The sequence below is a fragment of the Humulus lupulus genome, chromosome X, assembly GCF_963169125.1.
Source record: "Humulus lupulus chromosome X, drHumLupu1.1, whole genome shotgun sequence".
Taxonomy (NCBI): Eukaryota; Viridiplantae; Streptophyta; class Magnoliopsida; order Rosales; family Cannabaceae; genus Humulus; species Humulus lupulus.
In genome coordinates, this window is record NC_084802.1 from 226,367,434 (window position 1) to 226,439,522 (window position 72,089).

General features: G+C 44.0%; 2 protein-coding genes and 1 pseudogene across 2 annotated transcripts; 1 reads left to right on the forward strand and 2 right to left on the reverse strand.

Moving 5' to 3' along the window:
• Positions 1 to 2,055: 2,055 nt before the first annotated feature.
• On the reverse strand, positions 2,056 to 6,426 carry LOC133804466 (probable beta-D-xylosidase 7). The gene is made up of 6 exons (XM_062242622.1): positions 6,004 to 6,426; positions 5,341 to 5,649; positions 4,737 to 4,906; positions 4,484 to 4,581; positions 2,861 to 3,634; positions 2,056 to 2,766 (listed from the first exon to the last, which is right to left on the reverse strand). Exons 1-6 carry the CDS (start codon positions 6,406 to 6,408, stop codon positions 2,168 to 2,170), a joined length of 2,355 nt encoding a protein of 784 aa, XP_062098606.1. The 5' UTR covers positions 6,409 to 6,426; the 3' UTR covers positions 2,056 to 2,167.
• A 16,368-nt stretch (positions 6,427 to 22,794) lies between these two features.
• LOC133804467 (uncharacterized) lies at positions 22,795 to 29,834 on the forward strand. The gene is made up of 13 exons (XM_062242623.1): positions 22,795 to 23,189; positions 23,873 to 23,946; positions 24,210 to 24,293; positions 24,494 to 24,574; positions 25,363 to 25,443; positions 25,971 to 26,063; positions 26,557 to 26,736; positions 26,924 to 26,991; positions 27,123 to 27,174; positions 27,266 to 27,319; positions 27,401 to 27,493; positions 27,637 to 27,703; positions 29,410 to 29,834. Exons 1-13 carry the CDS (start codon positions 23,048 to 23,050, stop codon positions 29,499 to 29,501), a joined length of 1,161 nt encoding a protein of 386 aa, XP_062098607.1. The 5' UTR covers positions 22,795 to 23,047; the 3' UTR covers positions 29,502 to 29,834.
• Positions 29,835 to 30,685: 851 nt separating this feature from the next.
• On the reverse strand, positions 30,686 to 31,634 carry LOC133806816 (subtilisin-like protease SBT1.3; annotated as a pseudogene).
• Positions 31,635 to 72,089: the final 40,455 nt, after the last annotated feature.

Consider the following 72,089-nt stretch of genomic DNA (forward strand, 5'->3'; position numbering starts at 1 on the left):
AATATTTATTCTCTGGTAGATATGAAAATTTTGAATTTAGTTGGAATGAAGTATCATGACCATCATACACTACTTGAACATCTTCTACTGGTAGTTATCCGTTCTGTGTTACCCAAAAAAGTTCGATATGCAATTACCAAACTATGCTTTTTCTTTAAATCTATTTGTTGTAAAGTGGTAGATGTGTCAAAGTTGGACAATCTTCAAACAAATATCGTGATAACTATGTGTGAGTTGGAGCAGTATTTCTCACCTTCATTTTTTGACATAATGGTTCATTTAATAGTTCATTTGGTGAGAGAAGTAAAATTGTGTGGACCAGTATACTTGAGATGGATGTACCCATTTGAACGGTATATGAAAGTTTTGAAAGGTTATGTTAGAAATAGAAGTAGACCTGAGGGTTGCATAGTTGAATCCTACATCATTGAAGAAGCAATGGAGTTCTGCTTAGAATACTTATCAGGTGTTGCGAGCATTGGACTATGTTTTTATAAAATTGAGTTTGAAATAAGTAAAGGCGGTAGAGGTGGTGTTGTTTCTGAAGTAAATAAATCTGATAGAGATGAAGCACACCACCTAGTCTTACAAAATATTGATGATGTTCAACCATACATCGAGTAAGTTCCTATATATATGCATGGTCAATCTTATTTTTCTCTTTCATTATATTAGCAATGAATGTAGTTTGTTGATATAAATGATTTTTCTTGAAGAGAACATTTCAATTGGATCAAGACTACTTATCCTAATAAGTCTCGGAATAAAAAATGGGTACAAGATGAACATTATCGAAATTTCAGTACTTGGTTCGAGAATGAGGTAAAATACTTGTGTTGTTCTTGTTTGAGTGTTATATATTTTAGCTTGTTAGAATTTAATATACTTTCTTTTATTTTATTGTATTCTAGGTTCTAAATAACACCACAAACAAAGTGTCTGAAACACTAAAATGAATAGCACGAGGTCCTTCAATGAGTGTAATTAAATATCAATGCTATTATATTCACGGTACTCAATTCAACACCATGGAACGTGATAATATTATAAAGACACAAAATAGTGGTGTTACTATTATCGCCCATACTTTTCAAATATCTAGTTCCAAAGATAAAAATCTCATACAATGTGATATGACATTTTATGGGGTGATCAAAGAAATTTTGGAACTAAATTATGTGACTATTCGAATTCCTCTCTTCTTGTGTGATTGGGTGAAAAGTGATAATGGGGTCAAAACAGATGACTTAGGATTCACACTGGTGGACTTAAACCGAATAGGACATAAATCTGACCGCTTTATAATGGTGTCACAAGCCAAGCAAGTATTTTATGTGGGTGATCCAGTAGATGCTCGATGGTCAATTGTCCTAACAAGTCAACCGAAAGATTATCTGATCAAAGAGTCTGGGAGCGATGATATTATACTTGAACAAGAAACATTTACAATTGCTTCACCGCCTACTGATGTCACCATTGATAATGATGATGACTATATACGCGAGAATGGTGAAGGGTTGTGGGTAGATAATTAAAGGTATATATATTAATTTTGTGATTTTGTTTTTATGTATTTTGTGAAGTTTATACCAGATAATATTTGTGTTTACTTAATTGCAGATTTATTGATTATGGATCCATCATATGATGATGAGGGCGATCCGTTTGTTGATGATATGGTCTTGAGAGGATTAATCCTACCACACCAACAAATAAGGGTAGGCAAATGGCGTCAATAAGATTGATTTTTTGGGAAAATATTGCTTTTAAAAGAAAAAGAAAAAAATTGTTTTGAACTGTAAGAGACGTCAATTGGCTAGCAACCAATGCATAGTTCAATAACATCACATGTCGGTTGTACTAACAATATATGTTTGTTGGTAGGCAAATGGCGTCCTAAATGCGTCAAAACTGGCTTATTTTTACATCGCAAGTCACTCTATGAAACGTCGGTCCCAACCCGATGTGTGAACTATTGTACGCCAGTTAAAAAGTGACATCCTATGCTGTTTTTGTAGTATTCTTATCCCTATTTTTTCACAAATATAGCGTGAATTCTATGAGTAAATTACTCATGTTTATACCCAAGTATTTATTTCATTAAGGTATGCTTGAAATTACATTCATCAGATCAGGGTATGAAATTCAAAGACCAAGCCCCTCAAAATCAAAATATAATATGAATAGGGTACTCCTCCTCTCCCACAAATAACACACGAGAGCCTTCTTCCAAAACCATCATACCATCCTCATTGGCGCTGCTCAAGTGCTCACAAGGGCTCAACCTGAACTCAACTTGAGCTGTTTCCCCTGCTTTCAACTTCACACTCTCAAATCCTACCAGCTGCTTCAACGGATTGCCTTCATTTGTGCTCTTTACCCGCTTCATGAAAAGCAAGACCGAATGCTTGCCCTCCATTTCACCTTGATTTTCAACTCCCACCGAGACTGAAAATGATTTTTTTTCGCAGAATTCTTGGCTTAGCTCCGAAACTTGGTGGTAGCGAACAGAGTCGGCAGCAGCTACGTGACCGGATGAGGATGAGGACGACAAATTCAAGTAGAGCTTGTTTTGAGTGGAAGACGACAATTTGTAAGAATAGGTAGAGTAACTAAGTCCATAACCGAACTCAAATACTTTGGGGCCTTTGTAGAATCGGTAAGTTCGACCCGGATAACCGGAAGATGGTGCAGCCCTCATCCTCATGTCCGTCATTGGAATTTTTACATAATCTCGTGGATACCAAGTCACTGGCAATCTCCCTCCTACGTTTTAACAACACAAACAACAGTCGAATTTCCATATAGACTCAGTTGACCAATACATATTACGTACTTATAAATGTAAGATTTATCTCACCTGGGTTGTGATCACCAAATATGATTTCGGCAAGAGCAAGTCCTCCGGCTTCGCCCGGATACCCTGCCCACAAGATGCTTCCGATGCGGCGATCATAGTTGGCGAAAGAAACATCGACCGGACCACCAGAAAGAACAACAAGGACAACCGGTTTCTTGGCCGCTTTGGCCACGGTGGAGATGAGCTCCTCTTGTTTACCTGGAAGCGCCAAGTGCTCACGATCATGATCCTCTCTCTCTTGTGACTGATCCAGTCCAACAACCAACACCACATAATCCGCTCCTTTCGCGACCTCCACCGCCTTATTTATATCGACAGAGGTGCAATTCACGGCGTCAGCGCAGCCTGGGTGATAAGCCGTATTCTTGAGGTAGCCACGAAGAGCTTGGAGCAGCGAAATAGATTTGCATGGAGGACCGTAGTAGTTTCCTTGGAGCGTTTTCGGGGAATCGGCGTTGGGGCCAATGACGGTGAGGGAAATGGTGTTTGTTGACTTCTTGGCAAGAGGGAGGAGCTTGGCGGAGTTCTTCAATAAAACTATGCCATTTCGAGCGGCTTCAAGGGCAAGAGCTTGATGGCCTTGGGAACAGACTTGGTTAGGACCAATGTTGCCGTAACGCCATTTGGTGGGGTCACCTTCGAAGAGGCCTAGCCTCATTCTAACGGCAAATAGGTTGTGGAGAGCTCGGTCTACTTGGGAAACGGGAAGTTTTCTCTTCAGAACAGCTGATTTTGTGTGGTTCTGTAAGTAGGAACCGCAGTTCACGTCCATTCCTGTTTCATTCACATTATTAATTAAATCTTAAATACCATATTTAGAAGAATTGAAGATTTTACATTTTTATGATTTCTTGGTTAATAGTACTCAGCACTGCAATAGTGTTGATATAAATTGTTAATGAAATTGACACCTACTTTAGTAAATACACTAAAATGTGTAACTATCAGTGGGAGAGTTTCAAATTCAAATTGCTATATATTGTCACATCACAAAAATATTGTTAGATCCAATATTATGTTATCCAACACAACCTTGGCTGTACCACATCACGTGGTGGTGCCAACTGAAGATAATACATTGTGTACGATTATTGCAATATTTATAAATATATAAAATATTATTTCTATGGTTGCGATTCAAATGTTTGATTTCATCTAGAAAACCCCAATGGTATTCTATTTATGCTATAATAAGGAACAATAAGTTCGTCGGTGGAAAGTAGAGATCTTATTAAGGAACAAAAATCTGCAGTCCATATTTGTATGTCCCAATCCTGATCCACTAATTAAATATGGACACATCATTTAATTAACACAGGTCTAAGGTTAAAAACTTTCGTTAACTTTTCCGTTACAAAAGAAATCAATTTTGGGGGCTATACTTTAGATCAGAAAAAAATATATATTTATGTAAACGAGGGACAGGTTGGTTAGTGATGAGTGATGACAATCTCAACTTTTCAATTAGGAGCCCATACTAGACAGTGGTGTGGTCCTGACCAAACCAAGACAAAACCCTTCCTAGAGAAGGAAAATCATCGCACGCCGAACCAAAAATATCAACTCATCTCATTTGAAAACAGTGGTAAAAAAAAGAAAAAGACATTCAAGGGTCCACCATACCGGCTTTAAGCACATCAACGACAGCATCTTCGGGCGACTTAGCGAATCCTTGGTCGTCGTAGATGATCGAAACGGCGTCGCAGTCGGACGTAATGTACCTGATATTAAATTTGTCATTTTTTTTTCACTAATTCAAAAGAAGATACATGACTTTTTAACATTGTTTAATAGTCTCAAGAGTCAAGATAAAGACATTACACGTCGAAACTAACATATATGTACAATAATACAGTATATGAGATTTTTATATTACCCATGAAATCCCCACTGGGCTCGGGCAGTCTTAGATAAGAGGTTGAAATCAGCACAGTTTGGGACCCCATTGACACGGTTGTAAGCGCACATTATGCCGCTTGCTTTTGCTTTCTCTATGCAGCTTTGGAACGGAGGCTGGTACGTGTCAGCTAGGTCTTGCTGCGTCACCTGTTCGTTTAATCAAAATCAACCAACCAAATTTCAGATCCAGTATCATCATCTTGTATTTGATTTATAATATATTTTTTTGTGTAAAAGATACTTTCTTGGTGCTCTTTTCTCTTTTTTTAAAAAAAAGAAACAGATTCCCTTAAATCTCGTTTAATGTATTAAAATTACTCTATTGTAATGTAGAATAATATCATTGTCTCATACTTTTATATAGCAAGTACCAATGAGTTACTAAAACCCATCATTCTCATTCTCTAGTCATTTCTATAGTTAAAAATTACTAAATCTGGGCACATGAAACAAGGAGGAAGAATCGTTGTTTGAACTTTGGCCCAAATCCAAAGGGCATAAGCATAACATTTTTTTAGGTCAAAGAAATTGTCATGGTGGTGCTAACTAGTGTACTAATGATAAGATATAAAGATTCTTACATGAGCATCGAAAACAAACCGATTAATGCCCTTCCAGTTGTCCAAATCATAAGCAGTAAAATGCTTACAACAAGCCGAAGCTAGAAGATGACCGCCACCACTAAGCTTGCCTCCTCCTTCAAATGAGTCCCCTTGAACACCTCTCACATACGACACTGCGTACTTTCCAGTCACCAGCGGATCTTCTCCCGGCGTCTCTTGCCCTCTTCCCCACCTTGGGTCTCTATATATGTTTATGTTTGGAGCCCAAAATGTCATGCCTTTCGCTTCTCCAGCATTGTACACTGCTCTTGCTTCAGTTCCAATCACCTAATAATTCAATACTCATCATCATTAAAATCACACACGAAACTTTATCATCTATCTCCATTAATAATATTAATCTATCTATTATTATTATGATTACTATATATCCAATGCATTTATATACGGTCCTACCACAAGAAAAGATCGTCATTAATGAGTTCATTTATATAGACAATGATAATATAGAAGAGTTTTTTTCTATTACTTATTTACGTGGGCCTCAACATTATGCGTTGTCCTCGCAAACTTATCTCTGACCTCATTATAATGAAGAGTAAGAGTGTTTGGAAGCAAAGAGAGTTGAGTTGATCAGTTGAGTTGAGCATTGACTCATGAGTTTGTAAGTACGTAACTCACCTGGCCGATGCGATACCAAAGGTTGGCGTCAAAGGAGGCGGCGGTGAGGATGACTTGAGGGAAGCTGGTGGCAGAGTGAATGGGTCCGTCGAACTTTACGCCGGGGCCAGCGTTGGCCACCCCATGTAAGGCTTCGGACCACCACTCGTAAGCAGGGATACCAAGTCGGGGAATTGAAGGGGCCGAGTTAACGAGTTGGGATATTTTCTCGTCTAGTGTGAGGCGGGAGACCAGGTCCTGAACCCTGCGGCTGATGGGCAGGTCCGTTTGGCAGAAAGGTAACGATTTGGTTGAAGGGTTGGCCGAGTCGCAGGCGAAAGGAGGCCGGGTTGACTCGGCCAGGACAAGGAAAAGAGTGATGAGGAGGATAACATAGTTAGTGGGAGAAAGACTGAGGAGCCCCATTGCGTACAAATGAATTGAAGAAGAGTGAGTGAGATAAATTGATACTTAAAAGTGAACTGAATCTACCATCGTTAACCTTTAATGACAATAATGTCCTCAACTTGTTTTTCTTCTTTCTTTTTTGTTTTTTTCTAAAAAAAAAAATGATCTTTGGTCCCATTTTAAAACTTCATAATAAGGGGAGCACTTTTAAATGGGAGAGATCTGAATATTTGGTCCCAATTTAAACCCTCCCATATGTCTTTTACAAAGTAAATTTGGATTCATCAACTATTATCAGCTATCAATTAGATACAAGTAAGATAATTTTGAATGGGAATAATGAAAATAGTGTAATAGAATTATCTTTAAAATATAAAATTGTTATAAAATTATTAAGAATGTTGTAATATAAAATATAAAGAAAATAAATTAACAAAGTAATAAATAAGGATGTAAAGAGAGAGTGAAAACTCTTGCGTTTTATTTCAATGGGGATGGACCCTGTTTACCGAGTTTTTCGAAAACCTTAATAATAGAAGATTAGAGAACTTAGAAGCAAGGATTTATGGAATTGCAAGCAAGATTTTTACGCGGTTGGGGCGTTAATGAGCCTTAGTCTACGAGACAATTGTATTAGAGCTTAGAGAATCTATAACAATGGAGTTTTCTACAAATTTCGGCAGAGTAACTGTTTACAAGCCAGGGATCCCCCTTCCTCAATGCCCTTCTACCTATATTTATAGGTTTACGGGTGCACTGGGCTTGGGCCGAGCTGACCCGGGCCCAATAAGGGTATAAATACCGCTGACTTCTCTAATGGAAGCCCAATACAAAGGATTAAAACATAGAAAATACACTAATCTGAGCCCACTGGGCCAGCCCAAACCACATCTATCACCTGATAAATTGGAGCTTTGGTCTGGGCATCTCGGGTTACGAGGCAAATTCAGGGGACAAAATCGGTCAGAGTAGTGGCAGCGCAGGTCTGAACCAACGACGTACAATCCCGAGGTAGCATTTTCTGCAGGTGAAGCATAGGGACAACCCCCATGCTTCATGGGACGAAGTTAGGGCCACGGACGCTTTACCTTGCCAATGTCGGACAACCGACCCGGGTTCGTTTACCCACGGCCCCCTCCGTTCATCAAGGTCCTGTGTCGTTTACTAGGTGCTCGGATTATTCCACCAGGATCCCAGACCGTTTACCAGGCTTCGGGATAATCCACTACGATCCCGACTATCATTTGGAAGCCACGCTCGTACCATCTCATGTATGACCGTCTCAGACGACACTCCCCGGATGCCCTTTGGGCCTCATCTAGACTTGGGCTGCCAACGTCTGTTTTACTCTTTGCCAAACGGGCCCAGTTTGGGCCCAAACTCATTCGGGCGGCACGCAGGCTTGAAGCGTGGACCCGGGCGCCCGGAAGGAAACAGGGATAACAGACCCCTATTTATACATAAAGATATGATCTAGGAAAATCAAGTAACTAACACAAATACAATCAACAATTAATGATGATATTATTTTGGGTAACCTGATGATTCTTCATTATTTGATATTTGCCTAAGGAGACTCTCTGTTGTTATGGACTTCCACATATATATATATATATAATATTTGTAACACTCCCGCTTGGATGTTCATAAAAAGTGTCTCATTCAAAACCTTGCCAGAAAAACCAAGTGGGACAAAAAGTCGGTCAAGGGAAAAAGAGTGCAGTATGCATTTTATTCCCCCTCATTCTAACGTTCTTAGAGATCTTTAATTCAACGCTTTTCGATCTTAAGTACCATCTTCTAGAACATTGATGTTGGTAATGACTTTATGAATAATCATCCAACATTATCATTTGATCGAACTTGATGAACATCAATATCACCACTCTTTTGAAGATCACGTGTGAAGAAGAACTTCGGTAAAATGTATTTAGTGCTATCTCCTTTAATGCATTATCATTTTAGTTGAGAAATGCATGCATCATTATCTTCATTGAGAATTGTTAGTGCTTCTTTATTTGGTGATAATCTACATGTTCTTCGAATATATTATTTCATTGATCTCAGTCACACATTCTCCACTTGCCTCATGAGTTGCAAGTATCTCAACATGATTTAAAGTTGCCTCGTTAAAAAGCTTGTCACGAAAACCCAGTGGGAAAAAACTTTAACTATGGAAAAATGAGTGCAACACCCTATATATCTCCCCCTCATCCAAATATCCATGGTAACTTTGGTGATCACATATCTCATATGATTTTCATTGTAATTATAAATCACCACTTTTAAATGTCTCCATAAATTATCCATGACCAAATATTTCCTATAACTCTTCTAGAGACATTAATATTTATCAAACATATATATTAGATCATTTATGTATATATAACATTATTGTAACATCCCAAATTGGCTAATCAAGCTTAGTCCTTGATTAATGTGTCAGGAGGGCATAAATGAATATTATGTACATGTTTATGATTATATTCATGATTACATGAGTTATATTATGATATGACTTTTATACATGTTTAAGTGTATTAAATATGCATGTGGGCTCATTTCTTATTAGAATGGTATTTTCGTAATTTAGACTCGTTGAGGGTATACTTGTAAATATATGTGATTCGTGATTGAGACCACATTATTATGTGGATATATTTGGGTTACTCGGCACGAGATGATCTTAGTGAGCAAGTTAGCGGGAAGGTCACAATGGAATTAAATACCCGGCCCGGGGTGAGCCTAGGAGTATTTTAGTAATTTAGTACATTACAAGGATTTATCGGGTAATGAGAATTGTTTGGTGATCATTTGGGAATATTAGAATTAATTGGGAAATATGATGTTAATTGATGATTAGTGGGAAAGAGTGGCAGAAGACCAAAATGCCCTTGGTTTAGTAAAAAGGGCATTGGCTTGGGTGAGGGTAAATTGGTCATTTTGACCATTGGGCTGAGTTAAGTTAGCCAAAACTTAGAACTTTGGCTCATTTACATGACTCTCTATCTCTCTCTCATGGTTACCTTCTTGGAAGGGTTTTGGAGCTAAGGAGCAACTTGAGGTCTCACTTGGAATTTGGAGATTTGAAGGAGAGAATTAAGGGTTGGGGAAGCAAAGATTGAAGCTGGCTGAGCCATCTTCTTCCTTGGAAATTCATTTTTGGCAGTTGAGGTAAGAATTTTTCCAACCATTCTTGAGTTCTTTGTGTTCTTGAGCTTTTCTTGAGTTTTTTTCCTGTTGTTTATGGTGTTCTTGAGAAAAGTTGGGGTATGATTTGGTGGTTGGAGTTCTTGAAGTTTAGTAGCAACTTAGGGGTCGAACTACACAACTAAGGTAAGAATTCTCCTTTGATTTCTATGGTTTTCTTGTGTTCTTGTGGTGTTCTTGAGCTTTGAAGCTCAAGATTTGGGTTTTGAGTTTTAGTGAGAGTTTGAGTGAGTTTTTGGTGTTAACGTGTTGCTTAAGTTGTATTATGTTGATTTTGGGACTCATTTGTGGTTGGGGTTGGAACTTGGGGTGAGTTTTGATGAACTGAGCTCGAAGAAAATGCAGGCGGAAACCAAGAAATTTTGGGTTTGCGAGGTGGCGCCTCTGCCCTGGGTTTGGGCGCCCCTGCTCTAAGCAGGGGAGGGATTTAGGGGCTCTCTGACTTGCTTGGGTGCCTCTGCCCTTGTTATGGGAGCCCTTGCGCTATGTAGGGGAGTTCATAGGAACTCTCTGACTTGTTTGGGTGCCCTGCCCTATGTCAATCTTAGCAAGCCTCATTATTAGAGCTTGGGAAGAACATAGGGGCTCGGGGGACGATTCCACCACCCTGTTGGGTGGAATTAGAAGTCCTGAGGGCAAGGGATTTGTCCTGGAGTTTGTTTATGGGATTGAATCATAATGAGGATATTATTTATTATTGTGACTAGGTGACTGCTAGGGCTCAGGACAAGATCGTCCTCGAAGGTCATTTTTATCTATCCAATGCCTGGACCAGAGGTAAGAAAATTGTACTCAATATGCGTTATGATTGGCTAAATGCAAATAATTATTGTCAAAATACAAGCAATGTATAAACACTTAGTAAAATTCACATAATGAAGATGTCAAATTTGAGCTACAATTGTAAGCACTTATAAAATGCAATTTTGGGTCCAAAGTGATACATGAGTATCTAAGGGTTCCCAAAAATTTTGGTAGCATTTAGAGCATTTTGAGGACATTTGGAAGTGTCCAAAATGGTTTCAAGAAACCCTAACAGGCAACGTGTCGCCTACTGTAGTACGTGAAATGCTCATAATGACGTGTTTTTCAAGTCTAATCCTATTGGTTAAACCTAATGACGGTGCCTACTCTATATAAGGGTCAAAATAGTGTTTTGGAAGACTTGATCACTCTCTCCAATCTCTCTCTACCCTCCCTCTCCTCTAGCTCCAAGAATCTCTAGTTTTTCTCTAAGAACTCTCCAAGAAAGTGCTTGACTTTGAGAGTTGAAGGCATGTTCAATCTCAATCCTCATTTCCTAAAGAGAAGGCCTCAAGCATCCATGGTGGCTGGGAAATAGAGTATTAGGATAGCATTTTGCAAAGAGTATAAGCCTTGATTTGTGTTTTGGTTTTCTCAAAGTGGTGGTCTTGCCTAGGGTTTTGAAGCTTCATCAAAGTTGAAGAACACCATTGATCTACTTGGGTTTGCATGTTCTTTCTCAATCTTTTTTAAGTCTCTGTCAATCCAAATTTTGTGTGGATTCTATTTTTTGAGGTGGTGTTATCTCACTCTCCCCCAACAATATGTTATTAGGGCTTGGGCCGATTATTGAACATGGTTATAACCATGCTTGGACAATTTTATTAGACATGTTAACTGTGTTGTGCATACTTGTAATATATGATGTATGCTAATATATTTTACATGATTGAAAGGCTTGACTTATGAGTCAAGGGCGACAATAGCACGCTGAGCGTAGGCCGGATTGGTTAGGCCTATCCAGGAGTGTGGTATACGCTTGACCGACCTATGGTTGCTTAGAAAATAAAGTGCCTAGTACGCTTGGCAAACTCTAACGCTGGTTATATAGAGGATAGGGCAATGGACACTAGGGTGACTCTACAATCATTTATCCTAGGGCAACGGGCTCCGGTGTGACTCTATAGTCACTTATCTGGATTGAATGCATGCATGAGTAGGGTTATTACTATTAGATATGCTAATTATGATTCTGTAATATGTTATTAACTACTTATGAGCATGTTTATGTTTTCTTGCTGAGCTTTGGCTCATGGGTGCTATGTGGTGCAGGTAAGGGAAATGGGAAGTTGGATAAGCCATGTGTTGACGCGGTTTTTCACCAACAGTGAATTAAGAAAATAACAAGGTTGATTAGTGCTTGATAATAAACCGAAATAAGAAATGAACTCTCAAATACATAAATCTTTTACGTGGTTCAGTGGTTAAAATCCACCTAGTCCACGAGTCTATATTATTACTGTTTTTCTCTCTATTTTAGCAGAGTTTCAGTATTACAGAATAATCGTCCATTTTCCTGTCCAATATTCTCAGTATTTATAGAGAAATTCCTTGGACAGGTTTGGGTAACCGCGTGAGTCAATCACGGATTTACATATTTATTACATTAACTATTCCCATTTATACTAGGATATGATCTGATCTCGAAATAAATGGTCTCCTAATATCTAGGACATTAAATATTACAGGCTGGCCATAAATGATCGTATCCGAGTCTTTGGGGATCCATGGGTACGCCGTATATTTGAGTTACCACGAGCTGGATATATCTCTGAGCTCCTACTATGGAGGTCGTATGAATATCATGAGCTCGCGCTTCGCAACCTATGCATCCCTAGCTCGCCTAATCACCATGAAAACTGAGCTGTCTGCGTGGATAATAAATGGATCCCTTGGTTATTTCTTCCACATATTTATTTGCCAGCTATACCCGAGCTGAGTGAAAGACTCGTGCTGAAATTAGGGTGCACACCATGAGTTGGAGAGCTTCGATGGCGGCATGTACATATGCAGCTTGCTCAACCACCATGGTCAGAGATTCACAGAGGAACTAGGGTTAAACCCTAATTTTGCTGCTTGGGCCGGCTTGTGTAGTAACCACCCTTTTGGATTGTAAATGAATTTTTAAAGGTTTATTTTGGGATCCCCTGTATGAACTTAAGCTTTTAATTAATGTAAATATTCCTTTGACCAAAACTTTTAACCCTAATCTGTTAATTACATTTAGTTACATGTTTATGTCCAAATAACTTGATTAGCAAGTCCAGTACTATTTCAAATACACAGTGTAATGGTCTTGGCTATTCAGGGCAATATGCATCATATCTGTGAAGTCAGTTAGGCTTTCAGGAGTCATTGCACATCAAATCACCTGCCCCCCGAGTATGCAATACTTAGGAAGTCAGTCAGGGGCTTTAACCCTGCTCTCCGATTGCATATCTCGACGCTTCCGTTCACCTTTCAAGATCGTCTCACCACTCCTCAGGCTCAACGCCCTCGGGAGGTAATGTTAATGAGGTGTCCAAGTATAGATGACTCATGCATCATTTCACATCTCGAAGATTAAAATTTTGTTATTACTCCTCGGGCGTGCGTTGTCCTCGGGAGGTAACTTGAATCTCTAATTTCGCGTTACTAGATTTTCTTCATCTTTTCTAGATATGGGATATAGCAACACTAGGGGTGCTTCGTTCATCGACTAGCCAAGCTCCCTATGTCACAGATTCCCCGGGACCAAGTATAGGGTACTCGACCTTCTGTTCGCATCTCGAGATCAAGAGACTTGGTCAGAGCTCCTCGGGCTCGGTATCCATGGGAGGTGACAAAAGTCTATTCTCGCGCTACTAAGATTATCTAGCTCCTAGGTGCTAAGCCCTGTTCTTCCTGGAACAAGCTTAGTCTTCTAGGCCAGACTCGACTAGTTTCCTAGGATTTTATATTCTCGTGGTTGTGACGTTAGGCTCACTCCTTTTTACGAGCTTAGTTTCCTAGGTTGTTCCCTGTGAGGTGTGATGCTGCCCTAACTCCATGCCCCTAAGTAATTGGACACTAGTCTGCGATCACTTGTCCAGACGAGCTGGTGCTTTTACATAACATTAATTGAATAAAGGAAACCAAAAAATATAAGCAGACAATAAATTTCTTACCGTGTTTTACATACACGGTTTCCATTAAATGTGCCCGAAGGCTACAAGGGATACTACATAAATAAATAAGGTTTATTGCTCATATTGCTGGTAATATCGGCGAAGATGCTCGACATTCCAGGTGTGGGGAATCAATTTCCTATTTAGTCGGGCTAACTTGTATGTTCCTGGACACACAACGCTCTCGACTTGGTATGGGCATTCCTAGTTAGGTCCCAACACTCCTGCACCGGGGTCTCGAGTGGCCAAGAAAACTCTTTGCAACACCAAGTCTCTGACCCCAAACTTTCTATCTTTCACCTTAGAGTTGAAATATCTGGGTACCTTCTACTGGTAGAATGTTACTCGAAGCTGAGAAGCTTTGCGTAGCTCCTCCACGAGGTCCAGGGATTCTCGTAGTTAAGCATGGTTTGTGGTTGGGTCGTACGTATCCCGTCGGTGTGTGCAGATTGCTGCCTCAACTGGGAGCATAGTCTCATACCCGTAAGCCATAAAGTAGGGCGAATGGCTGGTGGAGGTTCTGGTCATGGTGCGGTAGCTCAACAATGCTCTAGGGAACTCCTCGGGCCAAGCTCCATTTTCCTGCTCCAGCCTTTTCTTGAACATCTTGTTAACCAACCTCTGGTAGGAGGCACCGACATTCTTCAGTCCGAAAGGCATCACAATGTAACAGTAGACACCCTTATCGGTGTGAAAACTAGTATGCTCCTGATCTGCGACATGCATGGATATCTAGTTATATCACGAGTATGCGTCCATGAATGACAACAACTCGTAGCCAGAGGTGGTGTCGGCCATTTGGTCTATCTTAGGCAGTGAGAAGCAGTCTTTAGGGCATGCCTTGTTAAGGTCTAAAAAATCGACGCATGTCCTCTAGGTTCCATTTGGCTTTGGCACGAGAATAGGATTGGATAGCCACCTGAGTTACTGGGCTTCTTGGATAAATCTGTTGGTGAGGAGCTTGTCTACCTCGACTTTGAGAGCCTTTTTCCGAGTGTGATCAAATGTCCTTTGCTTTTGCTGGACATGAGCAAAGTTGGGATCAACATTCAAGGCATGTCATATCATGTTTGGATCAATACCAATCATGTCGGAATGCGACCATGCAAACACGTCTTGGTTTTCTTGAAGGAAGCCCACCAATGCCTCTCGGACTTCCGTTTTCAAGTTTTCCCCAACTTTTATTTTTCTATCGGGGGTGGAGGTATCAAGAACTACTTCCTCCACCTCCTCTATTGGTTCAATGAACCTCTCCTCTTGAACCCTTGGATCCAGTTCGTCGAGCCCGATCTCCTAGACAGCCTATATCTCCACACCTAGGCTTCTTGGGGGCTTCTTCTTCCACCACCATTATGAGAGTTTTGAGAGAGACATTGTAACACTTTCTCGCTTCTTTCTGGTCTTCGCAAATGGTACCAATTCCTGCCTCCATGGGAAAATTCATGCATAAGTGGTGGATGGAAGTGACGGCTCCGAACTCCACCAGTGCAGGTCGTTCCAAGATGGCGTTGTACGCAGGGAACAGTCTACCACCACAAAGGTGCAGTATTTGAAGGCCTGGCGAGGCACCTCTCCAAGCGTTACAAGGAGCTTTATTTGTCCCACGGGATGAGTGCCTCTCCTGAGAATCCATAGAGAGTCAAGGCGCATGGGGATAAGTATGTCATGTTCAGCCCTATTTTCTCGAAGGCTGATTTAAACAAGATGTTCACCAAACTTCCGTTATCTACTAGAATCTGCGCCACCATTTTGTTGGATATTTGGCTCTCAATCACCAAGGGGTCGTGGTGCGGGAAATGGAATCTCCGAGCATCGTCTTCGAAGAATGTTATGACTTGGTCAGTCATTCGGGGCATTTGGGCAGGCAACTGAGCCAAAGCCATCACCTCATCATCATGATTCAAAGCTCGCACATACATGTTCTGCGAGCTTCGGGAGGTACCTCCCAAGTGGGGCCTTCCCAAGATGGTTCCTACTCCCCCGTTCACCGGAGGAGGTCCTTGGGCCACTGGATGTTGTGGGACCGCAAGAGCAACTTCTGGAACTTGCGAAGCAACAGGTGGCACGAGCGATCCTGCCGCGGGGGGTTGTGCCTGACGCATTCCACCCTTAGCATATTGGTGGAGATGTCCCAACTTGATGAGGTTATCGATCTCATCCTTGAGCTGGCATCACTCATTGGTGTGGTGCCCTATGTCGTTGTGGAAATGACAAAATTTGTCAGGGTCCCATCTTTCCCTGTCTCTCCGGATGGGCTGCAGCTTCCTATAGTGAACGTGTTGTGCCATGGCCACAAAGATATTTTCTCGTGAGTCTACCAAGTCTCTATACTCGAAGTATTGCGAGACATACTTCTCGCCAGAGGTAGCTCCTTGCTCAGCCTATGCGGTTCCATTTCCCTTAGGCCTCCAGCCTTTACCCTTCCCCCAACGTCTACTACTGCGGGGAGCTCGATTGGATTCAGTAGGCTGGGATGGAGCCGCAACTCCAGCACTGAATGCATGCAAAAAAGCACTGTATCCAGTGGGCACCGCCCCATATCCTGCCGGAGCCATACTAAATCCCGGAGTGGGCATGGCGCTAAAATCGGAAGGCGGAACACTTTGGTTGGGTTGGACTCCCCCCAAGCCTGATTGGACGGGAGCGTAAGGGGAATATTGGATTCTCTAAGCCACGGGGCCAAGCGTGGTCAAAGTAGGGAAAGTGGCGGGTACTCCGAATGCCCCAATTTGGGCATCCTCCCAGCTGATATATTCTTATGCTCGACAAATAAAGTCGTTGAGTCGTCGACATCCCCTCCACTGGAGATCATCCCAAAGCGACGACCTCGTGCAGATGCTAGACTGTAAGGCCATCAATTGCAATCCATCATCAACTCTCTTGGTTCTCGCCATTTCTTCCTTGAAGCGCTTGGTGTATGCTTTGAGAGTCTAGAAGGGCTCTTATTTTATGTTAGCCAAGGCATTGACCTCGAAGCTCACCTTTCGAACTCCTATGAATTGTATTCCGAAGGTAGAAGACAATTGATGCCATGATTGAATGGATCCTGATCGGAGCTTCTTGAACCATTCGTCTGCTGGTCCCGTCAGGGTGATCGGGAACACATGACATTTAGCGTCATCAGAGACGTGATGCACCGACATTAATCTGTTGAACTTAGACAAATGGTCTGTGGGGTCCCAGCCACCATCATAGGGGGTCATGGTCGACATTTTGAAGCAATGTGATAGAGGGGCCTCAACAATGTGAGGAGCGCATGGCTCCACTTCTTTGTCTTCTGAGTCAGATTCGTGGCCCTGCCGCCTGGCCATTCTGAGCATGATCTGTTTCAGGCTTTCTAACTCTGCGCGAAGTGGGTCATGATCTCTGTTGATGCTCTAGGCCGAGTTATCTCTTCTCCGGGCGTTGAGATTATCCCGGAGATCTGATAGACCTCTCCCGGCGGGCTCGCGCCCACCTGCCTTATTGCACCTACGGGCATTAAGGTTGTCTCGCAAGTCAGCTTGACCTCGGAACGCACCGTTATCCTCGGGACGAGCCACCTCAATTTCATCGTCGGACTCGAAGTTCTCATCATTTACTGAGATATTGATGCCACGTTCTCGGTTCAGTGAGGCATTCCTGGGGTGAGCCCCCAAACCGTTGTTTCTATTGGGTTGGCGAGGTCCTAAGGGAACACCACCTCCAAGCCTCGTGCGATTTATATGGGCGCGTCGGGGCGGAACGCCCCGAGCTCCACAGGCACTGACGACCTAGCGGTGTCCTCGGGCCCCTTGGCCGTTATCCTTACCTACCCGCTTTGGACTCTGGTGGTCCTTGGGATCCTGACGAGCCATCTTCTTCCTCGGAGTAGGATTCTCGTCGACTTTCCCTTTGTCGCGATCCTGTGGTGGCATCGGGTTATCAACTTCTACTGGGTGCCATGTGGGCATTCCAGCTGGCAGATCTTGCGCCTCTGCAGTCGGGTGCTCAGGAAGCACTCCAGCTGTATTGACAGGTGGCACTCCAACAGGGTGCATAGGTGGCACACCATTTGGGTGCCCAGCTGGTACATTGCCATTGGGGTTCACTCGCAGCCCCTAGGCTGCAAGAGTGACCTTCATGGCAAGTACCATCTCCTGTAGAGCGGTGATGTTACCTTCTTGAGCATCGATCTTTTGTTGCTGGGTGGCCACCTGCTCACGGAGCACCACCACCTCCTGTGTCTCCTCTGCGTCTATGGGCTGAGGATATTCTTCCTCATAATACCCCTGGTCGACACTGTCATCTTCACCATCGTACTTGGCATCTTCTTCATAATCCTCCACCATTTCAGGCATGTCTTGAGGTGATTGCCGACTGGGTTCCCCTCCTTCAATTCCTGTAGGAGGGAGTACTTCATCTGTAACATTTCTTCGAGTAGTTACCATGGTTGTAAGTGTTCTAAATGCTTTCTTCAAACTCTCAATGAAAGCACCAAAATGTTGACTGCCTTTTTCACTATCAACCTTAAAACGAGAGATAAAAGAAATAAATAATACTAACACAAAGATTTTTTTACGTGTTTCAGGCTATAAAAGAGCCCTAGTCCACGAGTCTTTGGTATTAAGAGGATTGGAAGCTTGTTGAGTCAAGTTCCAATGGTGTATTCTCAGACAATGTTTAGATTGCTCTGAGTACAAGGTGTTTTTCTCTCTAAAAAATCGAACCCTTTACAATGAGACTCCTAACCCTATTTATAGAGATTGGGGTCATTAATAGTAATCATCTGTAATTAATATACATTCTTCCCATTATTGGGGGATTAATATCAATTCAATGCATTAGGCTGCATTGAATAGAGACCACGACCCAAGTGAGATCTGCGGGACCCACTACAGAAAGGTACCTACTTTATGGGGAACGTGCCCCAGGTATTGTCAGGGCGTGCTGTAAGCATCTCCATGTCAAACGGCGTAGTGGGAATGCAAATTGTCGAGTCGTACACTTGACAACACTGTGGACGGATCACCAAAAAGGTTGTGAGATGATCCTTTAGCGTTGTAAACCCGCACTGGCTGACACCTGACGCTTATCTTAGGTTCGAAAACCAGAACCTCGGACCTGGGGAACGACTGAGGGAGGAGAACTATTGTCGTAGTTGCTTCACCTAGAGAACCTCCAACTCCGAGGGCAAACCTCGGAGGGTAATCTACCTTTGGGGCACCCACGACTTACCAATTGGCGAAGAAAAATGACCTCACTTGGAAGGATCCTCGCCCCGAAGAGAGGCCTCGGGGGTAGCATATCCCGAAGATGTCTATGAGCGTCTGAGCCAGTCACTATGAGTTGCCACGTGTCGGGAGGTGAAAATACGGACAACAGAGGGGATAATTGTAACATCCCAATTTCCCTGATAAGGCTTAATGCCTTGATTAGGGGGCCAGGAGGGCAATAATTGAATTAATTATATGATTATATGCATGATTATGTGAATTATATGAGTTGTATTATAATATGACTATGTTAGCATGTTTAGGTGTATTAAGCATGCATGTGGGCTCGTTTCTTTTTGAAGGGTATTTTCGTAAATATTGACCCATTGAGGGAATATTTGTAAATATATGATTTTTATGATTGAAACCAGATTATTATGTGAATATATTTGAGTTATTCGGCACGAGGCGATCTTAGTGAGCAAGTTAGCGGTTTAGTCACAATGGGGTCAATACACGACTCAGGGTGAGCACGGGGGTATTTTGGTAATTTAGTACATTACTGGTATTTATCGGGTAATGGGAAGTTATTTGATGATTACTTGGGGAATTATGAGGTGTTAATTGAGATTAGCGGGAAATGTGGTAAAAGACTAAATTGCCCTTGAGGGTATTAGAGAGCAAGGAAATAAGAAGGGGCATTTTGGTCTTTTCATTTCGAGGAGTGACTTAGTCACTAGAGTACTTCAGCAATAGGAAATCCAAAAAAATAGAAACTCCCTCTCTCTCTCTCTCTCTCTTGTTACTCTCTCTCCCTTGTTACTCTCTCTCCCTTGTTTTTGTACCTTGGCTCCAAGAGGAATTTTGGGGTGACTTGATCATCTTGAGGCTAGGAGGGAGATTGTAAGCAATTGGAACTTGCTTTGGGAGAACTTAGAAGCTAGCAGGCTTAAAGAACGGCTAGGAAACAAACTAATAGAGGTAAATTCGAGTTTAAGTTTTGAGTTTCTAAAGCTATTGCGGAATTTTGAGTTGTGGTTAAGTTTGGGTTTAGTTTTTGGTGTATTTGTGTTGCCTTAAGTGTAGTACTGAGGTTTTGGGACTCAATTATGGGGTTGGTACAACTTTCAGGTGAATTCTGTGAGTTTTGGCTTGGAGAAAAGATTTGAAAATTTGGGTTCGCTGGGTTGCACCGCGACGCTGTTCTTGGAGCGTCGCGACCCGTATGAACTCAGAGGCTGGGGCGGTTCTGTGAATCATCTTGGCACCGCGACGCCTGGTGGGCTGCATCGTGACGCATGTTCCAGGGATAATAAGCTGGGGACTCTCTAATTTGAGGCGCGCGCGACCCTTCAATGCTACGCTGCGACTTTAGTTGGGAAAATTAGCCAAAAGAGGTTTGTGAGTGTAATGACTCAAACCTAAGGGCTCGGGAAGCCTTGGTAGAATTTGAGGTCCCGGAGGCTAGGATTTGGTCCGGAAGCCTTTATTTACTCAATATTGATGAATATCATTTATTATGGTTGTGACTAGGGTACCGCTAGGGCTCGAAAGGGGATCGCGCTCGAGGGTCATTCTTATTTAGCCAGTGTTTGGACCAGAGGTAAGAAAACTGCACCCAATACGTGATATATGTGATTAGGGCTTGGCCCGATTGCTGAACATGGTTATGATTAGGGCTCAGGCCCCTGTGAATGAGCCTGATTATGATTATGCCTGTGATTATATTAATTAATCATGCTTGAATGCTCTGTATCTGGATAATTTTTAAATGATATATGCTTGTGTTGCATTATTTGATTGAAAAGACTTGACTTATAAGTCAAGGGTGGCAATAGCGCTTTGAGCGCCGCCAAAAAGGCTTGACTTATAAGTCAAGGGCGACAATAGCATGCTGAGCATCGGTTGAAAGGCTTGACTTATAAGTCAAGGGCGGCAATAGCGCACTGAACGTTGGTCGATATGGTTAGGCCTAATTAGGAGTGTGGTATACACTTGACCGACCCTATGGTCGCTTAGAAAATAAAGCGCCAGGTACGCTTGGCTAGCCCTAAGGCTAGTTATATAGAGGATAAGGCATTAAGCCCCAAGTGACTCTATAGTCACTTATCCTAGGTCAATGGGCCCCGGTGTGACTCTACAATCGCCTATTCTAGGGCAATGGGCCCCAGTGTGACCCTGTAGTCACTTATTTGAATAGAAAATGCATGCACGAGTAGAGTTATTACTGCTAGGCATGTTAGTTATGATTATGTAATATGTTGTTAACTGCTTATGAGCATGTTTAAGATTTCTTCCTGAGCCTTGGCTCATGGGTGCTATGTGGTGCAAGTAAGGGGAAATGGAAGCTGGACCAACCATGAGTTGGAGAGCTTCGGTGGCGGTGTGTACATATGCAGCTTGCTCGACCACCACGACTGGGGATTCACAGAGGAACTAGGGTTGAACCCTAATTTTTTCGCTTAGGCCGGCTAGTGTTGTAAATGCCCTTTTGAACTGTAAATGACTTTGTAAATGTTTATGTTGGGATCCCATGCCCGAACTTAAACATTTTAATGAAATGATCATTTTTTTTGACCATTTTTTTTTAACCCTAATGCGTTAATCACTTTTAGTTACACATTAATGGTCAAATGACTTGATTAGCGAGTATAACACTATTTAAAGTACACATTGTAATGGTTTTGGCTATCCAGGGCGTTACATGAGACCTTTTTATTTGGGGCCCCTAGGCACATGGCTGGCCCGTCTATACCTAGGGTCGACCCTACTCATCATCTATCATAAGTGCAACTTGGCTAATCCATGAGCAACTTTATTACAGCTGCGACACATGAATTAGAGATACATCTAGAAGGACAAATAACAAGTGTCTAATATCCCTAAGTATATAGCTCCATTGAGAACGAGGGGAAATAATGGAAAAGACAGCAAGAACAACAAATTCTGCATCACTCTCAAGCAAAGAGATTGAAAATCCTAGCTCTTGAACCCAACAAAGACTAAAGAGAATCACCAAAGCCTTTGCCTCTTTGACACTGAAACGACCACAAATCTTTTTAGCAAAGCTAGCCAAAGGAAACCCATCATCAACTCTAATGATAGCCCCAATACTGATGAAGCTCTCACTGGAAGCAAGAATTGCATCATTATTCATCTTCAAAGATTTCAAGGGAGGTTTCCACAAAACGAAATCAACAAGACTAGAATTTTGACGAACAAGAAAATTTGGAAGTCGTGCTTGCTTCCGGTCCCTGTAGTAGTGTTCCGCCCATAGAACAAGTTGTTGTGGAGAACGAGGTGGAAGTCCCTCTTACTTTTCGTTAGTTTATAGAATAAGTGGTGTTAAATCTAACGGAAGAAAAAGATTTTTATTAGATATACACTTATTATATATAAGATAAGAGATATAGACAAATTATTTATTTTAAAATTAATTCTAAAATAGAATTAATTAATTAAAGAAATCCATTTTTTTTAAATACTAATTTTAAATAAGCAAACTAAATAATATAATTTTAAAAATTCTAAATCAAAACATAAAATTAGTGCCAAAAATTAAGATATAAATTGATTAAAAAAAGTACTTATATTCATAATATATTAATTTTGCTTTATTTATTTATTTTGTTAAAGTTGTTTTATCTTAGATTTTCAAAAAAAGTAAATTGACATCAACAAAATCCAAAAAATGTAAAAAGAAAGTTATACAACAAAAACGATAATAGAACAAGTAACAACAATGAATTGGCAACCAAAATCAAATTGAAAGTCTTATATATAATAAAAGAAACAAAAATAGAATGGGTTCGGCGAATTTGAAAGAAAGAAAGAAAGAGTCGGAGTTGGAGAATTTGTCATTATATTTCTATGATCGTCTAATCGTTACGTCAGGTCACGTCTGAGCAGATCTTCCCCAAACAAAAAATTAAAATGAAGAAGGCTATTCTGCGGCGGCAATTGCATTTGGCATTGGCCTTGATTGATTGATGTAAATTGTGATTCTCATTTAATTAATAATTAAATTAAATTAATTACCAGCCGCAGGAGGCCCTACACTGAAACAAAATAATACAGTACAAAACAATTGGGTACTTACTCTAATCTTAAGTAAAGTCCAGGAGGATTGGGTTTGGTTGAAATTCCCAGATGAAATCAATTACTCTTAACCAAATTTAATGTAATTAAACTCTTTTCTTCTTTGATCTCAATTCAACGGCAACGGGGCGTTTAGTTTTCCAACTTCTTATTACTATTTAATATATGATATATACGAACTAGGTTTTTAGATCAAAGACCAAAAATTTGGGTACCAAAACCAAAATGGATGGTATAATGAGCAAGCTCCGGAATTTGGATGCTTATCCCAAGATCAATGAAGATTTCTACAGTCGTACCCTCTCCGGTGGCGTTATCACCATCGCCTCCTCCATTGTCATGCTCTTGCTCTTCCTCTCCGAGATCCGTACGTACTCTTTTCCTTCGTTTTAATTTTTTATTTTTGTGTATCTCTACTTTGCAGGGTTCATTTTTGTTGGAGATTTGTTAAGTGGCACAGGAAGTCGTTGAGAATTGATCTGGTTGCGTAATTTAGGGTTCTTTTTCGACTGTAATGGTTCATATGAATTGGGTAGTCGTACTTCGAAAATATCTGAGGCATTTGAGTTGTGCTAATTATTGCGAAAGACTTGGAATCCGGTTGGACTGGCTATAGTGCCGTGGATATGCCTAGTTTTACGGTTCTAGTTTGTTTCACTTGCAATGTTTACTTTGTGGTGGAATTGTGTTTTGTGAATTGTGCCGTGCAGCAACAGTCATGCATTACTCTATTCTCTACTATTTTGACTTAAGCTGATCGTATTGTTTTCGAAGGGAAGAGATATAGTCAACCATGTATTACCCTTTCGTATATACTAGATGCATATGTATCTGTAATTTATTATTTTCCTTTGGATACTTTTGTGTGGTAGGAGGTACAAGGTACATCCAATTCTGCTCATACTCATATGGTTATAGGTTGCTGTCTTGATCCTTACCATGTTTTCTTTCTGTATGAGTTACTCTGATGAATCTTGTTGTTTTATTTTATCCAAAGTCTACAATTTCTATCTTTCGGTTGTGTTAACTTCTGTTTTTAATTGGATGCAGGGTTATATCTACATGCAGTTACTGAAACAAAGCTTGTAGTGGATACTTCAAGAGGAGAGACCCTGCGTATCAATGTAATGCTAAGTCTTTGAGAGTTATCAAATGTATTTTAATTTTTGAACCTTTCTTTTTTATTTTACCCGTATAGATTCCTTATTCTCTTGTCACATGTTAGGTAATGAAAATTATTTAAAATTCAACCATGAGTCCATGACTATTATATATAGTACCTGAAATATTGTGTAGATCATAAAAATTATTTTTTAGTAATATGATGCACTCCGATTGTCCTCTTAAACTAATTGATCTCTGCTCTTTTTGATGTCTGAAAGTGCAGTTTGATGTCACCTTCCCCGCCCTTCCTTGTTCCATACTCAGTCTTGATGCCATGGACATAAGTGGAGAGCAACACCTGGATGTAGTATGTATAATGTTTAGTATATTTTTCATTGGTTTTGATTATTGTTGTTGTTGGCAAAAAAAAAAAAAAAAAAAAAAAACTGGAGTCTTTCTAATTAGCTTTTTTATTTCAATCCACTTAACAACATAACACGTTGAATATTGCTTCACAACTTGTGACGTGTGACCAGTTTTAAGTTATGGTTCTAATATTATTTGCAGAAACATGACGTAATCAAGAAGAGGCTAGATTCTCATGGCAATGTAATAGAAACTAGACAGGATGGAATTGGTGCCCCGAAGGTATTGCTCGATAGTTGATTGGGCGTTCCTTTTATTTCTTATCCATCTGATCTGTATACGCTAGTTTATGTAGATCCTATGAGATTATACAGGTTTCCTATTAACTTAAATCATTATCTTGGGCTGTCAGTATTAAGTGGTTTAGACTTTTTCTCTCATTCATTTGACTGTTTTGTTTTCTGTGGTTTTCTTCCCTTCCATCTTTTTTATTGATAATAAACCATCTTGAAAAGAATCAAAACTAGTAGAATTAAGTATAATTTTACTTCTTATAATTTTAGTATTTATTGATTTAAGATTTTGATTAAAAAAATAAATTAACTAAATGATAATGTCTATCATCTAAAAAAAGCCACTTATAGGATGTGAAGGCTGTTCTTTACATTGAGTGGCTTGACAATGTGTTTTTGGAAAAGTTATAGTTAGTAGTTACCCATTTGTTAAATTAACTCAGCTGTGGTTTGGACCACATACTTCTTACACCCAACACGCACACCCAACCACTTTAGCTAGACTCTTGCGGGGGTGGCTTGACCGTGTTTAAATCTGCTGTACTGTATCTATTTAGTTTTGCTTTTTTTTTTTTTTTAAATAAATCTAATTGAGGAAATATTCATTTCTAATAATTTGTATAGTGAAAAAAAATTGTGCCTTTCTTTTTGTCTGCTAGAAAGCATCATCACTTTGATGTTTATTTCCTTTTTGTATAAAATAAAATTGAAGGACTATAGTATTCTGTTTTGGTCATATGTCTTTCAATTTGCGAATTTGTGTTTGTGTTTGATCAGATTGATAAGCCATTACAAAGACATGGTGGCAGACTTGAGCATAATGAGACATACTGTGGTTCTTGCTATGGTGCAGAAGCGGTATGCTTTTCATTGCAAATACTTGTTGTCAAGATGATACTATAAAATGAAGTTCTATGTATATACTGTTTGACTTTTACGATTGGAACACCAAACTGAATGGCCAACCGTATATATTTCATTACTCAATCTGTCACCATATTTAGTCTCTGTTTATTGTAATACATAATCTTGTTTAAAATTTTCTTGTTTGCAAACAATTACAAAACTTAATAACTTAATAAATTTGGATCTATGTAATTGTATTTACTATTTAGTAAATCATTGATTGTTGAAAAAGAAAATTTTATTCAGGAATGCCATAAAATTTTTTCAGTGTATGAATTATCTAGTTGCAATTTTCTATATTAAATGTCCATTTTGCGAATAATATTATGCTAGGGCTTTCAATTATAATTTGAAAGCATAGGAAATTGTTATGACATTTCTATTTAAATGTTTCTTTGTTCATCTTTACTAATGAACTTTTTCTCATCATTTTGTTAAATTTGTGCTTTTGGTCTTTTTGTTAAATTTGTGCTCTGCAGTCAGATGAAGATTGTTGTAATAATTGTGAAGAAGTCCGTGAAGCATACCGGAAGAAAGGTTGGGCATTGTCAAATCCAGATATGATTGATCAGGTCTGTAATTGCAAGTCCCGGAGCTACTTAGTAACATGAGTATCGGAATGATACTCTTATGCTATTACACTTGTATAATACAAGTTGCATTTGTAATCTTTTATTTAAAATCACCCCTTCCTCTGTCCTTTCTATCATTGTATTGACATGCCATATTTTAAAGCCTACTGCACTTTGATTCTCTTATAATTTTGCTGAGACATTTTCCAGATTATCTATTTTGATTTATTAGTCCAGCATATTAAAGCCGTCTATATGATTGCATGTTTTTCTCCAGACCAAGTTGTCTGCCTATCTAGTTGGATTCTTTAACTATATTCCTCCCTGTGATTGGGGTAACTTAATTTTTTTTTCACAAACATATCCAGCACCCCTCACTCTCATGTCTACAGATTGATTGGAATTGAATTTAATCATTATAACTGTATAAATATTACAATAGTAGTCATGATAATTATTTAATTTGTAATTCTATTGTTCTATTTGCATTCAGTGCAAAAGAGAAGGTTTCCTGCAAAGAATCAAAGATGAAGAAGGTGAAGGGTGTAATGTATATGGATTCTTGGAAGTTAATAAGGTAGCTGGGAATTTTCATTTTGCACCTGGGAAAAGTTTCCAACAATCAAATATTCACGTCCATGATCTTCTGTCGTTTCAGAAAGATAGTTTCAATGTAAGACATGATTCATGGAACTTCTGTTCACTTTTTCTTTGAGAAAATTGTATGCCTTGTATTATAATTAAACCTTCAAATATCCTTTTAATATTTTATATTTGAAAGGCTGTTTATAAACTGTAGTTTAATATTAGCTTCCTCTTTTGCTTTTGTTCGATTAAAAAATTTATGATTCATGATTCAGATAAGTCACAAAATCAATAGATTGGCTTTTGGGGACTATTTTCCTGGTGTTGTGAATCCTCTTGATGGGTTAGTTTCTATCTCTTTTTGCTTCATAGTCTAGTTAGCCATTCGTTCTATTGGGAGTTCAAACTCTGACTTTGGCTACTTACAGTTAATGTACTTGACATATTCTTCTCCACTGTCTTTCTTTTCTTTAGTGTGCAGTGGACGCAGCAAACACCTAGTGGGATGTATCAGTATTTTATCAAGGTAAGTCCTTTTGATTCATTCTTTGAAAAATACTAGATAAAATAGGAGTGAAATCTATTAGCGCTCAGATCAAGGGTTGTTTATTTTTTAGGTTGTACCTACTGTTTACACAGATGTGACTGGACATGCTATTCAGTCGAATCAGGTGTGCATCTCATTGCATGTGCATTTATTTTTATTTCATTTGTGTAACATGGAGCATGACTTTAGCCAATATGTATTGCAGTTTTCTGTAACTGAGCATTTTAGGACTTCAGAATTTGGAAACCTTCAATTTCTTCCTGGTGTATTTTTCTTTTATGATCTTTCTCCAATCAAGGTTTGTCTAGTTATGTTTGAAGATGATTAATTCAAAAGTATATAATGGTTTTGTGGTCCCGTGCTATTTTCTGTATTAATTTTCTGATATTTTGGGATGTGGATATTTTTTATGCCTCATCTTTTCCTGATTGCATGTTTTAGGTAACTTTTGCTGAGGAGCATATATCATTCTTACACTTCCTCACTAATGTGTGCGCTATAGTTGGAGGTAATTCCTAAACTCCTACTCACCCTCTTAAAGAGAACAGCTTTTTTAGTTGCCAATTTATTCTATTATTTTTGCCGGACTGTTTAGCTTATATATTCTTCTTTCTCATCTCTTCATTATGCATATCCATATGCCTATAAACATCCTATATATACACGCATCTACGAAGCTTGTGAAATGGCTAATAGATTGCCAGATGTTTTGGAATTTCAATACATAAGTGCACACAATGGTAAACAAGTAATAATAATAAAAGTAAAGTTCGATTCCACGAAGACTGATTATCAATTACTAATTAATTTTAACTTTAGTTCTATTTGGTAAACAATTTTAGGGTTGCAAATTCAGATAATTAAATAATAGAAACAAATAGCAATTGCAAATGAAATTCAATGAATAAAAACCTAGGGAATTTAATTTCGTCAACTATCTACTCTATTATATCATTAATCTAATTATTATTCTTGTTCTTTCTATCGTGATAGCAGGTTTACTAAAACGATTCTTATTCTTTATCAAGATATAAGATCTCAACCTATATGTGAACTTTCTACATCTCTGTGATAAATTCTAACATATAGTAGACATTAAGAACAAAAACCCTAAAAACTACACAAACCATAGAGGTATTCTCATCCAATATGTAATTTATATCTATTCAATTATAGCATATTTAACTCTCCCTTCTCTGATCTTGACTTAAAATCATGAATCATGCAAAAGATGGTCAATCAATTACAAGTGTTAAACATAAATTGAATAGATCACAATAAAAAAAAAATCACAAAATAATTGAATTAACTAATAATAGAGTATCAAGAGACTACATTAAAACTCTAGAAACTAAAATTAGTTCATAATCATAGCAGGAATATCCATCTAATATAAATAAGAAGACAAGAAAAATAGAAGAAGAAAAAAATTCTCTCTAAATGTTTCTGTCAATGTTTAGCACTTTTAAATTCCCACTAAATGTGTTTAAATATAAACCCTAACGATTCTGTGTAAAAGACCTTTTTGCCCTCATAAAAATACCATTTTTCTTGCGCACCACGAAAAACGTAGACTTGGGGTGCTAATTCATTTTTTTTTCTTCTGGAAATCTGCTTTCTGACTTTGATAGTGCTGGAGCGCTATATACTAGCGTTGGGGCGCTAATTCGGTGGCGTTTCCTCTTTGTTTGTAATAGGGCTGCAGCATTATCAATGGGTGCTGGGGCGCAAATTCACTTTTGCTGAATTCTTATTTTAAATCTAGAAGTGCTCCAATTTTGCCCAAAACACTCTTAAGCTCCTCCATGAACTGTGATCACCTCAAAATCACCAATTTTGCCTTATTTTTTTTTCTTTCTATTTTGTTTCTTATCATTTCACTATAACTCATATATTTTACCATTATAAATCCTGAAACAAAAACAAACAAGCATAAATCTGCGCAAAACAATCCTAAATAACTAAAACATAACCTAAAACGTTATCTAAAACGAAGCTAAAATGACCCTAACAGCAGACTTTCATTTCAACACTAAGTTTGACAACCTCTATATCTCTATGGGGAACCCTTTAGTTTCTCTCTAGTTTATTTAATTTTATTGCATCCTTGGCAAAGCTAATTTTATAAATTAATTGTGGCTTTTCTCTGCGTTCTTTTTCCTTGGTGTCACTAACTTGAACAACTGCCAATGCTTGGTTGGCTTTTGTGTACAGGTGTTTTCACGGTTTCGGGTATCCTAGATTCTTTTATATATCATGGCCAGAAGGCAATCAAGAAGAAGATGGAAATCGGTAAATTTAGTTGATTGCTTATGGGGTGGGGGGGCACACATTGCTGCCGAGTTTGTTGGTTCTGCCTTTCAGTGGCTTTTAGGACACCAAAAAAAAGAAATGGATGGTATCTTTTGATCACGAACTAAAATTTTGTCATGATGTTTGTCTGTTCTCTGAATTGGGCTAACATTCTTGATAAAGATTTAAACGTGCGTAAGCTGTTCAGTTCGCTTAACTACTAATGTGAACACCTGTGTGCTAGTTATAGGAGTTTTTTCTTTTTGTTGCTGATGGATTTATACAATTAATGTTTGGATATCATGTAAAATTACATATCTAAATGAACATTGCTCATTCGCGCACTATGTTACCATTGGTCTCCTTTGTCATCTTACTGAATAAATATATATACCTCGTTGGATATGTAGACTACTGCATGAAAGCTATCCCAAGTTCAACAGATTTTGATGTGGATTTCATAGGGTTAATTTTTGTTTAATAAAATTTATCGTAGGAAAATACCAGTTTGACTTCTGTATTTTGTTCGAATATTTGATTGATTACTATGTTTTGTTAAACGGCAAAATGGATTTTGTGTTTTGCAAAATGGAACAAAATGATATTCTGAGTTTAATTTTGGTCAAATAATTTTTTAATATAACAATAATACCCTCAGGTTTTTGGATTAATAAATTTATTAAACAATAAAATATATATTTTAACATAAAAAATTAAATTAAATTAATTTAAAAATAAAATAAATAAATAATATTATTTATTTAATTAAAAAACTGAACTAAATAAAAAATATATATAAAAATCGAATCTTTATTTCTTTTGTTCTTTTTCTCCTTCTCCTTCTTCTTATTTTGCAGATACCTTGATTTCGTCGGCAAAGCCCCCATTGGCAAATTGGCAATGGACATGGTGATTGACCAGATGTCGGACACCCCGAAGCGTGGTTCACATCACAGGTGAGCTCACTCTGAAATCTCCTTCCATTTCCCAAACCTCGACAATTTCAGATCTCGGTGTCCATGGCACAAGTTTATTCTTAAAATTTTCTCATTTTGTTGGATGTGTTTCAGATCTAGTTGTTGGATGTTTATTTCATATCTATATTTTTTTATTCATTTGTTGTAGCTACCTGATGTGGATCTGGATTGTATATTGTCTATGCTTCTAGATGGGTAAAATTTGTTAAAGCAATCATAAACTATTGGTAACTTGAAACCGGAGAACCCACATTGGTCACTGTCCGACGAACACTCATAACAGAAGCGTTTATCTTATAAGGGAACACAACTGAGATAGCAGGGCAGTTCAAGTTCACTGGACCAGTGAGTGTGTGTCGGCAAGTTCTATTCGAGTACTTGGCGAGAAATTTTAACTGGGTTGGAGATAGATTTTGAGTACAGAGGAACTCAAAGTAGTCTTGAAGGCTCTATGTTGTAGACCAAACCCGGGTCAAGTGCTTTTCTCGGGTTTACATGACCCGCTCTGTGGTCATACGGGCTGGAAGGAATTGTCGAGGAGGCATCTTTAAGAGGGTGGAGAGTGTTGTCGTGGATATAAGCAGTGGTCATAAAAGTTGATTTAATGGCGGTCGGGCGCCATTTGGGGTGTCTAGTGTTTAGCAGTGCAACAACGCCACTTACGTGAGGACACGACATTGAGGTACCAGACAATATGTTGAATTTTACCCTTTGACGATCTGTTGGTAAACTTGATGGGCCCAAATCCCCGGTCCAAGCAGCGAGAATGTTGACTCCGGGAGCTACCAAATCAGGTTTGAGAATCTCAAACGTGAGAAAATTAGGCCCTCTTGATTAAAATGCTGCCACCACTAGAGATGGCCTAATCCCTACATGAGTTCCCAGAAACGCTAGATTGGGCGTGGCTTTAGGGTTAGTTAAAGCGTAACGCTTTAATAGTTTTGCTTCGTTTTCTCCAACGCCTGCCGCTGGAAGAAGGTGGGAGTCCGCTACCAATTCCTCGTTGTTTGCCATCATGTTCGTCAGAATCATTCCAACTCCTCCGGCGTCTTTGATCACCTGACCCTTCTGAACTCGAGGGCTGATTCCACGGTCGCATATCACTATTTTTCCAGCAACTTTATGCCTTTCTAAAGTCCCTTCCAAGCATAACAATCCTGGATCAGGGATTTTGAGTTATGATTTGGTAAATTTCTAGATTTTGAATATAGGGTCTGAGGATGAACTTAGATCATGTCGTGTTTTTATTTTTTGGTTTGAATCTGGGTTTGAAGGATGAACACAAACATTTTTGTTTTAATTATTTGATTTGATTTTAATTTTAATATTGTTTTTGATTAAATTTTGATTAATTTAGTTAATGTTATACGTTAATTATTGAATTTAATTTTAAGTTTAGTATTTAGGTTTCAATTTAAATTTTTGTTTATGATAATTATTTTAATGTTGTAATTTATTAAAATATGATTTTTTAAAATTTTATATGTTTTTTTTATTATTTTCTATTAATTAATTATAAAAAATATAGGCATTTTAGTCATATTGAAAAATTAGTTGACCAAAATCGGACTCATAGTATCATTTTTTTCCATTTTACAAAACACAGGATCTATTTTGTCATTTAACAAAACATAAGGGCCGATCGAGTATTCGGACAAAACACAGGGGCCAAACTGGCATTTCCCCTAATTTAAATGTTGTAGGGTACCTCTTTTAAACTTCATTATTATATGGTTCATTTGGTAAAATGACCTATTTTTTAAAGTCATTTTACACTCTGGCTTAGTTTTGATATTTTTTTTTGTAAAATGGTCTCTGACACTCCAGACAGTTGGCTGAAATTTTTAGACATTTGATCGAAATTTTAGACAGATGTCATTTTGCAAATTATTATCAAAACTAGGCCAAAATGACTTCAAAAAAGAGATCATTTTCACAAATTACTCTTATTATATTTAGAGTTTATATTTTTTTGGATTCTGTATTTTGTCTCATTACCTGTTTGGACTCTGCGTTTTGACAAATTACTTTTTAGATCATATGTTTTATAAAAAGAAAAATTACATTTTTCTTTACATTAATTTTTTTTAATACAATATATATACAACAAAACATAATTATATCATAATATACATTTTATTAAGGTAAAACTTATTTTCGTTATGATATACATTATAAATAACATATATTATGTTTGGTTAGTTTTGTTGTTTCCTTTTTATATTAACATTGATTTAAATTATGTTTTGATATTTATATTAGTGATTTAATTCCTTATTTAAAACATTTGATTTGTTTTTTTTTAATAAATTGTCAAGTAATCCATGTATAAAGTTGTTGACGGTAAGAACTCGTCAACGAAATATGGATGGAAAACTCATAAACTTAAATCAATATCTAATGAACACAAATGAATGTATAGAAACTTGAAGGAAAATTGCAAATAGGAAATAAAAAAACTACTCGTATATTGCCCTTAGATCAATTTGGTTTTACAAAAAATTTCCAACTTTGTTTTCAAGTTCCTTTTTAGGATCTTGTTGATGACCTCCACTTGTCCATTTGCTTGTGGGTGTACTACAGCGGAGAAACTCCTCTTGATTCCCTTTTCCCTGAATTATTCCTTTAACATTCCCCCTTCAAATTGCGTCCCATTGTCGGAGATTATCTTGTAGGGTACTCCAAACCTGCAAATGATAAATTTATTGACGAAGGTGGTGATTTGCTTAGCCGTTATGTTGACTAGAGGCTCCGCTTCCACCCATTTGGTAAAATAATCGATTGCTACCACAACGTATTTTGCTCCTCCTCTTCCTGCTGGCAACACTCCAATCAAGTCAATCCCCCACATAGCGAAGGGCCACGGATTGGTCATGCTCACCAGCTCATTTGGTGATTGTCTGGGGCAATTTGCATGCCTCTGGCACTTGTCACACCTTTTTGCGAAATTGCTAGCGTCCTTCTCCATGGTAGGCCAATAATACCCCTGGCGGATGGCCTTTTTGCCGTAGATTACCCCCCAGCATGATTTCCACATTCCCCTTCGTGTATCTCTTGCATAATTTTTAAAGCCTCTCCCTTTTCTACGTACTGTAGGAGCGGGGTAGAGAAGCCTCTCTTATATAAGACTCCGTCTACTAGGGTGTATTGGGCGGCTTTGTAATTAAGCTTACGGGCATCTTTTTTGTCCAAAGGCAAGGTCCCGTCATTTAAGTACCTCACGATGGGTGCGAACCACGACTCCTCAGGGCTATTGACCATATGGATCTTTTCTTCTGCTATGCTCGGCTTGGAGAGGTATTCGACTGGGATGGACTCAAGCATGTCTTCGTCTCGAGTAGAGGCGAGTTTTGCCAGAGCATCGGCGTTTGTGTTTTGCTCCCTCGGGATCTGTTCTATGGTGTATTTTTTGAACTGATCCAAATACCCTTTCACCTTGGCGAGATATGTAGCCATTTTTGGGCCTCTAGCTTGATATTCACCCTTCACCTGAAACACTACCAGCTGTGAGTCACTAAAGACATGAAAATGGGTTACCTTTAACTCCTTAGCTAGCCGCAGGCCAGCCAACAGTCCCTCGTACTCTGCTTTGTTGTTGGAAGCTTCGAATTCGAATCATAAGGCGCAAAATATCTTGTGCCCCTCAGGTCCCGTCATCACCATGCCAGCGCTGGCTCCTTCTTCGTTAGATGCCCCATCTACATGGAGGCTCCATTCTTCAGGGTGCTTTTCCCCTTCACGCGCTGGTTCATTCTCTTCTACTTCTCCCTCCTCATGGGGTCAGTGTGCAAACTTGACTATAAAGTCTGCAAGTACCTGCCCATTGATTGAGGTCCTTGGGGTGTAAGTGATGTCAAATTGACTTAATTCAATCGACCACTTTAACAACCTTCCCGAAGTTTCCGGTTTGTGCAAGACTTAACGCAAAGGGGTGTTGGTGAGCACCTCGATAGCATGAGCATGAAAATAGGGCCTCAGCTTTCGAGAAGCCACTATCAAGGCATATGCCAACTTTTCTATTTTTGGGTACTGGGTTTTTGCATCTACCAACCACTTGCTCACATAGTACACGGGCTGCTGATGCTTCTTTTCTCCTTTGACCAAGGCGGCACTTATAGCATGCTCTGATACGGCTAGATACAAGTACAACTTTTCCCCTTTTCCTGGCTTGGCCAAAAGGGGTGGTTTTCCAAGGTGTTCCTTTAGCTTAGTGAAGGCTTCCTAACAATCATCATCCCAAGCAAACTTTTTCCTCCCTTTTAAGATGTTGAAGAAAGGGAGGCATTTGTCAGTGGACTTGGAGATGAACCTATTGAGGGCTGCTACTCTCCCCTGTTAAGCACTGCACCTCCTTCTTGCTTCGTGGTGGGCTCATTTCTAGCAATGCCTTGATTTTGTCAGAGTTGGCCTCGATACCTCGGGAATTCACCATAAAGCCCAGGAACTTCCCTGATGAAACTCCGAAGGTGCACTTGAGCGGGTTTAGCTTCATTCTGAACTTTCGGAGGGTGTCGAACATCTCACTGAGATCGTTTGTGAGCTCTTCTGCCTTCTTTGTCTTCACCAGCATATCGTCCACGTATACTTCCATATTCCTTCCTATTTGATTTGCAAACATTCTGTTCACCAGCCTTTGATAAGTAGCACATGCGTTCTTTAAACCAAAAGGCATCACTTTGCAGCAATAAAGCTCCTTGTCTGTTATGAACGAAGTGTGCTCTTCATCGGCCGGGTTCATGGGTATTTGGTTATCGCCGGAATATGCATCCATGAAGCTCAGTAGCTCGTGCCCCGCTGTGGCGTCTACCAACTGGTCTATCTTGGGAAGCGGGAAGCTGTCCTTAGGGCAGGCTTTATTGAGGTTAGTAAAGTCCACACAAGTCCTCCATTTTCCGTTGGGCTTTGGGACTAACACTGGGTTTGATACCCATATTGGGTAGAATGCTTCTCAGATAAACCCATTTGCCTTCAACTTGTCAACCTCGTATTTTAGGGCCGCGTATCTTTCTGGGTCTAGCACTCTCCTTTTCTGCCTCACAGGCCTTGCTTTTGGGTCGATGTTTAAGTGATGACACATGACTGATGGGTCTATTCCTACCATGTCCTCGTGACTCCAGGCGAATACGTCGAGGTTGGCTTTCAGAAATTCTACCAGCTTCTCCTTCACGATACCCGTAAGGTTTCTTCCTACCTTCAACTTTCTTAATGTCTCATTCATGACCGTGACTTCTTCCAACTCCTCTACCGACTCGGTTCTAGGTTCTTCCGTGACTTGCGGGTCCAACTCATGTGGGTACACGCCTTCATGCACAACCATTTCCATAGGCACTGATGGCTTTGTGGTCGTGCGGAGGGATGTGTTATAGCATTCCCTCGCTTCCTTTTGCTCTCCTTTCATGCTTGCTATTCCCCCAGGAGTTGGGAATTTCATGGCTAAGTGGTATACAAAAGTTATCGCCTTTAATTCTCTTAGGGAGGGTCTCCCTAATACCGCATTAAAGGCTGAGGCACAATCCACCATGACAAAGTTTGCCATTATAGTGGTTTGCCTGGGTTGTTCCCCCATGGTGAGGGCTAACTCAATTGCACCTAGGGCTGTATCGAATCCCCTGTAAATCTGTAAAGGGAGGTATTGCAAGGCTTCAAGTGCCGGATGTTCAGTCCCATCTTCTCCAAACTAGGGCGATACAGGATGTCTACAGAGCTTCCATTATCCACCAAGACCCGATGTACTCTCATGTTTGCAAGTTGGACAGTCAGCACCAAGGGGTCATTATGAGGGAAATGTATGCCCCGTGCATCTTCTTCTGTGAAGGTTATTGAGTCGTTCTCCCCCTTAAAACTCTTCGGGGGGCGTTGCTCCAAACTTAAGATGCACGACGGTGGACTTCGCCTGGCCTCCCTGACATATTTATCTCGCCCCTTCCTTGATTCACCTCCGAATCCTGGCCCTCCGAAAATGGTCCTGACTTCTCCTTGTACCTCCGGGGCCACCTCTTGTGCCCGTGGCGAGGATACTCCTTCTTCCAGCCTTTGGTTCTCTTTGCGGACGTTTCTGCCCAAATGTACCCTGCGTATAAGCTCTTCGATTTCTATTTTCAAATGGTTGCATTCTGCGGTGGTGTGGCCAATATCTTTATGATACTGGAAATATTTACTTGGGGTCTCTTTTTGATCAGTCTTTTTTCATTGGCAGGGGCCTTATGAAAGGGACCTGGTTTTCATTCGTGAAGAAAATATGTTCCCTAGCGTGGGTGAGGTCAGTATAAAAGGTGTAGGGGCCTTGCTTGCGCTCATCAGTGCGCTGGGGCTTCCGAGGCTGATCATCTCTTGTTCCTTCATAGGACCTCTTCTTCTTTGCACCGCTTTGGCTTTCCCGGATTGAGGGTTTTGGTGGGGACTGGCCTTAAGGCTTTCGTGACCATCCTCTACGCGAATATATTTCTGTGCCCACTTGTAGAAATTGTCCAAATCTATGACCTCTTTCTTGAGCATGTTATCCCATAGCTTACTTCCTGGGTGTACTCCGGCCGTGATGGCCATTTTTAGCTCTCTACGGGTCAAGCTCCCTACCTTGGCTGCCTCCATATTGAACCTGTGGATGTAGCTCTTCAGACTCTCATTTTCTCCTTGTTTCACGTTAGCGAGGTTGGTGCCCGACATTGTGTAATCACGCATGACGTGATGTTGTTGGAGAAATTCATCAGAAAATTGTTGCCAAGACTTGATGGACCCTGGTCGAAGTCTTCTGAACCATTTGTACGCAGGTCCTTTCAATGTGATAGAAAAGCAATGGCACCTAGCTTCGCTACTAATCCCCCTTAACTTCATCAGGTCGTTAAATGTGTCCAGATGGTACTTGGGATCTGTGTTTCCTTCACATGGGGTCATATGAGGCTCCTTGAAGTTGGCTGGGAGTCGGATGGCTTGGATTTCCTTAATGAAGGGTGATTCATGGTCGAACTCGTCCTCAATGGCTTGTCCTCCAGATGCGGTGATGATCTTGCTCCGGAGGCTCCTCATTTATGTGTCTAGGCCTTGTCTCCTCTTGTTCAAGGAGTCTTTCAACGTGGACGGGTTAGCATCTCCCTTTCCTTTGCCTTCCCGGGGCGCCATAGGAGGTGTAGTCCTTTTATATGCCCTTTTGTTGTTGAGTTCCTCTCGTAAATCTGAGGGTGTTTTCCTTGAGGTGACTTCGAATTCGTTACGAGGGCCAACGTTGTTCTTCTGCTCTGGCCTCTGGGGCTGCTTTGGTGGTCCGAGACGTTCGCGCTGCTTTGTCTGGGGGGTATTACTGGTGGAAAGTCGAGTCCTCCCATCGTCCACTGGGACTGTGGTTTCTGCCCCCTCTTGACCTCTCTCTTTTTGCCTAGGGAGAGATATGTTTGATTTCCCTTGTAGCAGGCCATTCAACACCTCTTGCATGTTCTCTAAGGTAGTTTCTAGCCTTTGGTTCTTACGGTGCAGTTCACGTATCTCCTCTTCGTAAAATTGAGATCTAGAACTCAAGCTCACAGACTGGACTCGAGGGTGCTTGTCAGGTCTATGCATCGAAGGGCCCGGATCTTGCTGGCCGGAGTTCGACACCTGCGGCGGCCTTGGAAGCGGGAACTCACCGGCATCTCTTGTAGGGGCAACTATTGACCTTGGACGATTCTCATCAGGTGAGACGGCCGGGGATGAGGCCTCCCTTTCATCTTCGTGAACCTCAGGCTCCTTTGGGGCATCCACATTTTTGGGTAGAAGAGGATTCTTCATGGAGGCTTTCAGCTGATCTCCATCAAGGTGGACCTCCACCTCTCATGGCTCTCTCAGTCGTTTAGAACGCCTTGACATTTTTTTCCTGCCAGAATCAATGGAAGAACAGTGGCTTGACACTTATTCTCCCCACAGATGGCGCCAAACTGTTGACGGTAAGAACTCGTCAAAGAAATATGGATGGAAAACTCAGAAACTTAAATCAATATCTAATGAACACAAATGAACGTATAGAAACTTGAAGGAAAATTGCAAATAGGAAATGGAAAAAAAACTCGTATATTGCTGTAACGCCCTGGATAGCCAAGACCGCTACACTGTGTACTTATAAAGGTGCAAGACTTGCTAATTAAGTCATTAATTTAAAAACGTGTCACTAAACAAGTATGAGCTAGGGTTAAAAAGGTTTTGGTCTCAAAAGTTTCATTTCATATAATTAAGCGGTTATATACATGGGATCCCAAAAGAAACAGAGTTTAAAAGTTGGATTACAGACTCCCAAAAATACAGACAACTGTCAGCCATACTAAGGAAAAATGAACAATTTCTGGGTCTCGCGTCCCTGCCTAAACCTTAACCGTGGCGGCTGAGCAGCTGGCCATGTATATTCCGCTCGTAGAGCTCTCCAAATCAAGGCTGATCAAGCTTGTCCTTGCCTTTACCTACACCACGTAGCACCCGTGAGCCAAGGCCCAGCAAGAAAACATGATGTGCAACACAAACAATAATAACAGACAGCAAATTCACTAAGTATGAACTCTCATCAAATAATCCACATTATCCATTCATTACATATATTCATAATTAGAGATGCAATCAATCACTTATAACTTTCATATCACATAATAATCAGGGCCGACAACTTAGGCCGCACCCTCTGTTTACCCCACTGACTCCGGCCCGCTTAAACCGAGCTTAGTGCATATTAAGCTGTCCTCGGCTACCAGTGGCCAAGTCGCGCCCTGTGCGCTAGTGTAACCCTCGGCACCCTTAGGCCGTTGGTTCACCAATTAGCTTGCATGGCATAATACCATCTTTTCAAGCATACACAATAGGGAACCCTTAGTTCCATTACAAATATTCAACCAAGTGCAGTTTTCTTACCTTTGATCTTTGCGGTTACTGATTACGAGCAACGCTCCCCAAGCACGATCCGTTCCCAAGCCCTAGCTTTTATCACCTAGTCACAACCAAGGTGTAGGGTTCCATTAATATTCAGATAAGGGTTTTCGGATACAAAACTAACTTCCGGGAAATCAAATCCCACCAAGCACGGTGGTGAAATAGATCCCGAGCACACTAGGCATGATTCCATGCTTAAAAACCCTAAACGTTCAAGTATGCATCTAAGGGCTGCGGCTCTTGAAGCCTAGCCGCGACCCTGACCTAAAAACAGAACTAAGGGCATGCCTAAAAGAAGACATGCGCCGCGGCCCTTGCTTTGGGCGCCGCGGCGCTCACCCTTGGCCGAGCCCTGCTGGCTCGTCTTCATCCTAGGGCCGCAACGCTCTAGAACAGAGCCGCAGCCCTTCCCTTCGTGCCCAGAAAACCCACCATTTCCAACATCTAAACCTCATCCAAAGGCATCCCAAGGCTCCCCAATTCAAAACCCCTTAATCACAACACTTTTATCATGATTCTAACAACACATCCCAACAGAAATCCAGCCCAAAAACCTACTAGAATCCCATTTCCAATTTCTGAAACTCAAGAACTTCAAACACTAAAAGCAACCATACAAACTCAGATTGAAACCTCTAAATCACGAATTAAAGCTTACCTCTTCGGCTGAACCACTTCTCCAAGCGAAATCCAAGCTAATTCCCAAGCTTTCCACCTTAATTCTGCTCTTAAACATCAAAATCACAATTACCTCAATACCCAGCCAAAACTCAGAATTTCTAACCACAAAGAAGGGAATTCAATGCTTACCTTAGTACTGATTAAGTTTCCTGGTTGATTCTTGAGCTAAGCCTCTAAATCACTTCTTCAATCCACTGAATTCCAGCTGAATTCCCCTAAGATTTTCAGTGTTTTTCCTTGTGTTTCCCTTGAGAGAGAATAGAGAGATAAGGCTGAGAATAAAGGGTCGGTCTAATTTTTTGTTCTACTGTTTTCCTTAAAATTTAGCCTAACCTTATCCGGTTAAGTCAATCCCGAGGCTCGGGGTGCCGGAAACGTCCCTGAGGGCAAAACAGTAAATTTCCCCAATATTCCCGCCTAGACTTCCTAACCTTAAATATATCTCCATATATTTATTTTCATAACCCGACAGTCTAAAATAACTACCCGATACCCTAAATACCCCTAACTTATCCAAAGTCAACCATTAAGCCCCATTGTGACTTTTCCCGCTATCTAGCCCTAGGATCGCCTCGAGTCGTGCTCTGCAGACCTACCCACATAATAATTTGGTTCTCACAATACCATATATATATCACATTAACACCAATATAATCATACAAGCATTTTAAATCATACAATTATGCATTTAAATCAATAAAGTCATTCAAATCACATTTAACCCAATAATGCCCTCCCAGCACACTAATCAAGGCCCTTAAGCCTCATTAGCGAATTTGGGGTCGATACAACTATCCCCTCCTAATGAGAATTTCGTCCTCAAAATTTGGGGTCAGTGACGTGCAGGTAGTGCCTCCAGCATCGGTACTAACTTGTACCATCACTGCCTGTCTAGCATGGATGTTAGAGTTACGCCTCTATGCTCCTCACAGTCGTACAGCCTGTTCCCGTACACGTGCCTTGTACCTAAAGGTTTCTCTCGTATATCCAAGATATACCCTCGCTCCAAACCCCTCTTTCCTTTGCTAAGCATGTGGGAGTCGTTCCTCGCTGGTGACACCTTCCTTAGAAAATAGAGGAGGGCGTCTTCAGCGGGGCATATACTTATATCATGGAGGCGTGGCCCAGCGAGACGACCTCGCAAGATGGGGGCCTTGCGAGACAGGTGTGCGGATGCGGCCGAGGCATGGCCATGTGAGACGGCCTCGCGAGATGGGTGCGTGGTCTGGACACCTAAGCGCGATTGAGGCGTGCCCTGCGAGATGGCCTCGCGAGATGGGTGCGTGGCCTGGGTACCTAAGCGCGGCCGAGGCGTGTCCTGCGAGATGGCCTCGTGAGATGGGTGTGTGGCCTGGGCACCTAAGCGTGGCTGAGGCGTGCCCTGCGAGATGGCCTCGCGAGATGGGGGCCTTGCGAGATGGGTGCGTGGTCTGGGCACCTAAGCGTGGTCGAGGCGTGCCCTGGGAGACAGCCTCGCGAGATGGGCCTCACAAGACGGGGGTCTCGTGAGATGGGTGTGTGGATGCGGCCGAGGCATGGCCTTGCAAGGCGACCTCGAGAGATGGGCCTCGCGAGATGGGTGTGTGGCCTGGGCACCTGAACACGACACTTAGGCACGGGTCCATAGGACCTTCAGCGAGGTAAGCGTGAGGCCTCGTGTGGGGTGAGACAGGTCAATCTTGTGAAGGCCTTGCGTGAGGCCTGGGTCTTTCAGGATCATGTCCAATTTGCAGTGTTCACAGGACCACGCCTCGTTCCACCACTGGAGAGACGCCTTTCGCCTTAGCCTATGGCTGCGAGGCTGTCCTTCCAATAGAAATGAAGATTAACTCCATCCGCACACAAGAATATGATGACCAGGCTAATATCGCAACATTAGTCGAGAATTTGGACCTGTTGGAAGCTAAGAGAGAAAGGAAACAACTAAGGCTGGCAACATATCAGCAACGAGCTGCAAGATACTATAATTAAAGGGTGCGAGAGAGGGCGTTCAGAGTTGGAGACCTCGTATTGCGGAAAGTCCTGCCCAACACTCGAGATCCGAGCGTGGGTGTGTTAGGAGCAAACTGGGAAGGGCCCTACCAAGTTGCCCAGGTTGTGCCCCCTAACACCTACAAGCTTGCACGCTTGGATGATACCATGGTACCTAGAGCATGGAACATAGAACATCTAAAGAAATATTATTAGTAAGACCTCCATGTTGGGGCACGAATGTTATTGTTCTGACTAATGTGCAACTTAAATGTAATAGCTATAAGTTTAGCTTGGATTCCTTAATATGTAGTAAGAACGAAGTCACATTAAGTTCTCATGTACTTCACCTGCTTCCAATGAATATGATGTGACATTAGATGAACATGTTGTAAAAGTTCTTGTTTAAGAAAATGATTATCAAGATACGTGAATGGAATGATCAAAGTTCTTGCCGAGATAAATCTCGCCAACCACTTAGGGGGCAGAGTATATAGCAAAGAAGAGGGTCCTAAAAGAACCCCTTACATCCTAAAAAAAAAAGACCCCTTGTAAATAAAGAAGAAGACCTGGAAAGACATCACTTGAGTTCACAAGGATTAGCTACCCTTATGAACATCAAGGAGGTCAAAAGGTCCTACAAGAAAAGCCTCCTAATAAAGGTAAATGCTTCCACAAGAGGAATTGCCTCAGGAGAAGCACCCACCAATAAGCCTAGAGCGGCCACCAAGCCATCTAGCCAAAAAGGGTCCTATGCAAAAATAGTACTATAAATAATGACGAGAAGGACGCTTCTCGCAAAGAATAATAAGCGCGCGCAAAAATATATAAAAGGTTAACTAGAACCCAAAGGGTCAATATATCCTTATAGATACAATCAAGAGGCACCAAAGAGAGACCTATCGAACCCCTTCGTATGGGCTCCAAAGGACCTCAAGCCTGATAAATAAAAAAGAGAACCTATCGAACCCCATTTTGCGGGCTCAAAAGGACCTCAAACATAGAGGAACAAAAGCGAATGATCACATATGTATATATATATATAAAAGAGTTTCGATAATGTGACAGGACTCAGAGAAATTAAAAACAAAATAAGGCTTAAATGAGCATTGTTATCCCCATTTCCTGCCTTGGGCCCGGGACGGTGGTCCAGGCCCACAGTCTGGGCAATTGGATTTGGGCCCAACCCAGGCCCGCTTAGCAGGGGAGTGACCGGGAACGACGGCCTAAGTGTGGGTCCAGACCCGGATGGTGTCCAGGAAAGATGATCCAGGACATTCGTTTGGGAGACGTATAACCAGTTGGGGTTACGGTTGAGGCGTACACAAAGCTTTCCCGGAGCCTGGTAAACGATCCGAGCTTGCGGTAAACGAAGAGGGACAGAGGTAAACGAACCCGGGTCAAGTCCTCCAGGTTGGCAGGAAAAGGCATCTGTGACCCTGAAGTCGCCCCATGATGCGTGGGGCTTGTCCCCACTTTACACCTGCGGAAAACGCCACCTCGGGATTGCATGCCGCTGGTTCAGACCTGCGATGCCAGTACACTGACTGATTTTGTTCCTTGAATCTGCCTCGTAACTCGGAATGCCTAGACCGAAAGCCCTATTTTTTTGGGCGAAATATAGGCTTTGGGCTGCCCCAGTGGGCTTCGGTCATTCTCAGTCTTGGTCTTCCGACAGAGAAGCGAAGGGTATTTATATTCTCGATGGGCCCGGGTCATGCCCGGCCCAAGCCCAGTGCTCCTGTGAGCCTATAAATACAGGTGACAGAGCACTGGAGAATGGATCTCTCTTCGACTTGTATACAGTTACTCTGTTGAAACATAGAGAAAAACTCCATTGTAAAAGACTTTCCAAGCTGTAATACAACTGACTTGTGGACTAAGGCTCATTAACGCCCCAACCACGTAAAAATCTTGGTTATATCTTCTAAATTCCGTATCATTAATCTCGCTTACTTTTCATTAATATAGTTTCCGAAAATTTCGGTAAACATTTTGGTGCTTTCGTTGAGAGCCTGAGAAAGCTAGTGCTAACATCAAACCTCTACTACAATGGTTAATACAAGACACACCACTGTCGACCCTACTAACTCGGAGCAGGGCAATGGAGGGCCGTCGCCTTCCTAACCTCTTCCTCAGAATCCACCTGAGAACGTTCCTCCTCAGACGTCTCACCTTGACGAGTCACAAGACTATGAGGGTGGAACAGAGTACGAAGAGGAGAACGAGGAGGAATATTATGAAGAGGAGAACGAGGGGGAATACCACGACGAAGCTGCGGAACCCGAGGTCCTAGGAGGAGATCCCAACCAGCAGGACCTGGAGGTGACTAGACTGAAGCAGCAAGTCCTGGACCAGGAGGCCAGGATTGCTGAGCAGGCAGTGGCGCATCGGCGGATGCAAGAATCCCTCCAGGCCCTGGAGGCGTTCATAGCCGCGTAGGGTCCGGCGACCAATCTCCCAGCTGGCCTGCTTCCGGGAGCGCAACAGCCCGCTCCGCAAGCCAGAGCCGAAGTCCCCGAAGACGTGAGGCCAGCCCTTCCCCAGGAACAATTTCCTGAGCCAGTCCCAGGAAACCCGGACCGGGAGAAAAAGAAGGCCGGGGGAAAGACCCGAAAGAAAGACACCCCCGTTAGGAATGCCGGGACCCGTTCCCAGCCGCTCCCTAGGAAAGAGAAGGTGCGCCCCGTCCCAGGACAGGGTCACCTGACCGATCCACAGGGGACGCGGCCCCGTCATGCTCCAGGGCGAGACGGATGGGAAAGGTCTTTGCATCCCAGTGCCTCGGTAAACAAAAATCACTGGGAACGCCCACGTAGCGAAGAGCGTCATGCCCTTAGTTCACAGGACGACACGTCCCAGATAGACCTACACGACGGACTGAACGCTCGGAAAGAGCGGGCTTGTAAGGAAAAGATCCTCCCCCGAGGTGGCGACCTTAGGAACAACATCAACGACAGGAGGAATGAAAGAATCCCCCTGGAAGATGGCACGACCAGGCAGCTCATGGAGCAGCTGGCCGCTTTGAAAAAGGTCACGGATTGTTTGGTCCGCAAGCAGGAAGGAGCAGATACCGACTCCGATGAAGAGGAAAAAGAGCCCTGTGCGAGGCACATCGTGGACGCTGTGCTCCCCAAGGGGTTCAAGATGCCGAGCCTCACTGCCTATACCGGAAACACCGACCCCAGGGATCATCTGTCCCGGTATAACTGGCTTATGACCGTGGCCCACGTCAGTGATGACGGCAAGTGCCTCTACTTTTCGATCACTTTAGGTGGTCCCGCCGAGGAGTGGTGGAAGAGACTTAAGCCGGGATCCATCCAATCCTGGTCAGGGCTGCAGTCGGCGTTTCGCAAGCAGTTTGTGGCCGCCATGAGGATGGATATGCAAATCAGCGCCCTCGCCAATATTAAACAGCTCCCCGCGGAGACACTGAGGGCCTACATCCAGCATTTCACTGAAGAAGCCTCCAAGATTAAGGTGGATGACGGACAGCGCCTGGTGGCATTGCAGTCCGGAATCCGGGCTGGGTCCCCTCTCTGGGATGACATGTAGCGTAGCAAGGCGGCTACCTTGGAAGAATTCATAAGGAGGGTCCAAGGATTTATCAACTGGGAAGAGGCTCAGATCTAGGCTTTCGGATGGCCTCCGGCGCCACAGCCCAGTGCCCAGGCGTTCCCGGGGTATGGGGTACAGTTCCCGGCACAATCCTACGTCACGCCCCCGATCGCCCCGGGATCAGCCGTTACGCCTGGGGTTACCTACACCCCTACGGTGTACGGTCCTGCCTCTTCAGGGTATGCCCCAGTCCAGTCCGCCCACTTTTCCGGATATGGAGCCGCGCTAGTGGGTCACAGCGTTGCCCCCGTCGGGGCCCAGCATTCGCAGGCGGGAGTATCGGAGGCAAGCGTAAACCCCTCCTGGGAGAAGAGATCTGGCAAAGGCCAAAATCGGTCCTAGCCGGCTAAGAAAGGAAAAAGGGGCTACGAGCCCCAATATTCAGAATACACCAATCTAGTGGACACCAGGGAGAACATCTTCCTGGCCACAGAAAGGGTGGTTCACTACCGGAAGCCTAGCCCCATGTTCAAAGGAGGGAGAAATCCGAGGGATACCAGCAAATGATGCGCCTACCATAAGGATGTGAGCCACACGACCGAAGAGTGCCGACAGCTCAAGGATGAGATCGAAAATCTCATCAAGCTGGGGCATCTCCACCAGTGGGTCAGGATGCCCGTCGGAGTCCCGGGCCTATCAGCAGGTCTCGGATAACCCACGGTTCAGGGTGTGCCTAGGGCATATTTGCCTCAGGGAGGGTATGCGCAGGGTTCGATGGTGCAAACCCCTCAGGGGACCCCCATCGTGCCAGCACCCGGCCCTAGAATGCCTTATCCATCCGGGACGGCACCCCCTCACGTGGACGGACATGTGGCCACCATCTCGGACGGACCACGATCAAAAGCGCTACCTAAGCGAGCTGGACCACGATCAAGAGGTGTGCGCCCTGGTCCAGGCCCCGGCTCAGCGCCCGAAGTTGATGAACCTCCCTATCACCTTCATGGAGGACGACGCCTGCAACATCCATTTCCCGCACCATGACCCACTGGTCATAGATGCGCAGAGCGCCAACAAGTTGGTGTCCTGCGTGCTGGTAGATGACAGGAGCTCCGTCAACATCTTGTTCAAGTCCGCCTTCACCGTGATTAGCTTGACTGAAGCGGATCTGACATCGTGCCCAACCCAGATCTACGGCTTCAACAGAGACGCATTACTCCCCATGGGGAAGATCCAGTTGCTCGTAATATTGGGGAGTGAGTTGCAGCACTCGTTCAAGTTTTGCACCTTCGTAGTGGTGGATTGCCCCACTGCTTACAATGTCATTTTTGGTCGGCCCACATTAGTCGAGTTTGGGGCTATCACCTCCATCCGTCATCTTTGCATGAAGTTCCCTTGCGACAACAGAGGGGTGGGGACTGTCCGGGGAGATCAAAAGAGTGCTCGGAAGTGCTACCACATGTCCGCCCGACCAATATACATGGTCCGGGACGAGCCCTTTGAGGACATTGTCGACCTGGTTCCTCCCCCACCTGCTGAGAGAGTGATCCGGGAAGAAGATGACTTGGACCCGAGGATAGGAGACGACCGCGACCTGAAGCCCATGGACGAGATTGAGGAGGTGTGCATTAGCGACACCGACCCAGCCAGGGTCATCCAGGTCGGGAAAAATCTGCCGGCAGAGGTTCGGGCCGCCATAATCGCCCAAGTTAAGGAGAACCAGGATATTCTGGCCTGGTCTCCCTCGGATATGACGGGGATCGATCGCAACATCATCTGCCACGCATTAAGTATCGACTCGAACGCGACCCCGGTCTGCCAAAAATGCAGGCCCTTGGGAACGGAGAGGGCCGAGGCCCTCAAGTTGGAAGTAGAGAAGCTGTCTTCAATCAACTTCATACGCAAGGCTGTATACCCTGTGTGGCTGGCCAATCCTGTCCTGGTTCTGAAACCGAACGGAACGTGGAGAACGTGCATCGATTTCACGGATCTCAACAAGGCTTGTCCGAAGGATTATTTCCCGCTTCCCCGGATCGACCAAATGGTGGATGCGACATCCGGGTACGAGATCTTAAGCTTCATGGATGCTTACTCCGGCTACAATCAGATCTCTATGCATGTGGCAGATTAAGAGCACACTAGTTTCCAAACTGACAAGGGAATATACTGCTACATCGTCATGCCCTTCGGACTGAAAAACGCCGGGGAAACCTATCAAAGGCTTGTCAATCGAATGTTCCGGGCCCAGCTGGGGTGAAACATGGAAGTCTATATTGACGATATGCTGGTCAAGTCCAAGACGTCCGGGAAGCATTCGAACGACCTAGCCGAAGCTTTCGCAGTCATTCGGAAGTACGGGATGAAGCTGAATCCCAAGAAGTGCACTTTCGGCGTGGCCTCGGGGAAGTTCCTGGGCTTCATAGTGAGCTTCCGGGGAATATAAGCCAATCCGGATAAGATCAAGGCACTGGTGGATATGCCCTCTCCCCGGAAGCATAAGGACGTGCAAAGTCTGACCGGGCGGATAGCCGCCTTGAGCCGTTTCGTCTCCAAAGCCACGGACAAGTGCATCCCGTTCTTTAACGTCCTTCGAGGAAGCCAATGGTTCGAATGGTCAGTCGAATGTGAAGAAGCTTTTTGAAAGCTGAAAGAGCACCTGGCCCAAGCGCTGATCCTGGCAAAGCCGGTGGACAGGGAGTCTCTGTACCTATATCTGGCAGTGACCGAACACGCGATAAGTGCTGCATTGGTACGGGAGGAGGAAAGGACCCAGCTCCAGGTATACTACGTGAGTAAACGATTGTTGGGAACTGAGACTCGATATCCGCTAATCGAAAAGATGACCTTTTGCCTGCTGATGGCGTCCCGAAAACTCCGGCCTTACTTCCAGGCCCATGCCATAAAAGTCCTGACCAACCACCCCTGCGGCAAGTGTTACAGAAGCCCTAGTCGTCGGGAAGACTCCTAAAGTGGGCCATGGAACTAAGTCATTTTGATATAGCCTACATTCCTAGGGTCTCCATCAAGGGGCAAGCCCTAGCCGAATTCATCATGGAGTGTTCCGGGATATCCCAGGAAGGCGATCCCGTGGCCCCCGCAGTGCCCGTGTGGAAGGTGTTCGTGGACGGGGCCTCAAATGAGAATGGAGCCAGGGCCGGGATCATCTTGGTATCACCCCAGGGACACCAATTTCAAAATGCCCTGCATTTCTAGTTCAAGGCATCGAACAACGAAGCTGAGCACGAAGTCGTGCTGGCCGGGTTGCGCCTGGCCTGGGAAGTAGGGGCCACGAACCTGGAGATCTACAGCGATTCCCAGCTGGTCGTCAGGCAAGTCTCGGGGGAATATCAAACCAAAGGAGAGAGAATGGCGGCTTATGTGACTCAGACAAGAGAGATGCTGCAGGCGTTCAAAAAGCACTCCATCCGCCAGATCTCCAGAGTTCAAAATGTGTTCGCGGACACACTAGCAAAGCTGGCCACCGATGGCGAAGCAAAACTGGCCGGGCTATTCCCCGTCAACCATCTCCCCATCCCAAGCATCCGAACCCCCGCGGTCAACACCATTGACCACTCCACATCTTGGATGGGACCTCTTATCCGTTATCTGACAACCGATGAGGTGCCAGCAGACAGGGCCGCAGCCAGGAAGCTTCAGTACCAGGTCCACCGATATGTCATGATGGATGGAAAGCTCTATCGCCGGGGGTTGTCCATGCCTTACCTCAGGTGTGTGTCCGGGACAGAACTAAGCGCCATCATGCATGAAGTGCACGAAGGCTTTTGTGGAGATCATACAGCTGGACCCAGTCTGTCCAAAAAGATTCTGCGCCAAGGATACTTCCGGCCGACCATGAAGAAAGATTGTATTGATTACGTCCGCAAGTGCGAACAGTGCCAAAGATACGTGAAGGCCTGCGGGCCCCGCCAATAGAGATAACCTTGATGACTAGCCCCTGGCCTTTCGCGGTGTGGGGGATCAATCTGGTAGGATCGCTCCCGACTGGGAAAGGAGGAGTGAAGTACGCCATCATGGCTGTGGACTACTATACCAAGTGGGTTGAGGCGGAGCCCATGAACACAATCACTTCGAAGAAGGCCCTGGATTTCGTCATCAACAATATAGTGTGTCGATACGGCCTCCCCTACAAAATTGTATCCGATAACGGGAAACAGTTCGACAACGTCCACTTCACAGATTTTTGTGAGAGACATGGCATCGTCAAAAGCTTCTCCGTGGTCGCCAGGCCCCAAGCAAACGGGCAGGCAGAAGCCGTCAACAAAATCTTGAAAGGGACGTTAAAGAAAAAACTCCAGGCCTGCAAGAGAAAATGGCCCGAAGAGCTGCCCCGCGTGTTGTGGGCTTACCGGACCACCGAGAGGACGTCCACCGGGCACACTCCTTACTCCATGGTCTATGGATGCGAAGCCGTCATCCCCATCGAAACGACCATCCCGTCTCACCGAAGAGACACGTATGATCCCGCCCAGAACCACGCTTTACTCCAGGAATCACTAGATCTCATCGAGGAGATCCGGGATGAGTCGCAAGTACAGTTGAAGATGTACCAAGGCAAGATCGCACGACATTTCAACTCAAAAGTAAAAAGCCGAAAGTTCGGAACTGGCGACTTAGTCTTGCGAAGAGTCTTCCCTGCTACTCAAGATCCGGGAGTAGGGGTTCTGGGCCCGAATTGGGAAGGGCCATATGAGACCCAGCATGAAGTGTGCCCCAGGACGTACCGCTTAAAGCGGCTCGACGGCTTGGAAGTCCCAAGAGCCTGGAACGCGGAACATCTCCGTAAATACTATCAGTAGTTAGGAGAACGTGTTCCAATTTTGTATTTTCGTTGTAAATAATGTACGCCTCAGGGCGACCCCTTGAATAATAAAAATGACGTATGCAAAATGCCATAAAGAAACATTATCAATCAATGAAAATCTTACTCAAGTGACCCCAGACCAGTCTCCGCTCACTTGTGGGGGGTATCCCGGGTATGAGTAAATACCAGGCGGGGCGCAAGCCTCACGCTAGTCCTGGCCCGGACCGACGATGTCCGGGGGATATGAACATCGTGGAACCAGGCCTCAAGCTGGTCCCACCCCAGACGAATGATGTCCGGGGGTATAAATTAAAAGAGGACCAAGCCTCAGGCTGGTCCCACCCCGGACGAACGATGTCCGGGGGTAGAAATTAAAAGAGGACCAAGCCTCAGGCTGGTCCCACCCCGGACGAACGATGTCTGGGGGTAGAAATTAAAAGAGGACCAAGCCTCAGGCTAGTCCCACCCCGAACGAACGATGTCCGGGGGTAGAAATTAAAAGAGGACCAAGCCTCAGGCTGGTCCCACCCCGGACGAACGATGTCCGGGGGTATAAATTAAAATAGGACCAAGGCTTAGGCTGGTCCCACCCCGGAGGAACGATATCCGGGGATAGAAATTAAAAGAGGACCAAGCCTCAGGCTGGTCCCACCCCAGACGAACGATGTCCGGGGCTATAAATTAAAATAGGACCAAGCCTCAGGCTGGTCCCACCCCGGACGAACGATGTCCGGGGGTAGAAATTAAAAGAGGACCAAGCCTCAGGCTGGTCCCACCTCGGACGAACGATGTCCGGGGGTATAAATTAAAAGGACCAAGCCTCAGGCTGGTCCCACCCCGGACGAACGATGTCCGTGGGTATAAATTAAAAGAGGACCAAGCCTCAGGCTGGTCCCACCCCGGACGAACGATGTCCGGGGGTAGAAATTAAAAGAGGACCAAGCCTCAGGCTGGTCCCACCCTGGATGAACGATGTCCGAGGTTATAAATTAAAAGGACCAAGCCTCAGGCTGGTTCTACCCCGGACGAACGATATCCGGGGGTATAAATTAAAAGAGGACCAAGCCCCAGGTTGGTCCCACCCCGGACGAACGATGTCCAGGGGTATAAATTAGAAGAGGACCAAGCCTCAGGCTGGTCCCACCCCGGACAAACGATGTCCAGGAGAGAAGAGCATTCGGTATGCCCCAGGGCAAGGCCGTGGCCCGCGACTGGCAGAGTAAGGGAACCAAGTTTCGCGGTAAATTCTCCGAACCCTGTTGGCCCAGGCCATCAGGTTTTCAAAGTTAAAAGTTAGGTGGGTAGGACTGAGACAATTTGACAAGCTAAAGTCAGTGGGTCTAGTCCAGGCCGTTGGAACAGGACCAAACCCTTAGAATCAGTCATGCACGGTGATAAAAGGAAAATTCTAAGGAATAACATAAATAAGATAAACCGGAGGAAGCAATACAAATTGTCTTGGATGCGTGTGCGTCCGAAAAAGTTATTACAAAATTATATAAAAGAAAGAAAAAAAAGGCAAGGTGAAGATCTGGGCCTAGGCTTCGTCCTCTAGAAGCTCTGCGTCTTCCTTCTCCTTGGCCTCGAATTCAGCCCTCTTCGATTCCGAGTCGGGAAAGATCAGGAGGTTCATGCTTTTGTCCTTGCGCCAAGCCATGTAGATGGCCTCCTCAAAAGTGGCGTGCAGCAAGTCGTCCGCCTGCTTCTTTCTGCGACGGGCCTCCTCATGCGCTGTCATCTCCTCACGAAGAGAGCTGTCTAGCTCGCGGACCCGGGTCTCCAAGTCTTGGATCTTCTCCCCGTCCCGGACAGACTGAGCCGCAGCCGCCTCCAGAAGGGCTGCCCTCTCGTTGGCCTCGGTTTCTTTCCGAGACAAGGCCTCCTCAAGCTCGGCCTTGACTTGGTCGAACTCTGCGTGGTCCGCGTCTACCTGAGCAACCGTTTTGCTCAAAGTCTCCCAAGCCTGGGCCGTCTCCTTGGCCAGGGCCTCCTTGGCAGCCTCCCTTTGATTTACGGCTGCCTCCAGCTCCAACTGGAGCGTCTCCATTTTCATGGCAGCCTCAGCCACCAGGTCAGCATTCCGATGGAACAATAGAGCAACCTGGAACAAAGCAAAGTTAGAGGAATCCTTATAAACAAATGAAAAGAGGGAAGAAAAAGACACGATGTAAACTTACTGTGGTGGCCTGATGGCGGAGAACCTGGGAGATGAACAACATGTCCGGGATGGCGATGGTGGCATACTGCTTAAGTTGGAGGTTAGACATGGTGTTCCCCACCTGGTCCAACAGGTCCGCCGCAAAAGGGGCCGTGTCCTGCCCCAGCTTAGGGCGAAAGCCCGTCTCGGCAGCTGGCCGATCCACGATCGGCTGGGGCACGCTAAAGGCCGCCGGGCGCTCAGCAAACTCAACCTGACGACGAATCGTCAGGGCCTTGTACGTCTCATCTCTCCAATCCCGGCCACTCTCCCATGTCCGGGAAATTAGTCGGGACTGCTCGTCCCGCAAGACGGCTTCCCCCTCCTCGGGTAGTGCTGGATGTATTGGGAGGGCTGGTAATGCAGGAATCTCCTTCGCGGCGAGGCGGCTTTCCCCGTGCGACTCACCGGCTGAGCCAGCTCGCCTCGTCCGGGGCCTCTTTTTCCTGGTGTCAGCCTCCGCAACGCCCAGGTCCAAGGCCCTCTTCCCGGAACTCCTACTTACCACAGGTTTTGGCTCCAAATTGATCACCGGGGGTTGGGCAAGGCCGGGGATGGCAGCTGGGTCCACGGCCATGGCAGGGACTGCAGCAATTGCACCCTCGTCGGGTCGAGGTTCCGCCCCTGGCGTCTCCTTGTTGAGGGAGGGGTCCGGGCCCGACACCTCTGGATTCTTCTTGGCAGCCTTTTTGACTGCGACCTTGGTCGCCCTCGTGGCCCAGGCTTCGAGGAGTTGCCTCATCTCGTCCATGGGCGTAGACATGTCGGAGTCTCCTGCAACAAACGCAAGTGAAAAGGAGTTAGTACAATTAAGCGGGAAAATCGAAATCAAAACTAAGAGTGACCCGGGACGAACCCTCATCTAAATCCTGGACGTGACTCAACTCATCTAACGCGGAAGAGTAGACTCGATCCCCCATGTCGTCCGGGTTTAAGAAAATCCCATACTGAAGGAACCCGGACAAAAACATGAGAGCTTCCGAGCCTACGGGAACGGGAGACGAAGGTCTCATCTCTCCGTCAGCTCCGAACGCGAGGCCTTGAAATGCTAGCCTATCCCTAGCTAAGTCCCCAACTTGGGGAGCATAAGTTAAGATCAAAGGTGAGTTACCTTGCCCTGATACGCTAGCCCTGGGGGTACCCACGTTCGGCAGGGCCTCCTTGAAGAGGGCTTCCAGCTCCTCTGAAGCGGCCGCCTCCGTCTAAGCCAAGTCCCTCTTCCGCTTGGCCGCGTCCGCTCGCGCCCCCGTCTCCACCTTCGCAATATGCTCCAGGGCCAGCTGCTCCCTTATTACGACAATCTTCTCGCACTGGAGTCCCCGAAGGTTCGGGATGACGATAGTCTGGTGGGCCGCAAGCATCCCGACCAGTCGGAGGTTTTTCGTGTTGACGTAGCCTCCTACCTCCAGGTCTTCCGCGCTCAGCTCGGAGTAAAACCTCCACCGGTCTAGGATGAAGTGGGTGACGGGAGTCTGGGTGAAAGATCCTGCCACCCGAAGTAACACGATGAGAAAAAGAAAAAAAAAAGAGAAAAAGAGAAACCGGCCAGCTAAGGGTCGAGGAAGCACTTACCCACTCGCTTGAAGTCCAGCAGCAGCGTGGGGTTCTTCTCCACGAGGAACCCAGATGTCATGAACCAGTAATGCTGGACGTCTGGGGGATGCTTCCAGGAGCTTGTGGGAGCGGGGTAGCTACCTTGCAGCTTCAGCCTATAGAAGCCATCCAAGGTCTTGTCCTTGGCATTGACCTGCGGTTCTATCTTGTAGAAGTACATGATTTCCGCAGGGGTCGGCTCTGTGATCTCCTTTGCGGCGCAAAAGACACGCCATCCCGCAAGCAGTCAGTAGGCTTGAGGCAGAAGCTGGAAGGGTGCGATTCCCACGTATGTCAGGAACCGCATGAAGTAGTCGTGAAGCGGGAGTGTGGCACCCGCACTGATGTGGCCAGCGCTCCAGGCCCCGATCCCTTCCACGAAAGTATGCGCCCGCTCCTCTATTCTGGCCAGGCGGTTGTGGAAGAGTCCGGGAGTGGACTCTATGCCCAGGCGCTTCTCCAGGACGTACATCATCCGGTAGTTCTGGAACAAGTTCGGCAATGTGTCCATCTCCCATCTGTTGCCTTTGGGGGTCCGGGACCCGAGTAGGGCGACGGGGGCCCTGTTGACTTCCTCCTCCGAATGAAGGGTGACGCCCGTTGTCATGGCTGATGATCTGGGAACAAAGAAAAGAAACCAAGCAGTCAATACCAAAACCCAAGAAAGTCGGTTAAGGTACGAGGGGCCTCCTACGGACTGCTTGGAGTCCCCTCTAGATCAGGTCCGGATTCACCAGAGAACCACGAGACCCAGATTGGGAACAAAGAATGAGCTACTAAATAGGCTCCACCGTCTGTCCAGGAAGCATCCGGACCCGGAGCAACCTAGACCAGGCGGCCTTCCTAGCACTATTCCTAAGTGTAAGCAAGTTCTAGCAGCCTAAGCATATGAACGAAAAGACAACCTACTTTCATGTATTTACCAAGAAGGAAGACAGAAAGGCTTACTGTGAATAGCTGGCCGTGAAAGATGGTGGTTGTCCGACGATAAGGACGGCAGAATCTTGTTCTTGAACTGGTGAAGGCGGTTCAGCAACTCGTCGATAGGACAGGCCCAGGACGTGTGCTCAGGGGGAGGTGCAGACACTGGAACTATTGGAAAGAGGCGATGGCGCAGAGTGAGCAGGCGGCGAAAGATGTCGTCGGTGATATCGGACATAAACAGCTCCTCAGTTCTTTAAATGGCTCGAGAGTGTACAAGTTTTGAATGAATGTCTGAGGAGTATTTATAGAGACCCAAATCCTGGTCTCTGATCCAGCGGATAGAAATTCCCCCATCGGACGGTCCAAAATCATGCAGGGGCATTAATGAGCACTCGAGAGCTGGATCCTCACCATTTCAATCCAACGTCCCAGGAGAGACGAATGTCAAAGGTCGCCCCATCCTACGGTCCACCTCAGCGCAGAACCGTTAATGAAGGACCCCCGTGCGGATGGGATGCTTCAAAATCCGTGCTGACGCACTAGCCTAGGCCTAGCGACCCTTGAGGTGGTTAGGTGACCTTTCGAGGTCAAGTGCCATCGTTGCAACAGTCGCTTGGAAACATGTGTATCCCTCGCCACGAAGCGGGACTTCAATAAACAGACCCGGACATTGGTATATGGTCCGGACTCCTCGTGCGCCCAGCGTCACTGCCCTTTGCCATGGACCCACAATCCTAAGTAGGAACTGGGAAGGCAACCGTGGAGTATCCGGGAGCAAGGCAAGCCTCCAACTCGCAGACCCAAGCGAAGGCTTGGGGGGTAAATTTTATCCCCATTTCCTGCCTTGGGCCCAGGACGGTGGTCCAGGCCCACAGTCTGGGCAATTGGATTTGGGCCTAGCCCAGGCCTGCTTAGCAGGGGAGTGACTGGGAACGACGGCCTAAGTATGAGTCCAGACCCGGACGGTGTCCAGGAAAGATAATCCAGGACGTTCATCCGGGAGACGTATAGCCAGTTGGGGTTACGGTCGAGGCGTACGCGAAGCGTTCCCGGAGCCTGGTAAACGATTCGGGCCTGCGGTAAACGAAGAGGGACAGAGGTAAACGAACCCGGGTCAAGTCCTCTAGGTTGGCAGGGAAAGGCATCCGTGACCTGAAGCCGCCCCATGACGCGTGGGGCTTGTCCCCACTTTACACCTGCGGAAAAGGCCACCTCGGGATTGCACGCCGCTGGTTCAGACCTGCGCTGCCAGTACACTAACTGATTTTGTCCCCATAATCTGCCTCGTAACTCGGAATGCCCAGACCAAAAGCCCCATTTTGTCGGGCGAAATATAGGCTTTGGGCTGCCCCAGTGGGCTTCGGTCATTCTCATTCTTTTGTATTTTTATCCCTTGTATTGGGCTTCCGACAGAGAAGCCAAGGGTATTTATATCCTCGATGGGCCCGGGTCATGCCCGGCCCAAGCCCAGTGTTCCTGTGAGCCTATAAATACAGGTGACAGAGCACTGGAGAAGGGACCTCTCTTCGACTTGTATACAGTTACTCTGTTGAAACATAGAGAAAAACTCCATTGTAAAAGACTTTCCAAGCTGTAATGCAACTGACTTGTGGACTAAGGCTCATTAACGCCCCAACCATGTAAAAATCTTGGTTATATCTTCTAAATTCCGTAGCATTAATCTCGCTTACTTTTCATTAATATAGTTTCCGAAAATCTCGGCAAACAAGCATACAACCACATTGAACTGAACGGTAAAAATTGTAGAAGCGAGATCTTAAGGCCTCCCGCCGTGAGCGTTCCACTTAGCCACCTTGGTGACGACATGCTCACCAAAGAAGGAAAATTCGAAGGTAGGATTGTGCCTCCATAGGCTATAAAGGATGCACACTATGGATTTATATTCAACCTCAGCTGCATTCGCCTCTAGGAGGGCAACCTTCTCCCACATTATGGCAGCCTCAACTTCTGCGCCTTCAAGAGCAGCCTCCAGACGAGCGGCCCTCTCCTGCAACATTACAGCCTCAGCCTCAGCCTCAGCCTCCGCCCTCCTCCTCCTTTTCGAGGATGAAGAAGCCTTCGCTAAAGCCTTCTCCAACCTGAGCTTGGTATCAGTAAGCTCCCTCTCAAGCTCCTGAACTTTGATCGCCAGACGGTCTCTCTCAGCGTTCGACGAAGAGAGGTCTTGCGCTGTGTCGGCGAAGCATTGGGCCACCAGAGAAGCCTGCGAGAAACCAAAAACAAAAAATGTTGAGCAAACAAAGAACCCAAAAAAAAAGAGAAGGCCAATGTAAGATGAAGGAACTCACCTAGCCTGTAGAATGCATAAGGGTATCCCCAAGCTCCATCACAGAAAAGTTCTCGAGACTTCTCCACTCGTCCTCAGGAATACCCTCAGCGACATGGGTATACCTTTGCCTGTAATGCCCCGAAATCCCTAATGCGGTTTAATGGCTGGATTAGTAGGCCGGGAGGGCCATAATTATTTAATTATGCCATTAACTGATTATATGCATATTTATGTGAATTATATTATAATATGATGTTATCTGCATGCATGTCAGTCCACATTTGATTATTAGGGTGTTTTGGTAATTTGGCCCGTTGAGGGCATATTTGTTTATTTTGGTGCATATTGTGAGTTATGGATGAGATCTCATTATTATGGAGATATATTCGAGCTATTCAGCATGAGACGGTCTTATATTATAAATTAGCGGTTTTGTCATAACGGGGTCATTTATTGGGATAATGAGTACTAGGAATGTTTATTTGATGATAAATTGGGAGTTATTGAGATCATGAGGAAATTATGAAAGTTTTGACTATTATGTCCCCTGAGGTGTTTTTGGGACCCCGAGCACTAGGTTTTATTTGAGGTTACTTAAGCTTGAAGTAGCTCGTCAGATAGAACCGTACGTTAGAAAAAACACTTTTTCTCTTCCCATTAGTTCCTTTTACCGTTCGAGGAAATTTCGAAGAAATCGTGAGTTCTAAGAGTCGGAATCAAGTGAGGATCGAGGCATAGCGATCCTAGGAAAGATTAGAAGCTTCTTGACCGAAGGATTTGACGAGAAACAACCCAATCAAAGGTAATCTAAGTTTTAAGTTTTGAGTTTTTAGAGTTTCTAAGCTTTGAATTGGATTTTGTGAATCGTTGAGTTTTGATTCGTTTGAGCCTCGGGATTTGATGATTTTGGATCATTGGGATGTTTGGGAACTTTGATTTTTGGATTTGGAAGTGTTTAGGTATGCTTTTGGAAGGTTTAGAACGAAGAAAATCGAGGTTATGGCTGGTTTCTGGGTGGGGGTCGCGACCCTGTTCTTGGGCGCCACAGCCCAAGCTCGAAGAAGCAGGTGGAGGCATTTTGGGTGTGCTGGGCGCCGCGGCACTGGGTAGTGGACGCTGTGACCCTTGCTCCTGGTGTGGCTGGGGGCCGCGGCTCAAGGTGCTAGGGCCATGACTCAGGCAAGGTTTTGAGGCCGTTTGAGTGTTTTGACCTCGGGAAATTGGTTTTAGGCCTCGAGATTGTTCCTACTACCTGGATTGGTGGGGATTGATGTCCCGGAGGCTAGATCTTGGTTCGGGAACCTTTGTTATTCATTTTATTGATGGTGTCTCGTATTTGGTTATGACTAGGTGACCGCTAAAGGGTTAAAAGTCAGATTGTTCTGAAGGGTCCTTCTTTTATTCATTCTCGCTCGAATCAGAGGTAAGAAAACTGCACCCTGTGTATATGACATGCATGATTGTTGTTGAGGCATGTTGGTTGATAAATGTGGACATTGATTGCATATTAAATTCTTAGCAGAGCTTGCTTACTTGTGTATGGCACTGATTAGTCAGGGATGGCACTGGTCGCGTATTACTGACCTGAGAGTTAGAAACGACATAAGCGTCCTGAACGCAGGGCCGATAAAAGATTAGATCTAATCGATATCAGCGTTGAATGACTCTGGGAGCATTAATGCTGGACCGACCGTAAGGTCGATGAAACTTATAAGCGCTTGACTAGTCTAAGACTAGTTACTCAGAGCTAGGGCCTAAGACTTAGGTACTGCTTGTCACATGGCTAGGGAGCGGAATCCCACGGTTGTGACTCTATGGTCATGCGGTAGGTTATATTGGTGACTAGTTCATCGAGCACCTATCTTGATAAGCTAGTGAAATGATCACTTATTTGTGAAACCCAGGTGACCCTATCGTCACATGGCTAGAGGGAACGGAACCCACCTTAGTGACTTTCAACTGTCACTCATCTGTTTTGGACTGAAAGACCTGAATGATTATTATGATCATTGTTGATATTATATTCATGCTATATTGTGTTTTCTTGCTGGGCTTTGGCTCATGGGTGCTATGTGGTGTAGGTAAAGGGAAAGAAAAGCTCACCCAACCTTGAGTGGATAGCTTAGGGGATGATGTATACATATGCGGCCGCTCGACCACCACGACCAAGGAGTTCTCAGAGGAACTAGGGGGTTTACCCTATTTTTGCCGCTTAGGTCGGCAGGTTTGTAAATTTGAAACTGTAATGACCATTTTGAGTTGTAAATAACTTGTAAACAATTTTATGGGCCCACGGACATTTTTATGTTTGAAATAAAATATATCCTTTCCTTTTGATTGGTTTTCCACCTTAGCCTGTTAATAACACCTAGAAGCACGTTTTAACCAAAGAACTCGGGTAGCGAGTTAAATTCACGATTCACCGATCACCGTAGCTGCTCTGGGGTAACCAGGGCATTACATTGCCCGTAAGAGGCCGCCATGCGACGCACCCAGGGCGTCCCCCCCGAATCAGGGGCGCCCGGGTGAACGGGAATTGACGACCCACTTGTCGAAGGAGGAGGAGGCACAGAAACACCGAGAAGATAGGGCTCTGAAGGACCAAGATTGGAAGGAGCATAAGGAAGGTTGTCGTACTCCTCAGCGAAGGGCATGGTGAAACCCCTTGGCACGGTCTGTGGACCACGGGAGTGAGAGGCCATGCCGTAGTCAACCGGGACAAAAGGAGGACATCCCCCGGGAGGCGAAAGTGAACGGGGTGGGCGTCTGGGTTCTAGGGAAACCTCCTCGAGCGCATACTCTACATCACCCCCATCCGAGTGAGGCTCAAATAAAATCTCCTTTTTCCTCCGCTCAGAAATATGCCACAACAACTCAGGCTCTGAAATTGTGAATAGCTTGTAATGGTTGAGGTTGGTCACGGTGAAGAGACGGGTAGCCATTTTCTTGACAGGGTCAGCAGTGAAAAGTACATGATAACTTAATGTTACTTTGTTCTTACTACATATTAAGGAATCCAAGCTAAACTTATAGCTATTACATTTAATTTGCACGTTAGTCAGAACAATAACATCCGTGCCCCAACATGGAGGTCTTACTAATAATATTTCTTTAGATGTTCTGCGTTCCATGCTCTAGGTACCATGGTATCATCCAAGCGTGCAAGCTTGTAGGTGCTAGGGGGCACAACCTGGGCAACTTGGTAGGGCCCTTCCCAGTTTGCTCCTAACACACCCGCGCTCGGATCTCAAGTGTTGGGCAGGACTTTCCGCAATACGAGGTCTCCAACTCTGGACGCCCTCTCTCTCACCCTTGAATTATAGTATCTTGCAGCTCATTGCTGATATGTTGCCAGCCTTAGTTGTGCCCTTTCTCTCCTAGCTTCCAACAGGTCCAAATTCCCGGCTAATGTTGCGATATTAGCCTGGTCATCATATGCTTGTGTGCGGATGGAGTTAATCTTCATTTCTATTGGAAGGACAACCTCGCAGCCATAGGCTAAGGTGAAAGGCTTCTCTCCAATGGTGGAAAGAGGCGTGGTCCTGTGAACACCGCAAATTGGACATGATCCTGAAAGACCCAGGCCTCACGCAAGGCCTTCACGAGATTGACCTGTCTCACCCCACGCGAGGCCTCATGCTTACCTCGTTGAAGGTCCTATGGACCCGTGCCTAAGTGTCGCGCTCAGGTGCCCAAGCCACGCATCCATCTCACGAGGCCCATCTCGCGAGGCCATCTCGTAGGGCACGCCTCGTCCGCACTTAGGTGCCCAGGCCACGCACCCATCTCACGAGACCCCTGTCTCGTGAGGCCCATCTCGCGAGGCCGTCTCGCAGGGCACGCCTCGGCTGCGCTTAGGTGCCCAGGCCACACACCCATCTCGCGAGGCCATCTCACAGGGGACGCCTCAGCTGTGCTTAGGTGCCCAGGCCACGCACCCATCTCGTGAGGCCCCCGTCTCGCGAGGCCCATCTCGCGAGGCTGTCTCGCAAGGCACGCCTCGGCCATGCTTAGGTGCCCAGGCCACGCACCCATCTCGCGAGGTTGTCTCACATGTCCATGCCTCGGCCGCATCCACGTACCCGTCTCACAAGGCCCGCATCTTGCGAGGCCGTCTTGCAGGGCCACACCTCCATGATATAAGTATATGCCTCACTGAAGACGCCCTCCTCTATTTTTTAAGGAAGGTGTCACCAGCGGGGCGCGACTCCCACATGCTTATCTCACTTAAGGTTATAAATCCTCTTATGTTTAGCAAAGTAAAGAGGGGTTTGGAGAGAGGGTATATCTTGGATATACGAGAGCAACCTTTAGGTACAAGGCACGTGTACGGGAATAGGCTGTACGATCATGAGGAGCACAGAGGCGTAACTCTAACATCCGTACTAGACAGGCAGTTATGGTACAAGTTAGTACCGTTGGTGGAGGCACTACCTGCATGTCTCTGACCATGTATCAGGGTCGACACCACAACCACCTATGCCACTACGTCTGGTGCCACTTCTCTGACTCGTACTCAATAATTAGTGGAGGCATCCCCACAGACCTTGACCATGTACTGGATTCGACACCATGACCCTTTGCACCACTACTCCCTGTGCCACCACATTGATGACGTACTTGTGAACAATCTGGTCCCCTGGGACCACAATGTATTAGGGGCCATTAGAGCCCACTATAAAGGGAACCTCACTTCATCATTGAAAGGGGTTGGAAATATTTTGTAAAACCAGATTGATCTAAGGGCAATATACAAGTTTTCTTTCTATTTCCTATTTGCAATTTTCCTTCAAGTTTCTATACGTTCATTTGTGTTCATTAGATATTGATTTAAGTTTCTGAGTTTTCCATCCATATTTCGTTGACGAGTTCTTACCATCAACAAAATTATTCAACATACTTTATAATAAAAAAACCACAATCACTACACACACAAAAACACATATAAAACAAAATCACTTCAAAAGTTGAAAACTAAAACATGTACTATATATAAAAAAAAAACCAAAAAATTACCACAAAGTTTCCTGTGGCAAACTATCAACAAGAAATATATCCAATAGATCAGTGTCACTCTTGCCTTTATAGAACCCAGTGGTCTGATCAATATCTCTCACACGTTCATAAAACTCCACATGCGACAGTAAAGTAGGCAAGATAGCAGCAAATGAATTCATAAAGTTATGAAAGTTCCTAGATTTCCCAGACCTGATGGAATTACACACTTTCAAACACGTCAACCTAATATAAAAAATGCAATAAACCTAGTGTGCCAAAACTGAAACATTAACATGAGTCAAAACATAGTCTGCATTTAATCAATGGATAGAAAAACACATACCATACCCAAAAATATATTCAGCAGCCTTGCTATTCCTAGGTACAGACTTAATATCTTCACCATTATTCAAAAACTCTCCATACATGTTAAAAATTTGATTTGCAAAAATACAATCAGCAGTATTTACTAACATATTGATACTCTTATCATATTTTATCTTCTTCATCGGGTAGTAAAAATTGTAACGCCCTGGTTACCCCAGAACAGTTATGGTGAACGGTGAACCGGAAATTTGACTCGCTACCCGAGTCCTTTGGTTAAAACGTGCATCTAAGTGTTATTAATAGGCTAAGGAGGAAAACCAATAAAAAGGAAAGAATATATTTCATTTAATACATAAAACTGTTCATGGGCCCATAAAAACATTTACAAGTTATTTACAACTAAAAATGGTCATTACTGTTTCAAATTTACAACCCGCCGACCTAAGCGGCAAAAATAGGGTAAACCCCCTAGTTCCTCTGAGAACTCCTTGGCCGTGGTGGTCAAGTGGCCGCATATGTACACATCACAACCTAAGCTCTCCACTCAAGGCTGGGTGAGCTTTTCTTTCCCTTTACATGCACCACATAGCACCCATGAGCCAAGACCCAACAAGAAAACACAGTAATGCATATAAACATTATCAAATGATTATCATTATAATCACACAGAGCTTATAGCTCTTAAACAGATGAGTGAATATCACTTGAGGGTCTAATAAACCATAACGAGTGACTGACAAGCAAGTCACTAATTTAAATAGATGAGTGGCTGCTGGGTAAGTCACTAGCTTGACCAGATGAGTGACTGCTGGGTAAGTCACAAGCTTAAACAGATGAGTGACTGCTAGGTAAGTCACTAGCTTTAAACATATGAGAGACTGATGGGTAAGTCTCTAACTTAACAGATGAGTGACTGATGGGTAAGTCACACAAGCGCTTTTAGTTTTCATCGAACTTGAGGTCGGTCCAGCATTAACGCTCTTCTGAGTCATTTAATGCAGATGTCGATGAGATCTAATCTTTATTGGCTTGCGTTGAACACGCTAAGGCCATCCTGACTTATAAGTCAGCACTGTGTGACCAGTGCCCAGTACCACTGCCGAACCTGACTAATAAGTCCCAGCTTCACAGTAGATACTGACACCTTTGCCAAATCTGACTCATTAGTCAGTACCATGCACAAGTGAGCAATATTTGCTAAGCATTCAATAATCAATCCATGTCCACATCTACACAATCAACATGCCTCATGAACAACCATGCATGTCACATATGGGGTGCAGTTTTCTTACCTCTGGTTCGAGCGAGAAATATAATAAGAACAACTCTTGAGAACGATTGACCTTTGATTCCTTAGTGGTTACCTAATCATAACCAATTATAACCTCCATTAATGAAATTCAACAATGAAAGGGTCTTAACCTAAACCCCACTCTCGGGACCTCGAAACATGCCCACACAGTGAGTAGATTCGATCCCGAGCCTTAAGGATTGAAACCCCAAGCCAAAAACCCTTAAAAACACTCAAAACGGGACTTTGAAGGAACAGAGTAGCGCTACAGCGCTGCTCCCTAGCGCCCCAGTGCTATTCTCAGAACCCCAAAAACGCCCAAATGCCACCTGTGTAGCGTTGTAGCGCCCTAGGGTGGGCGCTATAGCGCTACCTCTAGACCAGGTACCCCCTGAAACCTCCTTCTTCAACTCCTTCGATTCTAACTCGATTCCAATGCTTCCAAATCCCATTTTTGGTGCCAAATGAACCCAAAAACCATCCTAACATACCCCAAACATCACAACCATAAGAACCCTAGCCAAAACTCCCAACAAAACCAAGTATTCAACCTAGAAATCACAACTGAAAACTAGAACCAAAACAGGGCAAACCAGAGAATTCAATGGCTAGAAACTTACTCAAAGCTCAACTTATGATGCTATTCAATGGAGGAACACTCTCCCAAACTCCAAAGGCTTACTTCCCAAGCTTGAATCCTCAAGAATGGTTCGAAAATCTCAAAGAAACTGAAGGAAATGATGGCACGGGAAGGCTCTTGAAGAAGCTTTGTTTTTCCTCTTCTTTCACAGCCTAAAATGGCTTATATCTATCCTAGGGGTAAAAAGACCATTATACCCCTAGGTCAATTAAAGGTTTCTAAAGGCTCCCAAGGGAAAAATTGGTATTTCCCACCTATCTCGTTAATTATAATTAACGCTCTCCAATTCCCTCGATTCTCAATAATCTTGAACATCAATAATTCATATCCCGTTACCCTTTAATTCCCGGCAATGCTCTAATCATTAAAATCATCTCGAGACTCAACCTGAGCCCCGAACTTAAACCTGTTATGATTAGACCGCTAATTAATATTCCAAGATCGTCTCATGCCAAAAAGCTCGAACAAACCCACATTATAATGAGGGCTCAACAATATATCATCAACATGCATACAAATATACAATTATACCCTCAACGGGCCAAATTACCATCACACCCCTGCAATTAGAATGTGGACCCACATGCACGTATTTAACATCATATTATAATATAATTCACATATACATGCATATTATCAACTAATGGTATAATTAAGCAAGTATGGCCCTCCCGGCCTACTAATCCCGCCATTAAACCACATCGGAGAATTCGGGGCATTACAACTATCCCATCCTTACAAAAATTTCGTCCTCGAAATTTAACTGAACAGCTCGGGATGCTGACTTTGCATATCTGACTCCAGCTCCCAGGTCGCTTCCTCGACCTTGCTGTTCCTCCACAATACCTTAACCAAAGGTAACGTCTTATTCCTGAGGACCTTATCTTTTTTGTCAAGAATCTGGACTGGCTGCTCCTCAAAGGAGAGATCTGGCTCAAGCTCCAGATCTTCATAGCTAAATATATGTCTCACATCAGATACATACCTCCGAAGAGCTGAAACATGAAATACATTATGCACAGCTGACAACGCTGGAGGCAAAGCCAATCTGTAAGCCACTTGACCAACCCTCTCCAGGATCTCAAATGGACCTACAAATCTAGGACTCAACTTGCCCTTCTTCCCAAACCTTCTCACCCCTTTCCATGGCGAGACTCTAAGGAAAACATAGTCTCCCACTTGGAACTCCACGTTCCTGCGCTTGGGATTTGCATAGCTCTTCTGTCTACTCTGAGAAGTCAGCATCTGAGTTCTAATCTTCTCAATGACCTCATTGGTCCTCTGAACTGCCTTAGGACCTAAGTATCTCCTTTCACCTATCTCATCCCAATGAATGGGAGATCTGCATTTCCTACCATACAACATCTCATAAGGTGCAACTCCAATGGTAGACTGATAACTGTTGTTATAGGAGAACTCTATCAAAGGCAGATACTTACTCCAAGATCCACCAAATTCCAGCACACATGCCCACAGCATGTCTTCCAAAATCTGGATCGTCCTCTCAGATTGCCCATCTGTCTGAGGATGATAAGCAACTGAACTTCAATTGTGTCCCCATGACTTTCTGCAAACTTCCCCAGAACTTGGAAGTAAAAGTAGGGTCCCGATCTGACATGATCGACCTAGGTGCTCCATGGAGGCGCACGATCTCTCTCACATAGAGATCTGCATACTGGTCAATTGTATAAGTAGTCCTCACTGGCAAGAAATGAGCTGACTTGGTGTAGCGATTCACTATCACCCAAATAGAATCATGCTGACCAACAGTTCTGGGTAAGCCTACCACAAAATCCATCGTGATGTCTTCCTACTTCCACTCTGGGATATCCAGAGGCTGCAATAACCCTACCGGCCTCTGATGCTCAGCCTTGACCTGCTGACATGTCAAGCACTTAGCCACATACTCTACTACATCTCTCTTCATCCTTAGCCACCAATACAACGGTCTCACATCCTGATACATCTTCATGGTGCCTGGATGCAAAGAGTAAGGTGTAGTATGAGATTCATCCAGAATCTGTCGCCTCAAAGCAGTGTCTAATAGAACACATATCTGCTCCTTGTATCTCAACAAGCCTAACTCAGACACTGTATAATCTCTGGATGCTCCAGCTAGAACATCCTCTCTGATCTTGATCAGCTGTGGATCACTCAACTGACCCTCCTTGATCCTCTCAAACAGCGTAGACTGTAGCGTAATATTAGCCAACTGGCCCACCAGCAACTCTATGCCAGCTCTGGTCATATCATCAGCTAACTCTCTGGCTATCAGCCTCATACCACAAATCTGTCTCAGACCCTTCCGGCTTAAAGCATCAGCTACCACGTTGGCCTTTCCTGGATGATACAGAATCTCACAGTCATAATCTTTTACTAACTCCAGCAAACGCCTTTGCCTCATATTCAGGTCTTTCTGAGTGAAGAAGTATTTCAGGCTCTTGTGGTCTGTGTAGATCTCACACTTTTCTCCATAAAGATAATGCCTCCATATCTTTAAAGCAAAAACCACAGCTGCCAACTCTAAATCATGAGTGGGATATCTCCTTTCATACTCCTTCAATTGACGAGAAGCATAAGCAATTACCTTCTCTGACTGCATCAGAACACAGCCCAAACCCTGATGAGAAGCATCACAATAAATCACAAACTTCTCCTGATCTGTTGGAAGACTCAGAATCAGAGCTGTAATCAATCTCTGCTTCAGTTCCTGGACGCTGTTCTCACATTTATCTGACCACACAAATTTCTGGCTCTTGCGTGTTAGCTCAGTCACGCACTAGCTATCTTTGAGAACCCTTCCACGAAACGCCTACAATAGCCTGCCAATCCAAGGAAACTTCTAACCTCAGAAGCATTCTTTGGTCTTGGCCAATCTCTGACCGCTTCAATCTTCGTTGGATCTACCTTAATCCCCTCCTTACTGACAATATGCCCAAGAAAGGATACCTGAGATAACCAGAACTCACACTTCTTGAATTTGGAAAACAATATGTGTTCCCTCAGTCTCTGTAGAACCAACCTCAGATGCTGCTCATGCTCTGACTCAGTCTGAGAATATACCAGAATATCATCGATGAAGATGATCACAAACTGGTCCAGATAATCCTTGAACACTCTGTTCATCAGATCCATAAAAGCAGTAGGGGCATTAGTCAATCCAAAAGACATAACTAAGAACTCATAATGCCCATACCTGGTACGAAAAGCAGCCTTCGATATATCTCCCTCCTTGACCCTCAACTGATGATAACTAGAACGAAGGTCGATCTTTGAGAATACCTTTTTACCTTGCAATTGATCAAACAGATCATCTATCCTTGGCAAAGGATACTTATTCTTAATTGTCAGCTTATTCAATTCTCTGTAATCAATACACATTCTCAGAGAACCATCCTTCTTTTTCACAAACAGTACTGGCGCACCCCAAGGTGAGAAACTAGGTCTGATAAAACCCAAATCTAACAGTTCTTGCAACTGTACTTTTAACTCTTTCAACTCAGCTGGGGCCATTCTGTAAGGTGCTCTAGACACTAGCTCCGTCCCTGGTGCCAGTTCTATAATGAACTCAATTTCTCTGTGCGGTGGCAACCCTGGCAAATCTTCTGGAAATACATCCAGGAATTCACAAACAAGTCTGGTCTCTTCTGGTCTCACTGGCACGACCTGAGTGGTATCAACCACACTGGCTAAGAATCCAACACAACCTCCTTGCAATAGATCCCTAGCTCTCAATGCAGAAATCATAGGTATGCGAGGTCCATGCACAACACCAACAAACACAAAAGGATCCTCACCTTTAGGCTCAAAGGTGACCATCTTCCTTCTGCAATCAATGGTTTCCCCATACTTTGCCAACCAATCCATACCCAATATCATGTCGAAGTCAGTCATGACTAACTCTATCAAATCCACTGACAACTCTCTGCCCTCCACTGTCACTGGCAAAGATCTGACCCATCTCCTGGATACCACTAACTCTCTAGTGGGTAACAAAGTTCCAAACCCCACAGCATAAAAATCACAGGGTCTACACAGTCTATCAATAATACTACTAGCAACAAAAGAATGTGTAGCACCAGAATCAATTAAGACATTATAAGGGGTTCTAGCACTAAGAAGCTGACCTGTGACAACTGAGGGAGAAGCCTTAGCTTCTGTTTGTGTCAACGCGAACACTCGAGCTGGGGCCGAGCTGTCCGCTTTCCTGGGTTTCTCTTTTCTTGCATGAGGGCAATCCTTCTTAAAATGACCTACTACTCCACACAAGTAGTAGGCCTTTGCCCTACACTCTCCCAAACGACGCCTCTTGCATCTAGGGCATTCAGGACAAGTCTTCCAGGCTTCACTACCCCCTGGACGACCCATAAAAATACCACAGGGCCGCCTATCAGGACCTGGAACTGGGAAGGTGTCAGGAACCTTCCTCTTCTGCTTACTGGGGCCTACACCCCTATCAGAACCCATAAATGGAGGACCTATCCTCCTGAAATCCTTTCTGGCTGCACTATCTCGCCAGATCCTGTTCTCTGCACTCTCAGCTGTGAGTGCCTTCTCAACCACCTGTGCATAGGTAGTAACCCCAGCCACAGTGGTGATACGTACATCACGGGCTAACCTGGGCTGTAGCCCCTGCAAAAACCTCTCTCTCCTGGTCCCATCAGTGGGCACCAGCTCCATGGAAAACTTCGCCAAACGATCAAATTTCAAGGCATACTCAGTGATTGACAAACTTCCCTGAAGTAGCCTAATGAATTCCTCAGCTTTAGCTGCCCTGATGGCATCATTGTAATATTTCTCGTTGAACAGAGTCTGAAACTCTTCTCAACTCAGGGTATTAACATTCTTGGTCTGGGTAATCACTTCCCACCAAATCCGGGCATCCTCCTGAAACATATAAGTGGCACAGGCCACCCTCTCATTACCAGTTACCCTCATGAAATCAAGGATAGTGGTAATCATACTCATCCATTGCTCTGCCTTGGCAAGATCTGCACTGCCCTCAAATACAGGATGTTGTTGCTTCCTGAACCTTTCATAAAGAGGCTCCTATTTATTTCCAACCTCAGGCAGCTGCTCAGCTGCTGGCACCGACACAGGAGGTGCCTCCGATACACTAGCCACTGCAGGCGCTTGCTGCTCTTTCAGGAGACGAAGCTCCTCTCCCTGTCTTAACACTGTTGCCTGCAGATCACTGATTATCTGCTGCCAGTTTACAGGAGCTGGCTGTGGAATCTGTGACTGGTCATTCTCCTGACCCTAGCAATTGTTATTATTCTGGCCCTGATCACTTTGGCCAGCTGGCGTATCTGTCTGCCCTAGATTCATTCTTATCTGACACCTTGCTGGAACATTGATCAATACGGCCAGTCAGGTAGTAATAACTAAACCTCTTGCCGCTTTACGGTCCAAGAACAAGCAGACAATTATCATATTCCACAGTCATACAATTATACATGCAGATACATGTTTATAGCATTTAGCACTCAGTATGTATCACATAATAATTCACAATCAACAATACTTATGAGTATGTTCCAGCAATTTCAGTACTAATTAGCACACGGTTGCTAAGGATATAATATTTCAGGGCACAGGTTTAACATGGTGTCTCATGCATACAACTAAAGCATATATACCATATTTAAGCAATTATACATAGAACTACATAAATAGTTACCAAACCATGAGTCGAGCTTGACTTCAGTGATGTGTGTACATGCCCAGCCAGTCTACAAGAACCCTAACCTTGGCATGCTCTGATACCAAGTTGTAACGCCTTGGTTACCCTAGAACAGTTACGGTGAATAGGAAATTTGACTCGCTACCCGAGTCCTTTGGTTAAAATGTGCATCTAAGTGTTATTAACATGATAAGGTGGAAAACCAATAAAAAGGAAATGATATAATTCATTAAATACATAAAACTGTTCATGGGCCCATAAAAACATTTACAAGTTATTTACAACTCAAAATGGTCATTACTGTTTCAAATTTACAAACTCGCCGACCTAAGCGACAAAAATAGGGTAAACCCCCTAGTTCCTCTAAGAACTCCTTGGCCGTGGTGGTCAAGCGGCCGCACATGTACACATCACCACCTAAGCTCTCCACTAAAGGCTAGGTGAGCTTTTCTTTCCCTTTACCTGCACCACATAGCACCCATGAGCCAAGGCCCAACTAGAAAACACAGTAATGCATATAAACATTATCAAATGATTATCATTATAATCACACAGAGCTTATAGCTCTTAAACAGATGAGTGAATATCACTTGAGATTCTGATAAACCATAATGAGTGACTGACAAGCAAGTCACTAATTTAAATAGATGAGTGGCTGCTGGGTAAGTCACTAGCTTGAACAGATGAGTGACTGCTGGGTAAGTCACTAGCTTAAACAGATGAGTGACTGCTAGGTAAGTCACTAGCTTTAAACATATGAGAGTCTGATGGGTAAGTCTCTAACTTAACAGATGAGTGACTGATGGGTAAGTCACACAAGCGCTTTTAGTTTTCATCGAACTTGAGGTCGGTCCGATATTAACGCTCTTCTGAGTCATTTAATGCAGATGTCGATGAGATATAATCTTTATTGGCTTGCGTTGAACACGCTAAGGCTGTCCTGACTTATAAGTCAGCACTGTGTGACCAGTGCCCAGTACCACTGCCGAACCTGACTAATAAGTCCCAGCTTCACAGTAGATACTGACACCTTTGCCAAATCTGACTAATTAGTCAGTACCATGCACAAGTGAGCAATATTTGCTAAGCATTCAATAATCAATCCATGTCCACATCTACACAATCAACATGCCTCATGAACAACCATGCATGTCACATATGGGGTGCAGTTTTCTTACCTCTGGTTTGAGTGAGAAATATAATAAGAACAACTTCTGAGAACGATCGACCTTTGATTCCTTAGTGGTTACCTAATCATAACCAATTATAACCTCCAATAATGAAATTCTACAATAAAAGGATCTTAACCTAAACCGCACTCTCGGGACCTCGAAACATGCCCACACGGTGAGTAGATTCGATCCCGGGCCTAAAGGATTGAAACCCCAAGCCAAAAACCCTTAAAAACACTCAAAATGGGACTTTGAAGGAATATAGTAGCGCTACAGCGCTGCTCCCTAGTGCCCCAGCGCTATTCTCAGAACCCCAAAAACGCCCAAATGTCTCCTGTGTAGCGCTGTAGCGCCCTAGGGTGGGCGCTATAATGCTACCTCTAGACCAGGTACCCCCTGAAACCTCCTTCTTCAACTCCTTCGATTCTAACTCGATTCCAATGCTTCCAAATCCCATTTTTGGTGCCAAATGAACCCAAAAACCATCCTAACACACCCCAAACATCACAACCATAAGAACCCTAGCCAAAACTCCCAACAAAACCAAGTATTCAACCTAGAAATCACAACTGAAAACTAGAACCAAAACAGGGCAAACCAG

What these genes read in the sequence shown, in the direction of transcription:
- LOC133804467 (XM_062242623.1), top strand. Translation starts at nt 23,048, where the DNA reads ATGGATGGTATAATGAGCAAGCTCCGGAATTTGGATGCTTATCCCAAG. An exon ending in ATGGAATTGGTGCCCCGAAG is followed by an intron (nt 24,575 to 25,362) that starts GTATTGCTCGAT and finishes GTGTTTGATCAG; the next exon opens with ATTGATAAGCCATTACAAAG. An exon ending in GTTGTGAATCCTCTTGATGG is followed by an intron (nt 26,992 to 27,122) that starts GTTAGTTTCTAT and finishes TCTTTTCTTTAG; the next exon opens with TGTGCAGTGGACGCAGCAAA.
- LOC133804466 (XM_062242622.1), bottom strand. Translation starts at nt 6,408, where the DNA reads ATGGGGCTCCTCAGTCTTTCTCCCACTAACTATGTTATCCTCCTCATC. An exon ending in GCCCAGTGGGGATTTCATGG is followed by an intron (nt 4,582 to 4,736) that starts GTAATATAAAAA and finishes ATTTAATATCAG; the next exon opens with GTACATTACGTCCGACTGCG. An exon ending in CGTTGATGTGCTTAAAGCCG is followed by an intron (nt 3,635 to 4,483) that starts GTATGGTGGACC and finishes TGAATGAAACAG; the next exon opens with GAATGGACGTGAACTGCGGT.